The 71479-nt window shown below is 48.8% G+C and overlaps 1 protein-coding gene and 1 long non-coding RNA gene across 2 annotated transcripts; both read left to right on the forward strand.

Moving 5' to 3' along the window:
* The first annotated feature begins 1385 nt into the window (after positions 1-1385).
* MAFB (MAF bZIP transcription factor B) lies at positions 1386-4768 on the forward strand. The gene has a single exon (XM_059897416.1). It carries the CDS (start codon positions 1781-1783, stop codon positions 2750-2752), a length of 972 nt encoding a protein of 323 aa, XP_059753399.1. The 5' UTR covers positions 1386-1780; the 3' UTR covers positions 2753-4768.
* Positions 4769-10834: 6066 nt separating this feature from the next.
* LOC132349093 (uncharacterized) lies at positions 10835-56920 on the forward strand. Its single transcript, XR_009497619.1, has 2 exons — positions 10835-11065; positions 56172-56920. It is a non-coding gene; the product is annotated as an uncharacterized LOC132349093 (long non-coding RNA).
* The last annotated feature ends 14559 nt before the right edge of the window (positions 56921-71479 follow it).

Consider the following 71479-nt stretch of genomic DNA (forward strand, 5'->3'; position numbering starts at 1 on the left):
CAGGGGTCCCCGTCTGCGCTCGGGGGAGGTTTCTCATCTGACAGCCCTGGGGCCCCTCGCTGTGGCGTTTCCGCTTTCGGCCATCCGCCTAACTCGGCCTAGGATCTTCTCAAGCAGGGAGCCGCCGCCGAGCACCCCTCCCCGCCCCTCCGCCCCTCCGCCCCCCGATCCCCGGAGCCGGGGCGCGGAGTTTCATGGGGGGGGGAGATCAGTGTGGAACTCGCGGCTGAGTCCGAGGACCGACCCGAGAACCTGTACGTGGCTCTAGGGGAACCTGTCTTGGGCTCCGGTGCACACACAGCCTGCGTTCCGGGCCGGCTGGGGTTGGGCGGGTTGGGAAGACCCAGCTGGGTCCGAGTCGTCGGCCGAGACTTCCAGTTGCGGGCCCCGCGATTCGGCGCGCCTTTGCGCACAGTGGCCACTTGGGGTCGCACTTTATGCCTGTTTGAGCCTCTCCTCGGCTGGCTGACGCCGGGATCTGCTTAATCGTTACAAAACGTTCAAACAAAAACAGGGCCGGTTTCCCAGCAGCCAAGAGCCACCCGGAGCACCGTCCTGGGCTGGCCTCAGCCCCCAACCTCGGAGAACTCAGGGTTCACTGCGTTTGTCTGGGGAGAGGGCTTCAGAGCCTTTGGGCCGATTCCTTCCCCACTCCCTTCATCTTTTGCATTTGTGGGTGGGGTGTGCGGGGAGCGGCGGGGCCCGCCGAGTCCTGTCTCGGGGCTCGGCCACCACAACCGCCAGGAGGGGGACGGCTCCCGCTTGGCCCGAGGAGCGTCCTCTGAGGCTGAGTTGGATTTGAACACAACTCTTCGAGCCCCAACCCTGCCCCCCCAACACACAATCATTCTCAGCCCTGCAAAAACACAGCCACGCACTGCACACACACGGCCCGCGGCCGCGCTGCACACGGAGCGTCCCCCACTGGGCGGGGGACGCTTGCGAACAATGGACCCGAGAGGTGTCGTCCCGGCGCTCATTCAGCCTCCTGGGGGTGACACGGACTGGGGTTGGCGGAGCCAAGGGTAAAGAGGAAGGAGAGCGCGCGAAGGGGTGGACGAAGCGGCCCAGCCTATGGTGGTGGAGGGGGTGGGGGGGGTGCTGGCACCGAAGGCGAGCGGGCGGGGGCCGGGACACCGAGGGGGTGGGGGGCTGGGCCCGGGCCGGCGGTCCCTCTCTGCTCCAGCCCTCCGCCAGGCCTCGGCGGCTCTCCGGCTGCTCGCGCCGCCAGTCAGCTGACACGGGGGGCGGAGGAGCTGTCAGGCGCGCCCCGCCCTGCGCCGCCGGTCCGCGGGGCCCGTACAGCCATTGGCCAGCGCGCCGGGCTGCCCGGGCCCCCGCGCCCCGGTGACATCAGGGAGGCGATAAAAGGCAGCGGCTGCGCCGGAGCCCGCACAGCTGCACCGCCGGGCTGCGAGCGGCTGAGACCGAGAGAGCCCAAGAGCAAGAGAGCTAGAGAGCGAGCGGCGGGCGCTTGCCCGGCGCCACCCCTCGACCCGGCCGCGCGCCCCGCTCGCTTCTCCGCCCCTCCCGGCTCGGCCCGGCCCCGGCTCGGCCACAGCCCCGAGCTCTGGGGCGGCGCAGGCAGCCTCGGGACTCTCCCGCGCGCCGCCGCGTCCCCAGACAAAGGCTTGGCCGGCGGCCCCGGCCCACTGCGCCCTCCGCTCCCCACCTCCCGGGCTCGCCGCTCTTCGCCCCCGCTCCCGGCTCGGCGCGCCCCGGCCGGCTGCAAAGTTTCCCCGGGCGGCGGCGGCGGCGGCGGCTGCGCCTCGCGTGAGCGATGGCCGCGGAGCTGAGCATGGGGCCCGAGTTGCCTACCAGCCCGCTGGCCATGGAGTACGTCAACGACTTCGACCTGCTCAAGTTCGACGTAAAGAAGGAGCCGCTGGGGCGCGCGGACCGCCCGGGCCGGCCCTGCACGCGCCTGCAGCCAGCCGGCTCGGTGTCGTCCACACCGCTCAGCACGCCGTGCAGCTCGGTGCCCTCGTCGCCCAGCTTCAGCCCAACCGAACAGAAGACCCACCTCGAGGACCTGTACTGGATGGCGAGCAACTACCAGCAGATGAACCCCGAGGCGCTCAACCTGACGCCCGAGGACGCAGTGGAGGCGCTCATAGGCTCGCACCCAGTGCCACAGCCGTTGCAGAGCTTCGACGGCTTCCGCGGCGCTCACCACCACCATCACCACCACCACCCACACCCGCACCACGCGTACCCGGGCGCCGGCGTGGCGCACGACGAGCTGGGCCCACACGCGCACCCGCACCATCACCATCATCACCAAGCGTCGCCGCCGCCGTCCAGCGCGGCCAGCCCCGCGCAGCAGCTGCCCACCAGCCACCCCGGGCCTGGGCCGCACGCGGCGGCCGCGGCGACGGCGGCTGGTGGTAGCGGCAGCGTGGAGGACCGCTTCTCCGACGACCAGCTCGTGTCCATGTCCGTGCGCGAGCTGAACCGCCACCTGCGGGGCTTCACCAAGGACGAGGTGATCCGCCTGAAGCAGAAGCGGCGGACCCTGAAGAACCGGGGCTACGCCCAGTCGTGCAGGTATAAACGCGTCCAGCAGAAACACCACCTGGAGAATGAGAAGACGCAGCTCATTCAGCAGGTGGAGCAGCTTAAGCAGGAGGTGTCCCGGCTGGCCCGCGAAAGAGACGCCTACAAGGTCAAGTGCGAGAAACTCGCCAACTCCGGCTTCAGGGAGGCGGGCTCCACCAGCGACAGCCCCTCCTCTCCCGAGTTCTTTCTGTGAGTCGTGGCCGCTCCCGGCCCCCGCCCTTGCCCCGGCCCGGACTCCCCGTCCCGTGTCCCCAGCCCCGGACTCCCCCGGACCCTGTCCCTGCCACGGCCCCAGCCATGACCTGTTTGACTTGAGGGAGAGGGAGGAAGGGCGCGCGGGACGCGGGCGACGGGAGGGCGCGCGGGCAGGCAGGGGACCTTGGCCAAGGCGAGAGCGGTGAGCGCCAGCGGCGGCTCCTAGACTCGAGCAGAGCCAGAGAGAGGCGAGGGGGTGGGAAGTCCCAGAGCAACTTTTCTCCAGGCTGGAGGGCGGCAAGGCATAGTCGCGAGGAGTCGCCAAGGCCGTCTGGAGACTCCTGGCTTCCTGAACTTTGCGCGTTAAGCCAGGGCCGGTTCCTCGCGGCCCGGAGCGTAATCCAGCCCAGCAAGAGAGAAGCGAGGAGAGGAAAGGAGAGGGACCCTGGCGTCCCGGCAGGCGCGAGGCGAGGCTGAGCGAAGGAAGGAAGGACAGACGGACCTGTCTGTCCAGGGTCCGGAGAACACTGGCTCTCAGCCCCGAGACGCGGGCCTCAGTTAGGACGTTCTGCGCGCAAATCTCATCAGTTTTATTGCCTGCTCGATTATATAGAAAAAATACGAAAATCTGCATTAAAAATATTAATCCTGCATGCTGGACATGTATGGTAATAATTTCTATTTTGTACCATTTTCTTGTTTAACTTTAGCATGTTGTTGATCATGGATCATAATCCCCCTTGTTTCTTTGGATGAGAAGGGATCGCAGTTCGGAAACTCCGGTGGCTGCTTGTCGGGTTTCAGTCTATGGGCTGTAGGCTTGTAAATACCCGCCCCGCCAAACCGCTTAAGAGAACCTGGCAGCAAGCTGAGTGTCTTTGTTTGGGTTTATTATTATGGCATTTTTTTGTAAGTAAAAAAAAAAAAAAAAAAAAAAACTTCTGGGCATTTGCATCAGAAAACAACTTTGTCTTGGGGCACCCTTGGAAATTGCATGTTTTCTCCCCCTCCCCTGCCCCATTCCGGTCCTCTTTTCCTCCCGTTCTAGTTTTCAGTTTTGTTTTTGTTGGGATAAAGAGGACTGGAGTCCCAGCTCCCTAGTACCAGGGCAGGGCAGCTGCAGAGTTTCACACCCTGGAGGCCGGGGAGTGTCCTCACATCACCTGGTTTTAGGGCTACGTTGACACCCCTAACAAGAAAGGAAAGGAAAACAGATCTCGTTTGCTTTTTATTGCAACCAGAATCACCCCAGGGTCCCCACGAAACTCTCCAGGCCCGCACTAATTGCTGGGGTCGAAATGCTCCTCGGGTGACCGGCTTCACCAGCCCAGACTGCCCAACGGTGACCTGAACTTATGTTGAACCAATCACCACACTCAGAAAGTACCAGAAACCCAAACATTGGCAAGTAATTTTGCAACTTTCAAGTGCGTTCTTTAGACCAATATGTTATGTGTGTTTCTTTCCCTGCTTTCGAGATAGCGGGAGAGTTATTGGTGGTGTTAACCCCGCCCCCTTCAGTTGTATAGTAGTTATAGGGAAGATCTGGGTGTTTTTTCTTTATTATTACTTTTTTTCCCCTGCAGGTCAGTAAGAGGATTTAAGTTGCACTGACAAAAATACCAAAACGAAAGCGTATTTTTTAGTTCTCATTTGAAATTGCTGGCGCTGCTGGCCGGATGCAGTTTTGAGTTTGTATTAGTTGATAAATTAACAGTAATAACAAGATTGTATGAACCGCATGGTGCTTGCAGTTTTAAATATTGTGGATATTTGTCCTGCATCAGAAACGAGCTTCGGTTTTTACGGATTCAACTGTGTTGAAATCAAATTTGCCTCAACAGAAATTGTTTTTATTTCATGTACAATAAGGGATCAATTTCAAACCCTGCTTATGATATGAAAATATTAAAACCTAGTCTATTGTAGTTTTATTCAGACTGGTTTCTGTTTTTTGGTTATTAAAATGGTTTCCTATTTTGCTTATTAAAACCATGGAAATGGTGTTTATTTACAGGACTCCGCGTTCGCCTGTCTTTTCTTCTCTTGCCTCTTCAAGTATCGCCCCAGTTTGGGCGGCACTCTCACCCTTCCCCCGGCCAGTGGGGAAACAGACAAATCTGGGCAAAGCTCTCCCTTGAGTGTGTGAGTGCGTGTGTGTGGGTACCTGAGCCTCAAACGTGTCTTCTGCTTCTCACTCTAGGTACGGACACCGGTCAGGAGCCGGTTGATGAGCGGAGAGGGGGCACACGCCACTTTGGCGGAGCTTTCAGGCTTGGGCATCAGGACTGGTCTGCTAGCCTGCTGGCTCTGAGGTTGGCTGAACCCAGGAAGCCGAGAGCTGCCACCCTGATGGGGAAGCAGGGTGTTTCTGGCAATCAGGCTTGCGGGCCCTGCCATTCTGGCCCTCCTGCTTGGAGCACCTGCTGGGAGCAACCAGAATTGCCCTAGAATGCCGGCTCTGAGTGGAGGCCTAGCCCCCTCTCCCCCAGGGCTTGTGAAAGCAGGTGGAATCCGGCCACAAGGTCTTGGGGTGTAAGACCCTTCAGACAGGAAGCCCATCTGTGCAAGCCGTTTGCTGCCACTCAGGCCTGGAGCCCTCAGCCCCAAGGAAGGGCACTGCACCATCGGACCAGGATCTCAATGACTCCACAGATCGGGGGTCGTAGGGGGTTGGGGCATTGTTCTGGTGCGGCAGCTCTGCCCATATGTCCTCGACAGGGAGGTGGTCCCAGAACCTTTCCTTTCCCAGACTCTTAGAGGAGGCAAGGTCGTCTGTCTAGGTTCCTCCAAGCCCCTCTCAGCCTTCTCGGAATCCCATCTATAACTCTGGGTAGGAACCGCCCCCTCCCACCACCTCTGGAAGAATTCTCTGCTTCTTTGGCAATGGCAGGTTCCAAGGGGTTTCTGCTCTACTCAGACCCAGTATCTGCAGTCCGGGAGACTCAGCTTTCCAGCCGTCGGGCTCCCTGGCCCGGGATTCCTAATGTGGAATTTCAGGACCTGAATGGGGAGATGCAGGAAACCCAAGCAGTAGAACCCCAGCCAGGAACTAGAGCTGGAAAGAGACAAGGAGAAGAAAGGGGACGGTGAAACTAACAGGCAATAGATTTTGGCCTAGGTCCCTGGGGGCCTGGGATTGGTGGTCAGGGTATGGCAAAGAGGGGGGAAAATCCCGACGGTAAGGATGCAAATAATACCAGAGTAATTTACATTTAGCAGAACTTTGGTGGTGTTTGGGAGGAGAGAAGTCAGAAATTCTAGCTTGAATTAAATTCCAAGGCCCAGTTCATTTCACCAACCCGAAGAGGTACCTGGCAGGGAGGGCTTTGGCTGTGATCTGGGAGTAGGATGGAAGCTGAGTCTGGCCGTGGGGTGCTCTACCGGTGCATGCACGGCGGAAGGAGCAAGGGGGTATGATAGTTGGGTAACTGCGTGTGCAAGTGCACATGCACAGAAGGGGTAAGAGCGTGCCCGCCCACATGAACGGTGTATCCCCTTTGGGGCAAAAAAGGTCTGGCAGGTGGAGCTCTGGAAGAAATCCGGATGCGTGGCTCGGGGGACCAAGGGAGATCCCCAGGACTCCATGCGGTGGAGACTTGACTCCCTTTGGAATCATCCCAAGCTGACTGGCATCCTCCACCTCTAGAGTCACCTGGACTCCGCCAGAAAAGCCTCTGGGCTGGGAAGGGTCGCAAGACTCCAAAGCGTTGTTCCTCCTTCCCCAGAGCACAGAGACACACACACAGTCCAGTGACCGACATCAGCACGCTGCATCCAGAACGACACGGTGGCTCAGGCCGGTTTAGAGTGACCATTTGCATTTCTGAGAAGCTGACAATCCCACGACACAGTCCTAGTGACGCACTGACACACAGATAACACAGACATCCACATCCTGCATCCACACCGATGGCCTCTCAGGCACTGTTAGCCCCTGCGCAACCCACCATTGGAGCACCAACCGGCCCGGGCGCGCGCAGAGGAGAGCAGGGCGTCGGAGGAGGCCGGGACCCCCAGCAAGCAAGTTCCGGCCACGTCCCTGCCCGCCGCCTCGCCGCCTCGCCGCAGACCCGGCGCCCAGAAGCTCCGGAAAGCGACCGGGGCCCCGAGGTCCTTGGGTTCGTCCCACCCCGACGGCGCCTTGCAGGCCGGAGGCTCCTTTCGGTTCCCACCACTCCCCGCCACCCACGGGCTCCTCGCGACCCTCCGTGAGCCGGCGGAAATAATCGTCCCCACGTCGGGTGTGCTCCACGCCAACACGGGTCCCACGCAGACAGGCTGGCGCCTGCCCTTGGGAGCGCATGCCGAGACAGACACGCGGGCCTCGGGACAGTGGCTCCGCTGCAGCCCGCGCCCCGGGCTGGGGACGCCCCGGTCGGGTCGCGAGCGCAGGCCTCCGCTTGCGACCCCGGAATCTCAGGGGCGCGCGGGAGGCTGTGCTGGCTGGACCGGTCGGGCAAGACGCCATCAGCTCCACTCTCCTGTCCGCTGGCGTCCTTACTTTCTTTGCCATTACCTTTTCCTCAGCTCTTCCTTTGGGAAACTCATCATTTCAGAAAACTTTCTTCCTCCGGTTCCCCACCCCCCCCCCCTTTTTCCCCATTCTCTTCTGCCTTTTATTCCGGCGCTGACTGGCAGAGAGGGCTTTGAGAGCGGGCTCTGGGGTGCCGGGTAAGTGTGGGGAGGAGTGGAGGGATGGAGATGAGAGTCTGGCGTCCCCAGAGCCACCGCGCAGCGCCGGAGCCCTGGCCAGCTGTTCTGGGCTCCCGCCGGCCCGATTCCGCTATCCTCCCTTTCCCCTCCTCATCCTTCCCCCAGCGGCAGGGCTGGTTGGGGATGGACCCGGAGCAAGGTCCTCGCTGGTGCGAGAGGGGACCGGTCGGTCTCCACTCTCCGTGAAAGGGGTCCCTGGGGAGCTGGGGCTGGGTCCTACACCCAGACCCTTCTTTCCACACAGCCAGGCTTCCTTCAGTCCAGGGTCTCTGGGCATTTCTGTGGCAGGACAACCCCCTCCCCTGTCAGAGGTGCCCACCTACCCCCTGCCCACTCCAGCTGTGCCTACCCAGGGGCCTCACAGTGGGAGCTGCCCATAACCACGCCAGGCAACCCAAGATGGTCGTTTCACTTTTTCTGTGACCTAGAGATGCAGCTTCTGCCACAGCCGGCAAAACCCTCAGCCACCCATCCCCACTCCTCAAGTTCTTTCTCTCCAGGCCTGGGAAACAGCTGGGTTTAGAGACTAGTTCCCTTGCAGGCTTTCAGATGCAAAACCCGCTTCTGAGCCCTTCTGTTTTCAGAAAGGAAAACCCAGCACTGGCGTCTTGCGTAACCCTTCCCTCTACAGCCCTCTGTCCGCCCGCCTGGCCTCCCAACCCTGAGATAGCAGTGTTTGGATTTGTTATGTAAGGACGGGAGGATTAGAGGTTTGCTCTGCCCCTCCTCCCCCCACCAAAATAAAAGTCCTCACATGGCGCATCCTGTAGACAGTGTCTTCTGCAGCAGCAGCTCTCCTGGAAGAATTCAGTCAGGGTAGAAAAGCTGCTCCGGAGCTTGTGCCCAGCACAGTACTTGGGGGAGACATGCCAGCTTACCAGAAAGGGAGAGCCCCACGTGCAGGGTGTACCCGGTTTGAGGAAGCAACCACCATGAACCGTCCCAGGCTGATACTTACCAGGCTCAGAGGACTAGCCTCCTCTTGGGGAAGGCAGATGTTTCTGCTGCTGGAATTTTCATCATTTCTACACTTCTTGCCCCTGGAGCAAGGTGTCCAGACCCTGGAGAGCACCCCTTTCACCTGGGGAGCCCACGTTCTCTGTGCCTTGTGTGTCTTCACCATGTGCTACATGCATTGTCCGTGCCTTACACGTGTTCTTAATATCTTGTACCCTTCTCCCTTGTCCTGCACATATTATCTTAAAAGATGCATTTAGATAAGAACATCAGAGCTAACTGTTCTCAGCTGGAGGAAATTAAATATATCAGAGAAGTTGCTGCTCCAGTTTGGAAAACAGCCTACCTTATTAATAACGATTTGTTCCAAAGCAAAACTTGGTTTTAGCTGCGTCTCTGCATTCTTTGCATGTGAAGGTACTTTCATGTAAAATAGCCACTCATTACACATTCCTTTTTATTGGTATCAAAAAAAAGATGATGTCGTCTAGGCTGGAGGGGCCGCCACAGAGGCAGTGCGAGGAGGCCTGCAACTTTTGGAAGAAGCCAGTTGCAGCGTGAGAAGAGAGCTGAAGTCCACAGATCCAATGTTTATATTGTTGTGTTTTCCTTTTTGGAGCTTGGGGGCTTTTATCGGGACTTGCATTTCGTCCAGTAAATAGACGGGGTGGGAAGCTAGAGGGTGTCCATTTCGGAGCCGGGGATGGTGAGGTGGACATTGAGCCTGGCCTGTGACTCCATCAGAAGTCAGGAAACGAGGCTGTCCGGAGCTTACTCTCAAGTCCCTTTGTTTCTTCCGATCTGTCACTTTCACTGCCCTGACCCTGCCAGGGTTACCTCCATCTGTGTCCTACTGAGGAGAGCCCACGGGCCTGGGCTGGTCTGGGGACAGCAAAGGGCTGCACTTCCCAGGGCAGGACTCGGCATCTGCCCTCCTTTGTGTCCTGGGAATCCGAGCCTGGTACATGTCCATTTCCACGGACCGGGGCAAGCAGATCGCAGAGCATACAAGGTCTGACCAGATCACGAGGTTAATCCCATTACGACATTCCCCTTAACTCTCTGAGTGCGGGCTGCTAGTACCCATTGCCGGTCAGGGATGGGCAAGTAGGCCCAGAGTGGTCATCTCTTACCCCAGGTCACCCAGTGCAGGGTCTAGGACTTGAATCCCCACCTATCTGATGCCAAAATTTGTATTTTTGCCACCAAACCCCATATGTCCACTATCCCTTATCTGAAACACTTGGGAGGTGGGTAGAGCTTGGGGAAAAGTATGGACCGGTGGGAAATAGCCCTTTGGGGGACAGTTTCCTTTTTAATTCCCTTTACAGAGGGTAGTCACTTTCTTGGGGGCATACGTAATGCTCTCCAGCCACAAGGCTCCCTGCCCAGGCACAGAGATGGGGAATGGGGCCTTGGAGATGCAGCAGGACAAACGCCACAAGGGGGTCAGAAGGACACTGCAGGTCTGTTGCTCATTTCAGACTCTCATGGAGGAGCCAGCAGGGTGGTTATGTGTGTGTGTGTGTGTGTGTGTGTGTGTGCTGTGGGGAGGCCCGCCTGGGCATTGTTAGGCTTGGGACATTGGTGCTGTCTGTAATTAATCAGAGTCCTTTCACCTTTTATCTGTTCTCAACTGAACTTTCCAAAAAATGTATCGTAATGATCAGAGCAAGTGTTTATAGAAGAAGTAGCCTCTAGGTGAGGCAATTTTAATGGAATTACTCATAGATGAACCAAAGCTGTTTCCAGTATGATATTGGAGCTTTGGACCCGCACAGAGATGTGCTTACACTCTTAAGCAGGCACCTGCAGAAACACGTGTGTACCTCATGTTTACATACACAGAGACAGGCACATAGGTGCACACGCACTTAAACGCAGAATCCACGTGTGCTTATTTGCCATACATGCACTCTCAGAGTCACGTGCACACACACATGCATGTACATTGCACATGGATCCACAGGTGTGTATCCATGCCCGTGTGCATGCATGTCCAAATGCTCATACACAGCCATTTACACGGTGTGCATGGAATGTGCAAAATTATGCACATGCCCGTTTGGATTTATACTCGCACTGAAATACAATTGCTTGCATACGTATATACACTCTCACAAAATGCACGTGGGTCACATACTCAAACACACACGTTGTATGTTGAACACTGGCCTTCATATTCATTCACACACAAGCACCATGTCACAAGTGAAATGTGGCACTGGTGGGGTTAATGGAGGCCCAGACTCCCATAAATATTTATACGAAGCACTCAAGCTCTCAAAGTGGGAGACGAAACCTCTCCCTGCAAGCCGCTGTAAATCACGCAGCTGCTGTGTGGTACCTGTCAGATCCAGGGCTGTGTGATCCTGGACTTGTTCCATGAGGGCAGCCATATACGTGCTGGAGCACACGGCCCTCTCCCCGCCTCATCAGGCATCCCAGCAGATGTGCCAAGGTCGGTCCCCGCTCCGAGGATTCTTCTGTGAGCAGCAAAAGGAAGCATTTGAACACTGCTGCTACTGCAAGTGCAGGGTTGGGGTGGGGGGAGGTAAGGGCGAGGCTTTTTGTGAATATCTGAGCCTTGTCCTCTCCAGTGAAGAGAGAAGTTATCCCGGAGGGCCTTGGAGAGCAGGTGGGTGCAAGAGAGGGCTGGGGGTCCTGGGCTGATCCAGGTTCACTGCAGCAGGGACTCCAGCTTCTGGGGTTGAGCTCACCTACTAAATTTTGGGTCCCAGGAGCCTGCCGAATGGCAGTGTGCCGTAGCTGCTATAACCCTGAGTTCAGTGAATATTCTGCCTCCAATCCTGCCACCTCAAAGCATTCATTCAATCATCGAGCAAATATTTGTTGTGTCTTCCCGATGCCAGGCACTGTGCTAGGTGTTGGCAATACAACAATGGGCAAAACCAGAGACAATCCCAGCAAACAAATCCTCGTGCGGTTTACAGTCTAGCAGGAGAGAAAGAGAGAGAGAGAGAGAGAGAGAAGAGAGAGAGAGAGAGAGATGCAGTTAGATGTTACACTAACCAGGGTATAATTTCAAAAGGAGATAACTGTTATGGAGGAAAGAAACTGAGCCCTCTGAGAGCCTATGTACAACAAAGAAGCTGACACAGACTGGGAAAAGAGTGGTCAGGGAGGGCTTCCTGGAGGAAGTGATGTTTGAGTAAAGAGCCGAAGCCTGGGTAAGAGTTATCCAAGTCAGGTGGGTAGGCGAAGAACATTCTAGGTCTAAATTTCTTTTAGTCTTAATTTTAAAATAAGTGATCAGGATCTCTGTCTCCTCCCTGATTTTCTCTTCTACTTTCTCACCTTGCTCACTATTCCTGCCACACTGACTGCCTGGTGTTTCTGGAACTTGCTGGTTACCCTCCTTGCTTAGAGCATTTGCTTGAGCTCTTCCCTCAGCCTGAACCACTCTTCCCCCGGATAAAACTGTGGTAAACTCCCTCACCGCCTTTAAGTCCTTGCTCCCATTTCACCTCCTTGATCAAGTTTATCCTGACCTCCCTACTTGATCTGGCAACCCGCTCCCTTCCTCCTGCCTGGGCACTCCTGACCTGCCTTATTCTGCTCTACCGTTTCTTTTTTTGTTTTTGCCCCATAGCACTAATCACCTTAGGACACTGGATTACCTCTTCATTTATTGCTTATTTTCTGGTAAATAAGCTCTGTGAGGTCACTGTCTGATGGCTCTTTTGTTCACTGATGCTCCTAAACAAGATGAGTGGTGCCTGGCACTGTAGGACCTCAATAACCCAATAATGGGCTGAATGAATATGTGTTGAGTAAAATGTATTTAAAGAGGAAAGGGGCAATAGCTGTGAAAGCATGGGTTTGAGGTCCTGGCTATCTGTATTTACCTGTCTGTCTGTCTATCTATCTATCTATCTATCTATCTATCTATCTATCTATCTATCAGCCAATCTATATACCTGTTCATTTATCAACCATCTATCTATCCATCCAATCTATGTATCTATTCATCTATCAATCATCTGCCTATCAATTATCTATCTATCCATCCAATCTATGTACCTATTCATCTATCAATCATCTATCTGACTATCAATTATCTATCTGTTTATCTATCCATCCAATCTATGAATCTATTCATCTATCAATCATCTACCTGTCTATCAATTATATATGTATCCATCCAATCTATGTATTTATTCATCTATCAATCATCTGTCTATCAGTTATCTATCTGTTTCTCATGTATCTAGTTTTTTGATACTCCTTAAAATACATACTGCTAAAAAAATTTTTTTAAAGGTTGTGTAATCATGCTCCAAAATCTTGTATATGTCAGTGGTGCACTTTGGGATACATTTTGGTGTCCGTGAGGAGAAAGGCTGACATCTGATAGGAGAGGGGATACATTTTGGTGTCCGTGAGGAGAAAGGCTGACATCTGATAGGAGAGGCAGGTCGGGGAGCGCTGGGGTGTGACAGCAGGGGAGGGGGAGTTGGCGAGGGGGCCAGAGCAGAGCTTAATCTCATTGTTTCCCCCTAGATTCTTGGTGGGTCTTTGAAGAGAAAAAGGCAGGGTGGGGCGGATCAGAGAAGGGTCTTGTCAGGATGCTGAGGGCAGGGAGCTAGCCAGTTTCCCACCCGTTGCTGACTGCCCTCCCTCCCCCAGTTTATCCTGTCCCTCGCTCTAATCTCAGGCAGAAAAAAAGGCTCCTTCTCCCAGTTGCTTTCTGAGCTGAGAAGAAAGCTTCCTAAATACTTTGTCCCCTTGACAAGTTATTTTTAAAAAGAAATAATGTCTCTGAATCCAACATTTGTGATTTTTTTTTTTTTTTTTTTTTTTTTAGAGAAAACACTCCACAAATCAACAGCTCTCTTGTTTTAAGCGATTGCTAGAGTTTGGAGAGCAGGCTGCTTGGTAAACACACTTTGTAAACATCCAGAAAAGATTGCATTCAGTGTCCTCCAGTCAAAATCAACCTTCCCCAAGCTCCTGCTTTGTGTTTCATTGACATAGGAAGGGGCTCTCTAAAAGCAGACCAAAGATGAGTCTGCTGCAGTTCCCGGAGGACATTTCTTCTGGATAATCCGGTCTGGGAAATGTAGGCACATCTGTGAGCAGCCCCTGACCCGACTCCCTAGCCATTTGGCTCTTTACCTCACACTGGAAGGGATCAGCCATTCTGCCCATCTCACAGCTGGGTAAATAGAGTCAGGGGCATCTTTTCTCCAAGCAGAGCTGGGAGAGAATGTGTCTCCGGGTGCCTGTTAATACCACGTGGCCAGTGAACTCTTCCAACTTATTGTTTTAGTTCTTGAAAAATAAGCTGATTTCTTGGGGCCAAATCTGCATTTATATCCTCCATTTCTGGCTTTTTCCACCACCACACCTTAGTCTGGAATGTCCCCGCTTCTTTTTTGGTTAATTCCTAGAGTCTTAATAAACTCGTTTTCCAGGCCCCACCCTACTCCTCCAAGACTGCCTGGGCCCTCTTTCAAAAACTTACCTGTGAACATGTCACTGTCTTGTTGGCAAAATCAACAAGTCATTGGTTTGTCTTTGCCCTGGAAGAGAGCAACTTTCCAAATTGCAGTTTTGTCTAAACAGTGGCTTTGGCAGTACAAGATGCTGAGCCCAGATTCTGAGGCAATTTGGGGAAGGTCAAAGGTCAGAAGCGAAGTGCAGTGGCCCCTGGGAAGTCTGTCCTGGCCTTCAGATGACCTCTAAAGGGAACCCATATTTGCCTGCCTGTCGGCCTGTCCAGCTTCTGTCTCCTTCAAGGTCAACAGAGAGTGAATTTTCTCTGGGTTTTATACTTTTATATAGTAGGAAAGTTATATATGAATTGGATTATAGGCATCTTGTATCTAGAAAACCTTTCTCTTGCTTGAGATCTCTAAAAAGAATGACTCTGCTGTGTTCTCTTGGGTGGCACCTTCCTCTCTCTGTTGGCATGATGGAGAAGAGTGACCAGAAGACCAGGAAGGGCCCTGAAGTCCTGCTCTCGAAAAGTAGAAGCATTAGGTTGAAACTTATGAAATTATTGATATGTGATAGATTCATTCTGCAGAACCTGTGAGCCTAAAGTTGGTTCTTGGGAATCTTCCAGGGCATGTTATTCAAAGGATGGCTTGTAGGTAACAAAGGAATTGGTGATTATTAGGACCCAGAATGGGATCACTAAGAACACACCATGTCAGACTCATCCTATTTTTATCTTTGATGGTCAGGGGCTGTGGCCTTGAAGAACCTTATTTGACAGACACTTTCCATGTGCCTGGCACTGTTAAGTGTTTTACAACTGTTAACTCACGTAACCCTCACAACAACCTTATGAGGCAGGGGAATAATATTATCTCGATCTTCTGGATGATGAAACGGAATCAGAGAGGTTAAGTAACTTGCTCAAAGATGCACAGCTAGTAAGTGGCAGTGCTGGGATTCAAACCTAGGCTGTCTGAATTCAGAGTCTTTCTTTGTTTTCAACTATTATACTCTTCTGAGACTGAGGATTGGATGATAGGTGAGGTAGAATTTGGGACTGGTTGAAAAATGCTTCTGGGATTATATCCAGTGGAGACTTGACTCTGGGAAGAGTATGTCTGCCACCACCAGACCACCCTGCACCCTCCCTTGAGCTATTTGTTCTCCACTGGGGACATTGCTTTAAAATTTTTTTTGAGATATAATTGACATATAACTTTATATTAGTTTCAGGTATGCAACATAATGATTTGACGTTTGTGTATATTGTGAAATGGTCACCACAGTAAGTCTAATTAACATCCATAACCATCCCTGGTTACAAAAATTTTTTTTCTTGTGATGAGGAGGGATCTTACCTTTATTTTTTTAATTACAAAAAATTTTTTTTGCAATCCAATTTTTAAAATTATTTATTTATTTATTTTAAAATTAATTTTTATTGGAGTATAATTGATTTACAATGTTGCATTAGTTTCTGCTGTACAGCAAAGTGAATCATTTATACACATATGTATATCCACTTTTTTAGATTCTATTCCCATATAACTCATTACAGAGTATTGAGTAGAGTTCCCTGTGCTATACAGTAGGTTCTTATTAGTTAGCTGCTTTACATATAGTAATGTGTATATGTCATTCCCTGTAAATTAATTTTTCTGAGATAGTGACAACTAGTCAACTAGTCAAGAAACCATTGATGGCTCCCCTTGGCCTCCTGGGCAAGTTCCAAATTCTTTAGCCTGGCCTTCAGGGCCCAGCACTGGGAGCCCTTGTTCCTCACTCGGCATCCTGTGCTCGGGCCAAATTGACCCCAGAACTGGCCCTGGGTTCTCCAGCCTCCACACCTTGGAGGTGTGTTTCCCCATGAAGTTCTTTGTCACCCACAGTCCTCCCCTCTTTAGATCACCTCCTTCTTCAATTGCTTCTAGGTCACAGATAGGTTAAGCAACTTGTTCAAGGATGCACAGCTAGTAAGTGGAAGTGCTGGGATTTTTTTCTGATATCCTTACTGGAGCTGGAGTGGGGGCCTAGATGGAATTCAGCTTGTAGAGTCAGGTAGACCCGGGTGTAAACCCAGCCCCTCCTCTTACTGGCTTTGGGGACTTAGGTTCCTACTTCGCCTCTCTGAGTCTCAGTTGCCTCTTGGTAAAATGGGGAGCATCTTGCCCACTTCTTCTGGATTCAGGGGAGATCTGATGGGATATGGCCTGTCAGTGATGGCTGGTGGGTGGTGTGATTTCTGGGAGGGCGTGGCTGGGCTGGTCAGAGTCTCCATCGGATGATGGAAGTTCTGGAGAGAGGGCTGGATCTGAGCCATCTCTGGTCCCCAGCAGTGTCTTTCTGAAAGGGTCCGGCCTTTCAGGTAGGAGGCAGGAGCTCAGGAAACACTCCTAGAAGTAACCTGGAAGGATTAGATTTAGCCGCAAGCCAGACTCCCACATTGCAGCTGGGAGACTGTCAAGCAGGTCTAACCGGTCCCATCCTCTGGCCAGGATCTCGGGGTCAATTTGCATGGAAATTGATTGGCAAGGAAGGCACTGGAAGGCAGTGTGCAAACCCCAGCAGGAGCTCCTGGGAAGTGGGATTTACAGCCTTGAACGTACTGTGGGAAATAAGCTGGAGTTTCAGCCCTGAGTACGAATAGTCTCCCCCCCACCAGCTTTTTCCAGATGCTCAGAGCCCAGGGAACCTTGACTCACAGGGCTAGCCAGCATTTTTCTGGCATGGTCGCAGTGCACGCTTGCCTTCCGCCTTGGGAACCACGTTTTGGAGAGAACATCTTGAGTCTTTAGGCTGAGGGCTTGGGTCCCTCACTTGGTGACAACACAGCCAGTTTTTGGTAGCCGTATTTTATGTGAGTCTGTGTGGTGAGTGTGTCCTGGTGCGCATGCGTGTGTGGGCACAAGGGCCCCTGGAAGGGTGTGTGTGCACGTGTGTACACAACCACAGAAAAACAGTGTGCCTTTGTGGTTAAGATGGGGGACCCAGAGTCAGGCTGCCTGGGTTTGATGGTCACCTCTGCACTTGCTGGCCCGGTGATATCAGAGAGATTACTTCCACTGCAAGGTTTCAGATTTTATATCAGCTGAACGGAACTCTAATAATGTTGAGGAGTTAAAGCTCTCATGAGAATCAAGTTAGATGTGCATGTAAGGTGCTTAACATGGTCCCTCATGCATAGCTGCTCAGTAAAGAGTGATCGCTATTTTCATTGTATTATACATCTAACGTGGGTAATATTGAAGGCAGGAGTGTAGACTCTGCCTTCAAACCGGAATGTCAGTTCCAACATGTTCTAGCCATGTGGTTTTGCACAAGTTACTTAACTGCTCCTTTAGTTTCTTCATCTGTAAAAATGAGGATGATAACATTTGTACCTGTCTCACAGGGTTGCTGTGTCACAAGGTGCTTAGAACAGTCAGTGCCTGCTGGATACGTGGAGCTCTGTGCGTTAGGTGCAGTTATTATCACCGTCGTGATCTCCATGGTGACCATCACCGTCTTCATCTCCAACTCCATCTTCACCATGGTGATCATTACCTTGTTAGCCACTGTTGGTACCCACTTACTCTTCTAGGGGAAAGTCTGTTGGTGAGGGGAGCTCTAAGGCAATTAGTCCATGCTCAGACCATAGAGAAGGCCTGATGAAGTCTCCAGGCATCATCTAGGATAGCACGTGGCCCCAAGTTCAAGTCTTGCCCCGCTGCCTTGGTCCCTCTGTTCACAAGGGACTGTCAGCTACAGCCTGTCCCTCACAAGGCACTCTGGGTGAGGAGCTAGCCTTCCACACCCCAGTTGGCCTCCTAATAATGACACCTGGCTCCTCTCCAGCCAGGAGGGGTGCAAGAGCCTGGCTGGCCCAGCCTTCCGGGCCCTGAACAGCTGACTGGTGTCCACATTTGCCTCCTTATATTTATTTATTTATTTATTTTTGGCTGCGTTGGGTCTTTGTTGCTGCCTGCGGGCTTTCTCTAGTTGCAGCGAGCGGGGGCTACTCTTCATTGTGGTGTGCGGGCTTCTCACTGTGGTGGCTTCTCTTGTTGCAGAGCACGGGCTCTAGGCGCGCGGGATTCAGTAGTTGTGGCTCATGGGCTTTCTTAGAGCACAGGCTCAGTAGTTGTGGCACACGAGCTTAGTTGCTCCGCGGCATGTGGGATCTTCCCAGACCAGGGCTCGAACCCGTGTCCCCCTGCACTGGCAGGCGGATTCTTAACCACTGCGCCACCAGGGAAGTCCTGCCTCCTTATAAAGGGCCTCCGATTCATCCCTCAGGAGAGCAAGGACTAGCCTTCTTCCTCCAACCCAGGCAGGGGCTTCTCCCGGCCACATTGGCAAGACCCCAGCTTCTGCAGTGTGCCAGTTCTGACCTGAAACTCTGGCTCCACCACGCTGTGTGGCCCGGGGAGGCCAGGTAATCTTTCTGAGCCTCACGTCCCTCATTTGCAACATGGCTATAATCATATTAATCTGGCGGGGCAGTAAAGGAGAGATGAGGAATGAATGAGAAAATGCACATAAAGCAGTAAGTGCAGCGACCTGCACGGGGCAGGTTCTCACCAGAAAATATGGCCCTTTCTGCCTTCCCCTCCAGCCCCCTCCTAGTCCTGGGGGATCCCAGGGGCCAGGAGATGGTCATAACAGATGGACCAAAGGGCTCAGAACTGCTCCCCAACAGGGCCTTCTGGAAGCAGGGACAGGGTGCGTTCCCCTTGGGGGAGAGAACGAGGATGGGTGGGCCCTGAGCCCAAGGTCTGTTGAGACCCAGCCCTCTGCACGTGCTGTGTGTGTGAACTCACCACCTCTACCTACTGGACACAGGTTACAGAGCCAGAGGTCAGGGGCTGCTCACCACGCCCTTCCTGGTGTCCCTGGGAACTGAGAGGGTCAGGAGCAGGTATAGGGGCCACTGGCCGGCACTGGGGAGTGGAGTGTGTGTGGGTAAGTGAATGAAAGCCTGCTGTTCTTCAGGCATTAATCCCCCTCCTTCACTCAACAAACACTCTGTGCTCAGCACTTCTGCACCCCCAACCTCTCTGATTCCCGTGTCATCCTACAGTAACTCTGAGTGGTTGTGAGTCTGTGCTCTCAGGTGGCAGCTTGTGAAGGACTGGGGTTTGTGCCCAAGTCCTCCTTCTAGGTGGCTGAGCTAGGGTTTGAACTGGGGTCTGTACACAGGTCCTAAGGGGCTTGGATTCCAGGATGAGGAGTTCGGGGATCACCCTGCAGTGATGGAATCCTGCCGCCATATCACTGCTGTGTCACGGAGCCCGGGGCACAGCTGCTTGAACTAAGAGTGGACATTTGATCCCAGCTGGGCCAAGAAGCATCAGTTTCCCAGAAATTAGAGTTTGGATTCTGGGGTGCTGGTTAGAGCGTGGTGGGAGCTGGGAAGGAGGAAAGGGTGGGGAAGGAGAGTCGGGGCAGCTTCAGCTGGTCCTTGTGCCTGAGGAGCTGGAGAAGGGCTCTCTGCAGAGAGGGAAGGATGAAGTTGGCATATAGAGAAAGCTGAAGAGGATTAGGATGGCTTCATGAAGCTGGGTATAATAGAGTGAGCCGAACTACCACAAATCAGTGAAAAATAGGAGGCAGTACATAAAAGCAGGGTGAAAGGGTGAGAGTGAACCAGAAGTGACATTATGGTTCACGTGTGGCATAAAGTCCATGTTGAGATGGGCCACAGAGTTGCCTCTGGGCTTCCTGGTGGCCAATGGGAAGAGGCAAAAAAGACCACCTTTAAGACCCATAGTGCTTCTCAAGGAAACATAAACATTGTTGGCCCTGGGGCTGGAGAGAAATTTCTCTGGTGGACGGTCAAATACCCAGACAGATTTTTGGTCGGGGAGAGATGAGTAGAAGTAGCAGAGTCTGCTCTGGGAGTCAGGAGACCGCATTCTGGTCCTAACTTCACGTGTGAACTTGGATGGTTGCTTAGCCTGTCTGAGACTTAGTTTCCTACTGTGACATGGGGCACCTGCCTTCAAGGGCTCTGAAAATGGACTGACATATGTGATGGAATTACCAGGCCCACAGTTCCTGTCAGTAAGGCTAGGCTCCCTCCCTCCCTCTGTCTGAAAGCTGTTTCCCTTTAATTAAGCTTCTTATTGCTCTCCTGACCTCTTCCTGCCATGGGCTAGCTCCTCCCAAGGTGCACTCACTACCCTTGGGACCAAGGCACAGCCAGGTGGCTCCTGGCATGTTGTCTCCTGGAATGAGCAACGGCCCTCAGCTCCCCGCTGAGACTGCGCCCGTAGCTAACAGAACGCAAGCCAGGCTCCACCAGCCCGCATTCTGCCAGGGCCTCCTCTGTGCCTGGCCCTGGATGGGGCTGACAGCTCTGCCCCTCAGCCCTGCTCAGCCTCCATCGTGTGCTCCTCAGCCCCCTGTACATCTTCCAGCACAGATCCTAGGAGTGGATAAATACTTGTCTGTGTGATAAGTTGTTTTAACATCCATCCCCCAGCTAGGACACATGGGTCATAGGCATGGTGTATTTTGTCCTCCGCTGTTATGTTGGTCCACGCATAGTACGGTGCTTGCTGCATAGTAGGTGCTTGAAATATATTGACTGAATGAATGGATGAATGAATGGATGAATGAATGAACTGAATGAAACCTTGTAATGGTCGGTCCTGGGGAGTCAGGATCACTATCTCCATTGTACAGTTAAACTGCGTTTTCGTCTCATTTTCCACCTCCTTAGCAGGCCAATTTCTACTCGTTCTTCAGGTTTCAGCCAAAACCTTCGTCCTTTAGGAAGGTCACACTAAAGCTCTCGACTGGATCAGGCACCCCACCATTATAGCCAGCCCCCACCTCTCCAAGCTGTGCCCAGGTTTCCTTCCCCCATATCCATCTACTGGGAACTGTTTATTTGGGTTCGTGACCCTCTTAATTCCATCAGTTTCATAATTTTCAGGGTCCAGTGCAAAATGAAGATACAGGGCCTTTTGTTTAAAAATTATGGAGAAGTTTAAGATGGCAATAGACCATTAAAGCAAGCATGGCCCTTTCTAGCTGTGGGGTCCTGTGTGACTACAGGGGTCACATGCCTGTGAAGCTGGTTCTGATTCTGTGACAACACAGACATTGCAGGTCTGGGTTTACTGCTGCCTCCTCCTGCCCTGAGCCTCACACAGTGCCTGGTCCTCATTCGCATCTCATTTAAACATCAAATGAATAAATGAATGAAAGCAGATGTGTGGATAGAAGTTACATAGCCTCTCTGAGCCTTATTTTTCCCATCTGCAAAATGGGAATATCTTGCTTCTCCCCGCACAGGCAGGCAGTGAGGACCTCCTGAGCCTTGGGGCTATGGGATCATGTAGCACGTGTCCTCGAACTAGTCAGTTGCAGGTGATCAGAGGACAGAGGCTGCTCTGTGTGGGGCAGAGTGAGGTTGGGCCTTATCAGGTCAGTGGACTCTGCTCTCTTCAGGCGGCCAGCCTTCTTCTGATGACATACTCCTACCTGGCTGGAGCCCAGGGATGAGGGACAGACTCTGAGGCTCTCTCCCTTAGCAAGCTGGTTTATTAAATAACTACCACATATCAGGCAATCTGCATGCATCATCTTTTATCCTGTTTGGCAGATGGAGGCATCAAAGTTCAGAGAGTAAAAATGGCACTTCCAAGGCTACTCAGCTGGCAAGGGGCAGAGTCAGCTGGGGAAGCCAGATCTGTTGTCTCTTAGGCTGGTGCCCACTGAGAACGAAAAGTACACACCGTGAGAGATCGGTCCGCAGAACCCTGCATGAGTGTGTATGTGTGTGTGTGCGCTTGTTCCAGTGTACAGGACACCCTGTGTCTCGGCTCGAGACCATGCTGATCTTCCCTGAAGCCCATCCAAGCAGGCCTGCTCGCCCCTGGGTCTGGAGGCCGCATGGATTCCAGGCCGCCCTTTGGTTGGTGTCATCATCACACGTAACCAGCACTGTTAGAATCCATGGGACAAACATAGCTGATTTTCCTGGGGTGCCATTTTTACACACATACTTTATTATATATTGACTTCTTGGCCTCTGTGTTTTATAATTAAGGAAATCCTAGGTTTTTTTTGTTTTTTTTTTTTAAGATTTATTGATTGATTGATTGATTGCTATGTTGGGTCTTCGTTTCTGTGCGAGGGCTTTCTCTAGTTGCGGCGAGCGGGGGGCCACTCTTCATCGCGGTGCGCGGGCCTCTCACTATCGCGGCCTCTCTTGTTGCGGAGCACAGGCTCCAGACGCGCAGGCTCAGTAGTTGTGGCTCACGGGCCTAGTTGCTCCGCGGCATGTGGGATCTTCCCAGACCAGGGCTCGAACCCGTATCCCCTGCATTAGCAGGCAGATTCTCAACCACTGCGCCACCAGGGAAGCCCAGAATCCTAGTTTTTAAGCTTAAAACTGTACTAAGACTTTTGGGATACCTGTAGAAGCTTGCTTTAAAAAAAATTAAGGAAAGGCACAATGTAAACAGAAAAAAAGGAAAGAAATCCTTCTGTCTCACTACAAAACCATCATGAATTTATAAACCTCCCCCACACACCATATACACAGACACCATACACACACACACACACACACACACACACACACACACACACCCTTTCAAAGGCTCCAGAGGCCAAAGTCTGACTACCCACTTTGAAAACTGGAATTTGAATGTTTTTACAGTAGGGTGACACAAGCCTAACTTCTCCCTAGAGTCTTACATCCCCCCACTTCCCGTCTTGTGCCTCAAAAGCATTGTGTTTCTGAAACTTGGCAAGATGGACACTTTGTTTTAAACAAAAATGGGTCCAACCTACACCCAGTGTTATGAAACATTTTTCTTTTGCTTAACAACATGTTTTGGACATCTTGTCTGTACAGAGTCTGACCTCACACTTTTAAACAGTTGCACCATGTTCCAAAGATCTGTAGCTTGAAACATTGTTCTTTATAATAAAGTGGCAGTGGACAGCCTCTGGAACAGAATGTGTCAAAAAGGAGACTTCAAAGAAATGTCCTGCTTGGGGAAGCTCACTGAGGTCAGGCTCCCAGAAGCGTGGGGTCTGTGGATGCAATGGCTTTGGCCTTCGGAGGAACTTAGGTTGGAGGTGCCCGGCCCGTGGGAAGGAGCACGGGGTTCCGTTCTTCGTGCAAGGGAGGCACTCTCTTACTCACTGATTCCCACCTTCATGCTCATATGTTAACACACTTGCCCACATTCCTACACACACACACACACACACACACACACACACACACACACCCTGTCACACACTGTAACTGCTGTTGTAAATGTGAACCTGACCGTCATGTCCCAAGGATGTGGAATGGGCATATTAAAACACCAATTGAGCCCTTACTGGATGCCCAACAGTGTCATAGGAACTTCATGGGTCATCGAGTGTGGTTCTCAGAATGAGAGGTCCTCCACCAGATGAGGAAACTTTGAGGCTCAGCCAGGAAGCGATGTCCCCACAGACACACAGAGGGTCAGTGGCCGAGTCAGATCAGCACCTCTCTGCCCCTTTCAGATCTGGGAGGAGCTATCCAAACCTGGCCAGATGGGACCTGAGAATTTAAGCTGGAATGCTCTTGAACTTGGAGACTGTAGCTTGTCCATTGCCGGTCTGGCCACCTCCAGCCTCTTCCAGTGTCCTGAGCTCCCGGACAGATGCCGAAGAGAGATGCTTACTGATGGATTCGACTGCCACAAATGTAGAGCTAGGACGGCCTTTTCCCATTTGTGGAGGCAGAATAATGGCCTCCCGGAGATGCCCCTGTCTTAATCCCTGGAACATGTGAATGTGTTATCTTACCGTGGCAAAATGGACTTTGCCTTTATGATTAGAGTTTGTGACCTTGAGATAGAGAGGTTACCCTAGATTCTCCGGGTGGGGCAAATGTCATCACAATGTTCTTAAAGGTGGAGAAACTTTCCCACTTGTGTACAGAGAAATGTGGTGTGAAGCAGGGTTGGAGAGACACAACATTGCTGGCTTGGAAGAAGGAGGCAGGGGCTGTGAACCAAGGAGTGTAGGCAGCCTCTCCAAGCCAGAAAAGGCAAGGAAACCAATCCTCTCTGAGAGCCTCCTGCAGACACCTTGATTTTAGCCCAATGCGACCATGTCAAACTTCCAATCTATAGAACTGTAATTAAGACTATAATATAGAACCACCATTTATCCGGGAAAATCCACTTACTCATTCACAGGGCCCTTCCTTGGTTGTATCACACACATGCACGCACACAGTCAATGCTACTTGGGTTGAGTTTGGTTTATGACTCCAGGCATGGTGCTAAGTAATCAGAATAGTAATGATAATACTATTAATGCTGATACTGATGGTAGTAACAATAGCAAACACTGAAATCAACCCGCCATGAGCACTGGCTAAGTGCTTATATTTATGAATTCTTATAGTTCTCATGACACCCCCAGGAGGCAAGTAACTCTTAGTAACTCTATTTTACAGATAGAGATATCGAGAGGCAGAGAGGTTAAATAATTCTCCCAGGGTCACTCAGCTAAGAGGTGGAGCTGGGATTTAAACTCTGGCCATCTGACTCATGTTTATCTGCTCACCACATACATCCCCTCACATTTTCACAGAAAATCACACAAGCACTTCACGCGGCTCTGACCAGCCTCATTGGCCCCAGGGTGCATGAGAGAACTGGGTGGAGAAAGCTGAGTTCAGAAACCCTGGCTCCAAAAGAAGATTTTCACGGGCAGTTCCTGTCAAAGCTTCAAACAATGCATTCATAAGAAAAAAAAGTTGCTAATTTCCCCCCCCCCCCCCCTTAATTTCACATCTCTTTTTGTGAAACTTCACTCGTTTCAACCAGATGATGGGTTCCATGTGTAATTAAACGTGAGTCAGTGTGTCTGGCTTGGCAGGATTCTTCAGACCTGTCAGCTCTCAGTAGAGGCTGCGTCCATCGTGGGAGTGATCCTAGACTTCAGGGTCTGGAAATGCAGTCTCCCGAACCCGGGGCATCCTCCCCTGACCCCCACCTCCCCCACAGCCCCCCAGAGCCACCAAGCCAGGCTGGCTGGGGACCACAGAGATAATTGGTGTTTTCAGGCAGCCAGCAGCTGGGGGTTCACAGCTCCACCTCCTTACCTGCCTCTGGGGCAGGGCTGGGTCCCCTGGAACCTGTCGGGCTGGTTTGGAGGCTGTTATTACTGTGGCTCTCTGGGATGGGATGGAGAACTGGAGGATGGTGGGAATGGGGGAAGGGGGGCTTGGGGGGATGGGAGAGAGCGGGGAAGAGGTGGGATTGGGGCTGGGATGGAGAGGAAGAGGGTGTGAGTGAGGGGGGCATGGAGATACGAACGGGGCTGGGAATGGGGGGATGGGGGGTGAGAGGAGAGGGGTGAGGCTCCGTCTCTGCTCACTCCCGGTTTAGCCAGCAGATTTCCTCATTTCCTGCCCCTCACTCCCCACTCCAAGTCCCAGAAGAAGGACCAAATCTGATTCTCTATCTAGCTCAAGGTCTGGTACTTAATGAGGATGGAAAACCACTTTGCGAATCTCCCCCCAAATAGCGGGAAGCCCACCAGGTGAGGGTCCAGCCTGACTCTGCTTCCTTTTGGCCCTACTCAGGTCAGTGAGGGGTGTTGGGGGCTCTAATTCAGTCTGAGGTGCTTGCAGGGAGGGTGTAGGTGGGGTTTGGGGTCCACTAAATGGGCACCCTGAGAATTGATGGGGCCGTCTACACAGCTGGGTTACTGGGTAATCTGACAAAGCAGACGCCCCTCTTTCTGCTCTCAGCCACGTTGGACCTAATTACTAAAATAACTAAGATCTAAGTTATTTCCCATTATTAACCTCCAATCCCATTATCAATCTCCAGCCGCTTTCTTCTTGCCCATTTAATTCTGCCTCTTCCCTCTTTCTCTCCTTCCAACAACACAGTCAACCTTGTGTTTTGGGTCAGGGTACAGAGGAGACCCCAACCCTCCCAGAGCTCGCAGCCCAGGGGGCAGCACTCTGCCTGCTTGTCTGAGAAACTCCCGGAGGGCATCTCGGAGGAGGTGATGTTTGAGCTGAGGTTTGAAGGATGAACAAATGGGGGTAGGTAATCATGGTGGAGGCCAGTAGAGAGAATACCCACTGAATTCCCACCCTGTTCCTGTCTCTCCTCCTGTCTTTTCTCCGTGAATTCTCATGAAGAGTACAAGATAGGCTTTATGGCTCCAGTTTTATGATTGAGGAAATCAGTGTGTTCAGAGAGATACAGTGACTTGCCCAAGTTCGCACAGTTGGACCCAGGGGCGCGGAGGTAGGACTCAGACCCAGGTCAGAGTGTCAAAACTTCATGTTCAATCCACTAGAGAAATTCTTCCATCGGGAATGTTCCAAGCTGAGAGCATGAGAGGATGAAGTAGGTGGGAATTTGAAGACTCATCAGTGGTTCTGGATGGCTGGAATGTGCCTGATGCCATGTGGGGCAGTGGTGGCGGGGGGGGGGGGGGTGGTGGTGGGTGTTATAGGCGTTTGGCAAAGGTTAGGTGAGGAAAGTCTTAAGAGTCAGGCTCGGGAATCGGGAACTGGCAGGCATGGAAGAATTATTTTTGAGAAGCAGCAGGGGCCTGGTGCTTGGAGCAAGCAGACTCTGGAGCCAGCTGGGCAGGTTTGAATCCTGACCTGACCGCTTACCGCCACGTGACCCTGAGCTAGTCTCTTAACCAGTATTGCTCCCTAACCAGGCAAAGATAGTATCTACTCCGTGGAGTTGCTATGAGCATTGAATAGTTACAGTGTTTAGTGCAGAGCCTGGCACACAAAACAGCTGAAAATTATTCCTGTTTTCTTTCAGAAATCTAACGTCTGGGGCTGGTATGGGGGATTCTCAGGAAGCCTAGGAAGGGTGGTTTTGATTTCTACATAAGACATACTGAGGCTGCAGGAGGATGAGGTGGGGTATCCCGGAGCCCAGGATGAGAGGAGGGGGGACGGGCAGGTAGACTGGGGGTAGGTCCCACCATCCCACCTGCCTGTGCCCTCTGCCCTTTTCCAGCAGTTCTTGAGTGATGAGGGTGGGGAGAGGAGGGAGGGAAGACAGAGATCAGAGATGCCAAAGGTCACCCATGGGGCCCCAGCTCCTCCCAGGGAGGTAGCTCTGGGAAGCCCAGGGTGAGGACAAAGGGCAGAGGGCAGCCCAAGCATCTCTCCTCCTCCGGAGATGAGGACAGGCAGGGCTGGGGCTGGACCTGGGGCAGCCTGGATTTTCCTACTGTTTCTCCGTGTGCACAAAATTGGCCTGGGTCCTGGGGCAACTGGGCCTTTCTCCTCTCTGACTGTGTAGCTGAAGAGGCGACAATGCCTCCAGGAGGAGAGTCACTGCCCAGGGGGATGACCTGGAGGGGTCTGGCATGTGCCATGGGATACCCCCCTGACCCACTGGGCTACACCCTAAAGAGTGGCTTCGGTTAGTTTGAAAGGGGACCCACAGACAGCATGCCCATGGCCTACTTCTCTGACTTTTCCTGCAGGCACAATGGGACCTGTGCTACTGCTCGGGATACTTTTAGGGGCCCATGGAAATATTTTCATTTCTTTAAAGTCAGAAAAAAAGAGTGGATATTGTTCAGCCTGGATTATATTTTTCTTTATACCAACACAGTCATGCATTACAATTTTAAATATATTTTCGTGGAGGTCAGAGCCCATGAAAGCGACAGTTCCTAGGTCCCATGAAAGTCATGATGCAGCCCGGTCTTTGCACTTCCTTCTCTGCAGGACAAAGTCCCAAGAGACAAAGGACTTAGGTGTGGACCCACAGGGAACTGGGTTCAAGCCCTGATTCTAGCACTTGCCCGTTTTGTGACCCTGGCTAAGCCACTAGCCTCTCTGAGCCTTAGTTTCCTCATCTATAAAATGAGATAATGAAAGAAGGAAGGAAGGAAGGAAGGAGAGGCCTTTAGCAAGGTTACCTCTGAGCACATAAAAAGCATCCAACCTATCAAAGCTAAATTAAGGCAATCAGCCTGGTATTCAAGACTATGCACTTAATAGATATTTGCTGAGTGCCTGCCATGGCTCAGGCTCTGTACTGGGCACCCTAATCATTCAGCCCCTACCTGTTCCTCAGCCTCTGCAGATTGTGGTCCCTACCCCACCCATGTCTATATCCCCATCACTTGACTCCCTATTCCTGGCTTACAGAGACCCTTACGGTTCCTGCCAAAGCGCTCCTTCACTTCTACTTCCTTATTTGCCACTGGATCCTTGGAATTCTCCTCCTGAGCTGGCCAGGTAGTACCACCTGGACCCGGCAGAAGTCAGTTGTCATCACCTCAATTTTTGTTCATTTCAGGAGAAGCTGCCCCACCCTTTGTTCCACCCACATCCCCATGCCCCAGTGGGTGCCACTGGGACCCAAGATCCCCACTGCTCCCCCCTCCTCCCCAGAGCCACATCCAAATTCAACCCTGGAGTTGTCTACTTTAACTTTTCCCCAACAATCTGCAGAAAAGGGGGTCAGGCAACCTCTCATTTGAAATGTTGACAACCTTAGCTTCCTAATAAAATAGAAGCCTGTTTTCTATCTTACCCCTGCCAGAGACATCACGAATGATTGATTGATTGATTTAAAGAAATTAAAACATGTCACATACTTTATAAGCAACTTAACCATCCGTGCTGGAGCCTGGGTACCTGACATAAAGATTTCAGCTTTAAATGTGGAAATAAATATTTTTCAATTACCCAAATCAATATAAAATATGAAAAGATGAATAATAAGGAAACATAATTTCCTTTCTCTTAAATGACACTAAAAACCTCTGAAGTCCCAGATTTTCCACGGTGGTATTCATGGCTTAAAGTAGGAAAAAAACACCATATGTGTGTGTGTGTGTGTGTGTGTGTGTGTGTATATATATATATATATATATATATATATATATATATATACACACACACACACATACATATATATAGTGAGCCCCTCCTTCTGCATCCCCAAGATATACCTCTTTGCTCCTACCTGTGTGCTGTTCCCTCTGTCTGAGATGCCCTCTTCCTCTGATCCTGTTGAATGTATATAAAGTCTCACAGGGCAGAAATCTTATATCCTTCATTGATGGATCCCAAGTTCCTAAAAGAATGCCAGGCACATAATAGGTGCTTATTAAATATTTGGGGGGAATGAAAGGTCAGCCTAGAAAACTCCTATTTATACTTCAAAGCCCCAATCAAATGTCCTAGCTCTTTGTGCCACCCCATCCCCCCCAGCAGTGTCTGACATTGTATTTCCCACACTGCTTTGCGTTGACGACTATATTTCTGCGAATCAAGGAGAATCCGGGTCTCTGGAGGAGGCAGACCTGGGTTCTAATCTTGCCTCTGACATTTCACTCATTCACTCACTCAACAAAGATTTACTGGGCATCTGCCTCTTATGTGCCAGTCACTTAAATGGTGAGCAATAGCAGATCAGTGCTGGCCGCCCGTGGAACCCCATGCACGTTCCCATTATCCTTCCCAAGCCTCGGTTTCCTCAGCTGCAATGTGGGTAACACCCCCTTCCTCAGTGTTGGGTAGACTAAACTGGAAGGCACAGCAGGCACTGGGGCCTGGCAGGGGCTCATTCGTAGGTTTCCCTGGGCTCCCGCTTCCTTGCCGGACCCTGAGCTCCTTTTCACGGTGGGGGATCGTTCCCATGTACTTTCTCTTCCCTCGGGCACAGAGGAGGTGCCAACAAATGTTGGCTGGTACTGAGCATGGCTGAGCTGGTCTTTGTGCCCATCTCTGTGGTGCTGTCTCTCTCTCTCTCTCTCTCACACACACACACACACACACACACACACACACACGGTCAGATCTGGCCTGGCCTGACCTCGCAGTCTCTTCCAAGGTCCAGGACCACCCTCCACCTTTGAGTGGGCAGGTGCTAGGGCTAAGCAAGAGTGCCAGCAACTCAGGATTCTCAGCTCCGGGTGTGGGTTGCCCTGGGGCAGGACAAGCCCAACCTCTGACCCGAAGTGGCCGAGGCCCAAGACATGGTACACTTTCACCCAGTTTCTTGGAATCTCTGGGGGTAGTGATGCAGGGCAGATTACAGAATCATCCCCCATCCCACCCCCCACTCCTGTGCCTCTGTCTGGTCATTCACACTCAATAATCGACATGTGACCAGATGGCCATCGCCCGCCCCCTTGAGCAAACACAGTGCATGCAAACAGCGTTTGGCCTCAGGTCTGGACAAGGCCAGCCAGTCACTCGGGACACCCACCCCCATTCCACAGAGGAGGAGGAGCACAGGAAACCTGGACACCTGGGTTCTCACTCCCACCCCAACCTCAAGGCATGATCTGGTGCCCATCCCTTCTTGTCTCTGTTTCCCTATTTGTACCAGGGTTTGGCTGGCTCATAGGAGAAGCAAGGCTTGGAACCCTTTTAGTCCCTTTATTTTGTTATCAAATCCTTGGCTTTGGGGCCGGAGAAGAACCTTTGAGCTTTTCAGATTTCGATTCTGCACACATTTCTTATGTACCCACCATGTTGCCTTAGCAATTTCTGGAATCACCTCCAAACTCATTTCGTCTTGGGTTGCAAACTCCCCAACCTGCCAACTTTCTCAAGCCCCTCTAGGACTTCTCATGCTCTTGGGGGGCCTCCCGGATTATGTGTCCCTTGTCCCAAAGAAATTGAGTCCAAAGAGTTGAGAGGGAGGGAGAACACCCGCTTCAAAACAGACCAGTGAGTCTCACATCTGGGAGTTGGGTGTCAGCACATCCGGAGGGGCAGATGGAGGGGCAAGATGGAATTCAAAACATGCATATTATATAATTTTATTTGAAATTATGACATAATTTCCTATTGGCAAAATTATTTTAAAACTACAAACCACAGAAAATAATGAGTGTTAAGACTTGCTTTGCTGAGTGGGGACTTTGCAGAAGGTATCTTGAAAGGGGTGATGGCTTAACATTAAGCTGAACCATCGAAGTTGCTGGGTTTTTTTTAAAGTCAAACACAGTCGAACATTGCCCTTTCATATGGTGCATCTTAAAATTTGGAGGTTATCAGACAAGTGTGTGGGCAGCTGAGAACTACTGATGATTTGAGAGGAGGGAAGGCTCACATTGCGGTGATGAGGGGAGAATGAGGAGGTGGATACAGAAATGGAGAAGGGACTGTCAGAGGGCAGCTCAGCCAAGGAGATCCAGGAAGGAGGGTGGGTCATGGTCCAGCAGTTTGGTGACTCTGCCAGTCAGCCCCTGCAGCCCTGTCCAGCATCTCCTTCACCATCTGCCCCAGGACCTTTGCACCTGCCACTGGCCCTCTGTTGTGTGTGCCCTTGAAATGCCCCGAGTGCTCTCAACCCTGGCCTCCCCATGGGCTGTTGTCTTTGCCTGTAGTTTGCTCTCCTTCTTCCCTTCGGATGGACAATGAACTGTTGATCAGCCCTTAGATGATCACCTTTTTAGGTCTTCCCTGCTTCCATTGCCAGACAGGGTTAGGTGCCCCTAATGTTATACATCTCCATTTCTAGCTTAAATTGCTTTCTGACATCAGTCTCCCCCACTGGACTGTGAGGTCCTGCGGGCAGAGCCTGCATGCATTTTTTTTTTTTTTTGGTCACTGTATCCCTATCCCTAGCACAGGGCCAGGCACACTCAGCCATGCGATAGCGACTATGAAAGGATGGGCCCCCCAAATCCTCAGGATGCTGAAGTCCAGGTCTCCAGCAAGCCTGGCCTCTGACTCAGCCCAAACACCCAGGTCAGACATGACTTTCCACAGTGTTTGCTTGGAGCTTCTGACTTTGGAAATGATGTGCCTTTCCATTGACAAGTTCAGAGCACTGAGAAAGGAGGGCCCATTGTCAGATGGTGTTCTGATTATCTACTGCCACAGAAGAAGCCATCACAAACCTGCTGGTGTGAAATAGCAGCGCTTTCTGTCTGCTCGCAGCTTCTGTGGGTCAGGAATTCTGGAAGGGCAGAGTGGGGACTGCTCTTCTCTGCTCCAAGATGTCTGGGGCCTCAGCTGGGATGACTCCAATGGCCAGGGCTGGGGATCCACTTCCAAGATGGCATCTTCCCTCCCATGTCTGGTGCCTGGGCTGGGTTGGCTGGAGGCTGGGCTCAGGTAGGACTGTCACCTGGAGTGATTAAGTAAAGCGGAAGTTGCATGGTGTGTTATGACATAGCCTAAGAAGTCACAAAGCATCATAAGTCATGCCTGTTCACTCCTGCCATATTGCATTGGTCAAAGCCATCACAAATTCCCCCAGTTCAAGGGGAGGGAGTATAGACCCCACATCTCAATGGGAATAGCGTCAGAGAACTTATGGCCATGTTTTAAAACCACAATGGATGGTTTATGCCATTGCAGACTTTTGGGGTCAGGCCCATGGGCAGATGGTGAGCTGGATTACCAAATACATCTCCCACACAACTGTTAGCGTTGGAAAAGCATTTTAAAACCTGCCAGGTAGGGGAGGAAAGAGGCTTGTAGCTGCATAGGCCTGAGTTCAGATCCTGGTGCCGGCACTTGGTATCTCTGGGGTCTTGAGCAAGTCACTTAACTTCCCTGAGCCTTGGTCTCCCTGAGTTTTCAGTTACCTGAACAATGGATGTAATAGTACCCCATCAGGCCGGTGCTGTAGTGAGGATTTAGGGAGTAATAGGGAAGGGTCCGACGCATGGCGCTACCTTTTGTTATCACTAATGCTCTCACGTGCAAAATGAGAGTAAGAATAATACCTCATGACCTGTCTTCCTTACTTTCAGCCATCCATGAATAGGGGTGAATTCAACTTACGTTCTTGGGCCAGTAGCTCCGCAAGGATCTGGAGATACAGGTGTGAGTGCGGACAGAGCTGACAGCTCTTGGAGCATCCGCATCTGGTGGGCAGGGGAGGGGAGAGGGAGGGAGGCAGCTGGGTGTGGAACATTCGCACAGAATGGGGATCCGCGGGCTCACAGCACTCTCGGCAGCATCTCCTTTGGCTGATCTCAGCCAATAGATTTACCAATGATTTGGTGAAAGTCTGACAGCTTGCTGACCTCACCGGGATGACCAAAGATGGGGAAAACCCAGTTTAATAAGAACCGCTGTGAACAAGGCATAGCTACGGCTTCTAGCCGACCCCTGATACTACCTAATGCTTCTGCAGTACTGTGTTAGGTGCTATTTGTATAATTCCACCGAATCACCCTGATCGCTTTATGAGGTGGGTATGTGCATTGTCTGCACTTTATAGATAGAAACTGAGACTCAGAGAAGCCAAGTTGTTTGCCCACGGCCACATGGGGTGTGAGCTGCCAAAATACTAATGCAACCCCACCTGCAGGAATGGAAGCAAAGGGTCCTGAGCATGGCAGAGACGCGTTGCCTTCTGTGCAGTTCGATCACCCCCATGGGTGGTTCTCATTGAATTCCGAGACACTGGAGTCCATCCAGGGGAGTCCATCCAGGGGAGGGAAGGAGAGAGGCCTTGAAGACGTAGGACCCTAAAGCTATGTTTTGAGGTTGGGGGTGGGTGGGGGGAATGCTTTCCTTACTATGGGAGAGAGAAAACTCATGGGGCAGAGATGACTCCCTCAAATCTCCAAGGGACTGTTGTAGGGCAAAGAGAATCTCATGCTCACTGCGAGGCAGAACTTGGCCCAATATTAGCCATTCAGAGCTGTCTGAAACCGATCTGGTTCCCCTGTGAAGTAGTGAGCCTCCTGTCACTGGGAGTATGCAAATCATGTAGCTCTAGAAGTGCAGCTGAAGTCAGGCCTGTAGTGGGTGGGCTGTTGGAGAACATAATGGCTCTAGCACAGTGCTAGGCACTGAGTCAGTGCTTGTATCAGAGGACCCGTAAGGTTTAGGATTAGTGCTGCTTGGTAAGAATCAGCTTTTGGATCCAGGCAGCCTCTTGTTTGCTAAGGAGGTAAGAATTATTTTAATGATGACCAAGCATCTTACGTACATTATTTCATTTGAACCTTGTAATAATGCTAATAATTGTGCAGAGCTTATGGGGTTACTATCGTTGAGGAAACTGAAGCACAGAGAGGTTACGCAGCTTGCCCAAGGCCACACAGTAATTGCTAGAGCTGGGATTTGAACGCCCGCACCTGGTTTTGCTCACTGCTATCCTCGCCTAAGGATCTGACAGAGGTATAAGATTGACCCTTGGAGTCTTTGTCCAATGCTGATAATAATGAAAGGTGTTCCAGGTTTCTTCTTGTGGCTTTGCCTCCTGGATCTTTGGGTTTCCCAGCCAGAAAACTGAGGACACTGTTGATAGGACCCCTGAATCACTGGTGGGCTTGGGGACCGACCCAAGGTAGGACACGATTTTGATTCACCAAATATGCTTTTGTGACAAGTACTGTGCTGGCCCCTGGGAATACAGCCACAAGCAAAACAGGTGCAATGCCTGCTTGCATGAAGTTTGTGGTCTTGTCCAGGAGAGAGTGGGCAAGATGCAACCGCAGTGCAAGGTGTTGGGGCTGTGATGGGGTAAGTGCACCCCAATGTGGGCTTACATGCCCTCGGATCTCAGCATCATAGCGCTCACCACCTGATTTCCAGGAAAATTTCTCTGGCTGCTTGAGCCCACCATGCTTGTGGCAGGCCAGATAATTGATGTCCATCAGGAGTAGCCCCCAGTCAGTGACTGATGGGACTGGTGGATTAATACCCCAGCTCCTTCCCGAGCTAAGGCTGAGATAACTCATAGGTTTGCTCTGCACTGAAGCCCAGGGCTCCCAGCAGAATTAACTCCCAGTTGCCCACTGTGGTAACTTGCCTGATACACACCCTTTGTTGGCTGCCTTCCTTTCCCTGTCTCACTTTCCCCTTCTCTGCCAGCAGATGCTGGCATCAGCTCCCAGATAAACTAGCTGACCTTGAATTTTTTTTTTTTTAACATCTTTATTAGAGTATAATTGTTTTACAATGGTGTGTTAGTTTCTGCTTTATAACAAAATGAGTCAGGTATACATATACATATGTCCCTATATCTCTTCCCTCTTGCGTCTCCCTCCCTCCCACCCTCCCTAGCCCACCCCTCTAGGTGGTCACAAAGCACCGAGCTGATCTCCCTGTGCTATGCGGCTGCTTCCCACTAGCTGTCTATTTTACGTTTGGTAGTGTATATATGTCCATGCCATTCTCTCACTTTGTCCCAGCTTACCCTTCCCCCTCCCCATATCCTCAAGTCCATTCTCTAGTAGGTCTGTGTCTTTATTCCCATCTTGCCCCTAGGTTCTTCATGACCATTTTTTTTTTTTTTTTAGATTCCATATATATGTGTTAGCATATGGTATTTGTTTTTCTCTTTCTGACTTACTTCACTCTGTATGACAGACTCTAGGTCCATCTACCTCACTACAAATAACTCAATTTCATTTCTTTTTATGGCTGAGTAATTTTCCATTGTATATATGTGCCACATCTTCTTTATTCATTCATCTGTCGATGGACACTTAGGTTGCTTCCATGTCCTGGCTATTGTAAATAGAGCTGCAATGAACATTGTGGCACATGACTCTTTGAATTATGGTTTTCTCAGGGAATATGCCCAGTAGTGGGATTGCTGGGTTGTACGGTAGTTCTATTTTTAGTTTTTTAAGGAACCTGCATACTGTTCTCCATAGTGGCTGTATCAATTTACATTCCCACCAACAGTGCAAGAGGGTTCCCTTTTCTCCACACCCTTTCCTGCATTTATTGTTTGTAGATTTTTTGATGATGGCCATTCTGACTGGTGTGAGATGATATCTCATTGTAGTTTTGATTTGCATTTCTCTAATGATTAATGATGTTGAGCATTCTTTCATGTGCTTGTTCACAATCTGTATCTCTTCTTTGGAGAAATGTCTATTTAGGTCTTCTGCCCATTTTTGGATTGGGTTGTTTGTTTTTTTGATATTGAGCTGCATGAGCTGCTTGTAAATTTTGGAGATTAATCCTTTGTCAGTTGCTTCATTTGCAAATATTCTCTCCCATTCTGAGGGTTGTCTTTTCGTCTTGTTTATGGTTTCCTTTGCTGTGCAAAAGCTTTCAAGTTTCATTAGGTCCCATTTGTTTATTTTTGTTTTTATTTCCATTTCTCTAGGAGGTGGGTCAAAAAGGATCTTGCTGTGATTTATGTCATAGAGTGTTCTGCCTATGTTTTCCTCTAAGAATTTGATAGTGTCTGGCCTTACATTTAGGTCTTTAATCCATTTTGAGTTTATTTTTGTGTATGGTGTTAGGGAGTGTGCTAATTTCATTCTTTTACATGTAGCTGTCCAGTTTTCCCAGCACCACTTATTGAAGAGGCTGTCTTTTCTGCACTGTATATTCTTGCCTCCTTTATCAAGGATAAGGTGACCATATGTGTGTGGGTTTATCTTTGGGCTTTCTATCCTGTTCCATTGATCCATATTTCTGTTTTTGTGCCAGTACCATGCTGCCTTGATTACTGTAGCTTTGTAGTATAGTCTGAAGTCAGGGAGCCTGCTTCCTCCAGCTCTGTTTTTCTTTCTCAAGATCCTGCACTTGAATCTTTGTTGTAGCATCTGCTTCTGGGGGGACCCCACTGGCTAAGTCATGGGACAAACCTGGAGGATGCTGTGAGTCCAGAAGAAGGACTCTTTGCCCAGCTGGGACAGAGGTCCAGAAAAGATCCCTGAGGGAAGAGAAATCTAAATTGAGACCTCAGGGATAAGTGGGAGTTAGACAGCTAAAGGGGAGTGATCAGAGAGAGAGGGAGGGATAAGTGTTCCAGACAGAGGGACTAGCATTTGAGGTGGCTCAGAGGCAAGCGAGGGTGTAGTATGCATGGGAGTGATGGTAGGGAAGTTGTTGCAGCCGGCCTGTGGAGTGGGGCAGGGGTGTTGTGAGAGATGAGGCAGACCATGGACCACACATATACTTGGCGGCCACAGGGAGCAATTCGTATTTTGTTCTAAGAGCCTTAGGGAGCAGCTGAAGGATTGTTGGCAGGGGACGTGCACGCTGATGGGGCCAGGTGGAGAACCTGGGAGTTGGGAGGGTGTCTGCAGAGGCCTGGGCATCAGGGTCTTCTGCGGGGGTCTTCTCTCAAAGCCCCTCAGGAGGAAGAGGTCCTGCTGGGAAGATTCCCGGGTCCCTTTCAAGGGACTTCCTCTTGCTGCCTGGTCCCCCATTTCCAGGAGCCTGTAAAGCCAGGCACTGCGGGTAATTATAGGCTGCGAGAGGCCCAGGGCAGGGAGCCTGGGGACATGTGGGGGGATGGGTGGGGTTCCAACGGGAGCTATCACGCCCACCTGGCCGCCAGGGAGGGAAGGTGTAGACACCAGGACCCCCATAAAATTGCCCCAGAGCAGGCCGCTTTTACGGGCATGCTGGGTGGGGGCATGACATCACTGGGAGCCAACTGGGGGCCCCCCTGGCCCTTTTTTCTTCTTTGGGGCCTGTCTCTGTGGTTGTGGAGGTACATTCCTGGTAAAGTGGATGCCTTTTGGAAGGCTTGGACCCAATGGGTTTTGCAGCCACTGGCCTTGCCGGTCCTCTTTCAAGCTAAGCCAGCCACCCCCTGAGACGACATTCCCTTCCAAGTCCTCCTGGGAAGACTGAATGGGCCACCTTGAGTTCTCTTCAAGCCACAACTTCCAACTTCTTCTAATGAATCAGCTTCTTTTAAAATATATCCACTTGAGAAAAATCATCAACATGGTTTGAGAAACACGACAACAACAAAGGGACCTGGATTTGAGCCGGGCTCAACTCAGTTGTTCTGGGTCAAGTCTCCAGTGCATCCAAACCTCAGGGCTGTCTTGCATGGGTATTAAGTGCTCCACAACCATTAACCAGTATTTTGGATAAACCCATTCTTCCTCGCAGGACTTGATTCAAAGACTTAAAAAGCCTTCTCAGGTCTGTCCACCACCCACATGACATTTACGGGGCAGATGATCTTAAGGAATATGGAAATGAGGCGGAGACAGGCCGAGGGTCTTATGAAAGCTGCGCTGTCTAATTAAGCTCTGTTTGTGGTTCTTTTGTGAAGCATGGTCATTTGTTAGCTCCAGTTAAAAGAAACTATAAAACAAATATACAATCCAACTGAAAATTTAGAAAACAAGGGAAAAAAAAAACTTCCCATAAGGCTACCAGCCTAGCATTGTAAGTGCAGTGACTTTTATGTTAATCCAGTTTGTACATACTGGCCTTGATCATAAACTTGAAATGTGAACACTGCTTTCCCACTTACTGTTATCATTTAAAGTGCCTTTGCCTGCTGCACCAGCCTTGTAGATTATCATATTAATGGCTACCTATCATTTCATCAAATTGCTGCTGGTTATTGTTGAATTTTACTTTCAATTTTCCCCTATTCCAAATAATGCTTTAATGAACACTTTTCTTTTTCCACAGAATGTTTCTTTTTATTTGTCTCATTTCCTTAGGATAAATTCCCAGAAGTGGAAGCAGTGAGTCTCAGGATAGGAACATTTTTGTGGTTTGTGATACATATTTTCCAATTTACTTTCCATAAAGGCTGTTCTAATTTACTTTGCCTCCAGCAAAGTTGGCCTGTTTAGCAGTTTCAGGGCAACCTCACCAGAATTAGGTATTATTGTTTATAATTTTGTTTGCTATGAGATAAACTGTTACTCCTTTTTCTTTTCTTTGATTGTGGATTCAAAGATGTATATATAATGTGTTTTAAAGAATTTTTAAAAAATTAATTAATTTTTAATTTTAATTTTAGGCTGCGTTGGGTCTTTGTTGCTGCGCGCAGGCTTTCTCTAGTTGCGGTGAGGGAGGACTACTCTTTGTTGCGGTTCGTGGGCTTCTCACTGTGGTGGCTTCTCTTGTTGCGGAGCACGGGCTCTAGGTGCGTGGGCTTCAGTAGTTGTGGTTTGCAGGCTCTAGAGCACAGGCTCAGTAGTTGTGGCGCACGGGCTTAGTTGCTCCGCAGCATGTGGGATCTTCCTTGACCAGGGCTCGAACCCGTGTCCCCTGCATTGGCAGGCGGATTCTTAACCACTGTGCCACCAGGGAAGCCCCTGTTTTAAAGAATTTATATTCCTTTCCTTTTTAACATTATCTGATATTTTTGGTGGTACTGAATGAGTCCTTTGCTACAAAATGCAAGATTGGCATTCCTGTGTGCCTGTGAAAGGCAAGTCTATTTTATCCCATGCCAGACAGTAATAATTGTAATACACTGGGGCTGCCGCCAAAGTTGAAATAAACAAATGATTACAGCAGACAATAGAAGTGCAAACCTGACCCTGATTAATGAAGTTGCTAATGTGGCTTCCCGGGGTGGCTGTCAGCCAAGGGCTTCCCCTGTGACTTTGCATTAGGTCCCAGTGACAGCCATAAGTGGTTGGGGGACTTGGGGGAGGTGACAGGATGCCTGTGGGGCTGGGGAGGAGGGTGCGGTTTGGGGCAGGTGGGCGGAGTTTGGTTTCTACAGAGAGCAGGAAAGGACTGATGTGGAAGCCTTCCACGGGAGAGGAGTTTGCAGGGGGTGCAGGAATGGACCAATTGGGAATATCTGAGGCAGGGCCAAGTGGTGGCTAGGTTAGCCATCCCCTCTCAGAGGCTCATAACCCAGCCCAGAACTGAGCATCCCTGGTGGGTCTGAAAATCAGAGCTGTGAAGAGCTGGACCCAGGTTCCAATCTTGGCTCCACCAACCGAGGCTGGCAGAAGATGCCACTGTGGATTGAGGGATGACAAGGAACCCAGGAGCACATCCTGTCCCCTTTGCTGACCTCCTGGCCAGGCTGGTGTCTTCACCGCTCTTTAGTGAGCACGGCTCTGTCTCCTGAGTCATGGGTACAAGGCTTCCCTTGGACAGCTTGTCCTCCTCCTGGTTTGAAGGTCCAGTGCAGCTGCCTCTAGGCTTCTTGGAGTTCTGCCCTCAGAGCTTCTACACCCTGAATGGGTAACGAACAAAACCTATCTGGGTCACCCCTGTTATGGCACCCAAGGCATGCTGATTCTCTAACTGGAGAACAAGCTCGTTGCTCAGACTTGAGCAGCCTCTGTGCCCATTCATCCTTGCAACACCACTGTTGCTCCCCTTTCTCCAGGAAGCCTGCTTTGACCTCTCCTGTCTGCTAATGACACACTCCTTCGCCCTCCTCCGCAGAAGCTTTTATTGCTGTTCTTATCACACCAGGTCCGTGATTGATCTGTTCACAGGTTGATCCTCCTTCTCAGATGCTGCTAAAATCTGTGGCCACACCCGTGCCTCCCTCATCCCTCCCCAGTACCCGCCTGGGCACATCGCTCAAGGAACGTTTGCCGCAATAGTGAGTGATAAAATCAGCAGTTGGCCATTTACAAGACACTCTCCCCATGCGTTTTCATATTTGGTGTGACTCCATTGTAAAGGCAGATAGGCTGAGCATTGTAATACCCATTTCACAGAAGGTCATCGTGAACGACACCAGCTAACACTCTGAATGTCTCAGTGGGCCCAGCACAGTGCCCGCACTTTACAAGCATTTCCCCATGTGATCGTCCCCAATAACAAAAGGAGACACCAACTGTCCCCATTCCAATGGGAGGAGGCTGAGGCTTGCTGAGGACAATAATTTGCTAAGGTCTCATTGCTGGGAGGGGACAGGGCTGGGATCTGAACCCAGTTCTGTGCTAGGCAGCATCTCCTAATGGCATCACCTTCCTGGTCTCCACCTCTGGACCTCGAGCTCTGAAGGGGAAGGAATAGTATCTCATTTGTCCCTGCACCTCCAGCGCCTAGCACAGGGCTGGGCATGGGTAGGTGGTAGTACATGCTGTTGAAATGGATGGATAGGTGGGTGGATGGACGGTTGGATGTCTGCCCCAGCTCTGTTGCAAGTGGGGAGTTTCTGCTTTTGTGCAGTGCAGCTGGGAGATGGGGTTGGGTTTAACTTGGGGCTGATCTTGTACCTGAGTTGTTCTGGCCATAAAACATGAGGGTGTGTCCCCGTGGGGACACAGTGAGCAACGTGCCGGCCCGCCAGTGCATCAGAGAGATCTTGCCCAACATCGAAGGCAAAATGAGATGACCTGGGAGAGCCAAGAGCGGCCTCCTTCCAGGGCCGGGCAAACGGCATCACTTTGCCCCATCTGACCACGTGTTCCTCTCCCTGTGGATGGCCTTGGGAGATCACATGTCCCGCGTATCCCAGAGTGTGGGAAGCGGCTGCTGGGAAGGAGGTGGGTGCTGCAAGGGCCCGTGTGTCTGGGTGGGGTGGACTCAACCCCCTTCCAGGCAGCAACCTCTTTTCTCTCAGCATCTGCCTCTCCACCCAGATCTGGGCAGAGCCTGAGTGTCTGGCCGGCAGATTCTGGCCCACCGATGTCGAAGCTGGAATTTGTCCTTCTGTTCTAAGCTCTGTGTGCGGGGTCCACCAGGCTGGACGTGGCGCTTGGTTCTCGATCTGTATCCAGAGTCCGACTTTCATGCGTATCCTGCCTGGCTTCCCCATCAGGACACTAGGCTTCACCGATGTGACCTTCCTTGGGCTTCAAGGTGGACGCTGAAGAAATGAGAATAGCTGGCATTTATTGTGCCTTTGCTCCGTGTTACATCTCAGAGTGGTCAACAGCGGGGATGTTAGAGCCAGCAAGACTTGGGTTGAAATTCTGGCTCTTCTGCTAGTGACTCTGTGAGTGTGGGCAAGTCTCTTCACCTGTCTGAACTCTGTCTTTCCACCTGCCGAATGTCCTGACGGGTAAGAGTCTTCGTACCGCACAAGTAGTGGTGGTGGTCGGGGTTAAGGGAGAGCCCACCCACAGGGTTCAGGGCCCCGCGCATTGTTGGAGTTGCTCTAGGGGAGGCGCTGTGCTTCCGCCAGGCGTGTGGTCCCAGCTCCTTGCTGGCCAGGGCTCTGCCCCTCCTCACATTGCTCCCACGCCTTCAGCTTTGACTCTGGGGCTCCTTTGGCCAGTTCTGTCCTGGCTTCTGGCATCCTGACTTCCTTCCTCGGTGCTGACTGTGCCTCTGTCCTTGGCAGGTGTTCCAGTGGCCTTGGGGCAGGACAGTCGGTGGTTATTTCTTTCCCTTTCAGGGCCTTTACCAGGCCTGAGGTTTCTTCTCTTCTCTGTGAGTACATATGTGTGTGTGTGTGTGTGTGTGTGTGTGTGTGTATGTGGGTATGTGACAGAGAGAGAGCGAAGCACTGGGTCAGGAGGTGTGCAGGGCAGTGGGGATGGGGATTAGCTGGTGACGCCCCTACTCTGTGCTGCTGGGGGTTCATTCCTGGCCTCTGCTCAGAACTGCAGGGCAAGGGCAGGACCCCTCCCTGGCAGGGAAGTCAAACCTTCCTGTTCTCTGTCCTGCGTGGCTTGTATTAGAGAGAAATTCCATGATTCTCTGAGCAAGAGCTAGGGCCAGGGCCTGGGAGCTGGGGCTGCTGGAGGAGGAGACTGAGGCTGGGGCAGCCCTGGCTTCCCAGGGCTCCAAAGGGGGCCCCCCCGCACCTGCTTTTCATACTTAGGTCTGAATTCAGCTCTCCTGCTGTTTCCCAGGGAGGGTCTCTCCAGTCCTCTGTGCTGCTTCCCCAAACTGGGTTCGGAGCCACGAAGCAGGTGACCATGACTATCTTCCCCAGCTGTATTCAGAAGGCCATGGGTGTCCCCCCTCATCCTTCTCATTGGAAGTCCTAGTGAATGTCCTTTTCAAGGAAATGTTTGTTGAATGAATGAATGAAATGTGAGAATGCTTACAGTTGCTTGGGGAAGGAGAGATGATTTGAAACAGGCTTAGTCTCTAACACATGGGGCAGGGCATGCAGTCACACTGGGTTTGTGTGTGTGTGTGTGTGTGTACACATGTGGGTGTGAAAGGTGGCAGGAAAGAATCAGGCAGCCACTCCCCTGTGGCCACTGGTGCCGCCAGAGCCTGAGATTTCCCAGGCATGATCTCAGTCTCCTCAGTCACCCTTCTGGCTGCTAGGGGTGGGATGGGTATTGCGGGGCTGAGTGTCGGTCTGGGGCTTTTGTTTTCCTGGGAGGGGCACCGGTCCTCACTGGGGGATTTGTACCAGCAGCTAAGCAGATAATTGCTTGTCAGATTGATTGAAGGCTTTTCAAAATGTCTTTTCTGTGCAACATCCTCCCATCCCCCAATGAGCAGATTATTTAGTTGGAACTGTTTCCCCCTCAGCTTTTTTCCCCTCCTTTCTCAAAGTAGTAATTACTGCCCAAGTAGCCCTCCGTGGTGTTTCCTGTCATTTGGAGGCTGCAGCCAGGGGCTGTTTCCTCTGCTGGTGAAGGACAAGCGGGCCAATTAGGGAAACACCCCACCCCCCAGCCTGGCCCTGAGCTCCAGGGCTCCTGGTGGCCTCCGTGGAGATGGCAGGTAGGAAGGAGTGGCTGAATGACCACTTGAGGTGGTCCCTGGCCCTTTTCCAAATCCCGGGGCTGTCCTCATCCTCTGCGTCCTGTTCCTTTGTGTGTGTGTGTGTGTGTGTGTGTGTGCGCGCGCACATGTGGCTGGTGGATGCAGTTTTGCATACATGCACACCTGTGTGTGTCCACATGGACTGCACATGGGCTTTTTGGTTCAGTAAAACCCCCGTAACTGGGTTACCTATAGTGGTCTTCCCAAGGAAGCTCAGCCTTGATCACCTCTTCCGATTTGAAAAATCTGCCAGTGTCTGCCATTTTAAGTGGCTGATGGCGGGTGAGAGCAAGCAAGTACAGGGAAACGCTCATTGCCAAGTTTAGGTGGTGTGTTTATGGATGTTCATGGCACTGTTCTTTCAACTTTTCCATATTTTCAAATATTTCCAAACTATTCAGAAGTAAATGTGGGCAGAAAGTTTGCAAGTGTCACTACTCACCCCACCCAAACACAGGATGCCTCGTGGCCGATAGCTTTGCCTGTTGATTTCCTGCTGCTCCTCTCCTCTTCCTCTTCCTCCTTCCCTTCTTTACCTCTTCCCCCCTCAAACTTTCAGTCACAGAAGCCAAAACTGAGCGGGACACAGTCCAAGATGAGATTAACAGCTGAGGCTCATGAGTCAAGATAGCTTGAGTCTCTTCCAAGCTCTGTCACTCTGTGACCTTGGACATGTGACCTAACTACTCTGTGCCTCAGTTTACCCATCTGAGAAATGGGGCTAACAATATTAAAACCTTCATTAGGTCTCAGTAAGGATTGACTAAGAGAATGTACATAAAATGCTTAGCCTAAAGCCTGGACCATAGTCTGTGCTTCACAGATGTTTGGCAAAGAAACAATAAAAACAGATCTCATAAGGTGGTACATACCATAGAGAAAGATGGGTGGAAATGTGCCCAAGAGATACGTGTGGCAGGGAATTGTGTGTTTGAGGGACCCCAGGGAGTTTGGTGTAGCTGGACTACAATGTGGATGGGTGGAGTGTGGAAGGAGTGGGGAGGGAGGGAGGTTGGGACCGCTTTGCCTTGGTGATTACAAGCCTGGACCCTGGGATCAGGTGGCTTGGTTCAAATCCCAGCCTTGCTACTTACCAATTAGATAACTGGACAAATGACTCCCATCACTATGCCTTTGTTTCTTTATCTGTAAAAATGGGGATTGTAACAATTTCTACCTTAGGGGGCTGAGTTAACTGAGTTAATAAATGCAGAGAAGGTAGAATGGGGCCTGGCCACCTGGCCCATGGGGAAGTGTGTAATGAGTGTTCGCTACTGTTCTCTTTCTCAGACTCGTGGACGTGGCCCACACGTGGTTGCACATCTGTGGTTTCCGTATGTGTGCACAGGTGCATCTGCAGCCCTGTGATTCATCTGGGTCTATATGTAGGTGTGTGGGCACAGGATACAGAAAGTCCATGGGGCCAGTGAACTCCTGGGAGACGATAACCCAACCATCCTCTGCAAAAGAGCTCTCCATCAATGAGTCAATGTCACGTCCCTCCCTGAAAGCCTCCAGTGACTCCTCATTCCTTCCTTCCTTCCTTGCTTCATCCATTCAGCCAACCGACATTTCTAGAGCACCCATTATGCGTCATGCCCAGCTTCTTTGGCCCTTTGCACTTGCCGTTGGCTTTGCTTGGCTTGCTCTTTCACACACGCTCCTCTTTGGCCTTCTGGACTCCAGTCCGATGTCACTTCCTCTGTGAAGCCTTCCTGACTGCAGCAGCCTCTGTGAGTGGGTTCACTTAGCACCCTGGTTTTTATGCCCACAGTGAGACCGGTGACCTGCGTCTGTTCACTCTGGAATCCCCAGCACCAGGCACAGCCTCGGTGCCTGCGCTTTTGACGAATGAATGAATTGTTCAATGTGAGGACACCACTGGGCGGGGGAGGGGGTGGGGTGTCCCAAATCCTGTTGCCCAGTTCAACAGAGAGGCTGGGAATTGGCTCACCAGCTTCTGAATCCCTGCCTCTGTCACTGCCAGCTGTGCCACCAGTCTTCACCAGGAAGGCGGCAGAGACTGGAGAGAGATTGCTCTGGAAGAGTTAAAGGAGCAGGGGGCATTGGCTGCCAGGGTGTTGGGTCCCTCAAGGCTGCTGGATGTGTTGGGAAGCAGAGCGGGAAAGTTGCCAGCGTCCTTCAGATAACAGGGACATTCTGACCTTGGGCTCAGCCCAAGGTTCCCTTCCTGGAAGCCCCAGCGTGCCAGGCCCTGACCCCCAGGGGAGGCCAAGGAAGCTGCCTTGACTGCAGCAGCATCGACACCAGGCCCCGCTTTATCTGCTTGCACCACACGCCGGCTGCAGCGGTGGGTACACGGTTCTCCGGCTCGGGAGGTGGGAGGAGTCTCTCTCTCTCTGGGGGTCAGAGGTGACTGGAATTTGGCAGCCAGGGAAATGGCAACTTTCTGTGGCCTGCTTCAGAGCTGAGGCTGGCAGCGGGAACCCAGACAGAGCTGGCAGCCCAGAGGTGCCAAAGCTGGGATTTTCACGGCCAGTTCCTCCTGCAAGACACACGGTGGGGCTGGATTTCACAGTATATAGGAGTAGAGGGTATGCGTGCGTGTACACACGTGCTAGATATGCGTGTGGGCACGTGTATAGTACGTGTGTATAGTTTATGTCCACACACGTGTAGAGTGTGAATGCGCACATGCGTATAGTGCATGCAGGTGTGTGCATGCACACCCAAGTATATGCGTGTATAGGTGTGAGGCAAAAATTCAGGGACTGTGTGTCTCTAGAGTGTCTGTGTCTGTGCTCAAGTTTGTGTGCCTGTATATGCGTGCTCTTGGCATAGATGTGAAGCAGGGATTTGTGTGTGCCCATGTGCGTTCCTTTTTTTTTTTTTTTTTTTTTAAAGATTTATTTATTGATTGATTGATTACTATGTTGGGTCTTCGTTTCTGTGCGAGGGCTTCCTGTAGTTGCGGCAAGCGGGGGCCACTCTTCATCGCGGTGCGCGGGCCTCTCACCGTTGTGGCCTCTCTTCTTGCGGAGCACAGGCTCCAGACGCGCAGGCTCAGCAGTTGTGGCTCACGGGCCTAGTTGCTCCGCGGCATGTGGGATCTTCCCAGACCAGGGCTCGAACCCGTGTCCCCTGCATTAGCAGGCAGACTCTCAACCACTGCGCCACCAAGGAAGCCCCATGTGCGTTCTTATACATACATCTGCCTAAGGTGGGTGGGAGCCTGTGTGCCAGATGCATGTATATGATGCATAGAGGACAAGATCTCAGTGCCTATGTGTGTGGGTGTCCTGAGAAACCATCCTGCAGCCCAGTAGGATGAAGCAACTGAGGGAGGGGATAAAAAGCTGTGATGCTGGAAATATCTAGCCCTTCCTATGGGCTGGGGTCTCAGGAGAGGGTTTTGTCTTTTCTCCTGGCCAATAAATGCGATCCTTCTCAAGCAAATACACGAGCACGGGTACTCTCTATTCAGGAACAACCCCAGGCCTGCTCAGCCCGGGTTGTTAATCAGAGCTGGGCAGTTGGAAGGAGTGGCAAAAGGAGCGTCTTTATGGGTGAGGGGTGAGCAGAGCTTGCCCTCTGCTGGGGCTGGGGCTTAGGCCTGGCAGCCAGACGGGGCCATGACAGCCCTGGTGCATCTAGTGCCAGCGAGGGGGACCTCAACCAGGATTAGGTGCGACATCAATGATGGGTCCAAAGCCTCTGGATTGGAAAGGGGAGGTGTCTCTGCCCAGAATGACTGCTGACGTTCACTCCACACTCAGGGGTTTGGGGAGCAGAGAGCAAGGGCCTCTGACATAAGGGCCTCGCAGGAGAGGAGGAGGTGCAGCAGAATCTTGGCCTTCACAGCATTTAAGAAAGTTTGTTAATTATAGTTATTAGGCATTTGTGTAATATTTCTTCAATGTCTGTTTCTAACATTAGACCAGGAGTTGACAGATTATGGCCTGTGGACCAAATGCTGCCTGCTGCCTGCTTTTGTAAGTAAAGTTTTATTGGAACACAGCCACACCTGTTTGGTTATGTATTTTCTATGGCTGCTTTTGTGCTACATCGGCAGTGAGTAGCTGTGACGCAGACCCTGTGGGCCACAAAGCCGAAAATATTTACTATCTGAACTTTGATAGAAAAAGTTTGCTGACCTGTGTACTAGACTGTCAATTTCCTGAGGGTGGGGACCATAAACTTGACACATAGTAAGTGCTTAATAAATATTAGTCCAATGAATGAATGACTTGGTCAGTTTTAGAGGGTAAGTTTGTTGGAATTCCAGGCAGAGGGAATAGGGTATTCCAAGGTTTGGGCCAAGAACTAGCCAGGGGTGTGCTGGTGATGTGGTGCGTGGTGTGGATGAAGCACACACACACACACACACACACACACACACACACACACTGGTGACTGTGGGGGCCAAGAGATTTTTTTTTTTTTAATTTCTAATTTTTATTTATTTTTTAATACAGCAGGTTCTTATTAGTCATCCATTTTATACACATCAGTGTATACATGTCAATCCCAACCTCCCAGTTCATCCCACCACACACCCCCCCCGCTGCTTTCCCCTCCTTGGTGTCCATACGTTTGTTCTCTACATCTGTGTCTCAATTTCTGCCCTGCAAACCAGTTCATCTGTACCATTTTTCTAGGTTCCACATATATGCGTTAATATACGATATTTGTTTTCCTCTTTCTGACTTACTTCACTCTGTATGACAGTCTCTAGATCCATCCACGTCTCTACACATGACCCAATTTCGTTCCTTTTTATGGCTGAGTAATATTCCATTGTATATATGTACCACGACTTCTTTATCCTTTTGTCTGTCGATGGGCTTTTAGGTTGCTTCCATGACCTGACTATTGTAAATAGTGCTGCAATGAACATTGGGGTGCATGTGTCTTTTTCAATTATGGTTTTCTCTGGGTATATGCCCAGCAGTGGGATTGCTGGGTCACATGGTAATTCTATTTTTAGTTTTTTAAGGAACCTCCATACTGTTCTCCATAGTGGCTGTATCAATTTACATTCCCACCAACAGTGCAAGAGGGTTCCCTTTTCTCCACACCCTCTCCAGAATTTGTTATTTGTAGATTTTCTTATGATGCCCATTCTAACTGGTGTGAGGTGATACCTCATTGTACTTTTGATTTGCATTTCTCTAATAATTAGTGATGTTGAGCAGCTTTTCATGTGCTTCTTGGCCATCTGTATGTCTTCTTTGGAGAAATGTCTATTTAGGTCTTCTGCCCATTTTTGGAATGGGTTGTTTTTTTTTAAATATTGAGCTGCACGAGCTATTTATATATTTTGGAGATTAATCCTTTGTCAGTTGATTCGTTTGCAAATATTTTCTCCCATTCTGAGGGTAGTCTTTTTGTCTTGTTTATGGTTTCCTTTGCTGTGCAAGAGCTTTTAAGTTTCATTAGGTACCGTTTGTTTATTTTTGTTTTTATTTCCATTTCTCTAGGAGGTGGATCAAAAAAGATCTTGCTGTGATTTATGTCAAAGAGGGTTCTTCCTATGTTTTCCTCTAAGAATTTTATAGTGTCTGGTCTTACATTTACGTCTCTAATCCATTTTGAGTTTATTTTTGTGTATGGTGTTAGGGAGTATAATTTTTCAGTAACACTCCCTAACACCATACACAAAAATAATTCTTTTTTGTGTGACTTTTTAATAACACTCCCTAACACCATACACAAAAATAATTCTTTTTTGGACAGCTACATTTAATTCTTTTAAATGTAGCTGTCCTGTTTTCCCAGCACCACTTATTGAAGAGACTGTCTTTTCTCCATTGTATATCCTTGCCTCCTTTGTCATGGATTAGTTGACCATAGGTGCATGGGTTTATCTCTGGGCTTTCTATCTTGTTCCATTGATCTATGTTTCTGTTTTTGTGCCAGTACCATATTGTCTTGATTGCTGTAGCTTTGTAGTATAGTCTGAAGTCAGGGAGTCTGATTCCCCCAGCTCTGTTTTTTTCCCTCAAGACTGCTTTGGCTATTCGGGGTCTTTTGCGTCTCCATACAAATTTAAAGATTTTTTGTTCTAGTTCTGTAAAAAATGCCATTGGTAATTTGATAGGGATTGTATTGAATCTGTAGATTGCTTTGGGTACTATAGTCATTTTCACAATATTGATTCTTCCAATCCAAGAACATGGTATATCTCTCAATCTGTTGGTATCATCTTTAATTTCTTTCATCAGTTTCTTATAGTTTTCTGCATACAGGTCTTTTGTCTCCCTAGGTAGGTTTATTCCTAGGTATTTTATTCTTTTTGTTGCAATGGTAAATGGGAGTGTTTCCTTAATTTCTCTTTCAGATATTTCACCATTAGTGTATAGGAATGCAAGAGATTTCTGTGCATTAATTTTGTATACTACAACTTTACCAGATTCATTGATTAGCTCTAGTAGTTTTCTGGTGGCATCTTTAGGATTCTCTACGTATAGTATCATGTCATCTGCAAACAGTGACAGTTTTACTTCTTCTTTTCCAATTTGTATTCCTTTTATTTCTTTTTCTTCTCTGATTGCCGTGGCTAGGACTTCCAAAACTATGTTGAATAATAGTGGCGAGAGTGGACATCCTTGTCTTGTTCCTGATCTTAGAGGAAATGCTTTCAGTTTTTCACCATTGCGAATGATGTTTGCTGTGGGTTTGTCATATATGGCCTTTATTATGTTGAGGTAGGTTCCCTCTATGCCCACTTTCTAGAGAGTTTTTTATCATAAATGGGTGTTGAATTTTGTGAAAAGCTTTTTCTGCATCTATTGAGATGATCATATGGTTTTTCTTCAGTTTGTTAATATGGTGTATCACATTGATTGATTTGCATATATTGAAGAATCCTTGCATCCCTGGGATAAATCCCACTTGATCATGGTGTATGATCCTTTTAATGTGTTGTTGGATTCTGTTTGCTAGTATTTTGTTGAGGATTTTTGCATCTATATTCATGAGTGATATTTGTCTGTAATTTTCTTTTTTTGTAGTATCTTTGTCTGGTTTTGGTATCAGGGTGATGGTGGCCTCATAGAATGAGTTTGGGAGTGTTCCTTCCTCTGCAATTTTTTGGAAGAGTTTGAGAAGGATGGGTGTTAGCTCTTCTCTAAATGTTTGATAGAATTCACCTGTGAAGCCATCTGGTCCTGGACTTCTGTTTGTTGGAAGATTGGGGCCAAGAGAGTAACAAAGCAAAGGAACTCTTTGGGGAAGGAAGTCTTCTCTGAGGAGGTGACATTGACTGCAGTCCTGTAGATGTGTAGACCTTTTCCAGAAGATGGAGGAATAGCAGGTCAGGTGGAGGAAGTAGCGGAGGTAAAGGCTGGAAACCAGAGAGAGGCCAGGTAGGATGCTGGGTGGAGGGCCCAGCTAAGTAAACCCAGCCTAGATGTGCATGTGATGGGCACCAGTGGGGTCCACACGAAGCTTGAGAAGTTTGGGGGCAGGATTTGCAGGGCCTGAAAGGGATTCCATCAAGGGGTCTGGACTTTGTTTTCTGGGCACTAGGGAATAGCTGGGGCTGTCAGCGGAAGTTCCAGGGAATAGCAGTGCCTGCCTCCCAGGGCTATGCTAAGGATCACATGAGATCAGTGACATGAGCACATCCAGCCCCTGCCTAGCACAGAGTGTCTAATAAGCAGGGTTGCCAGATAAAATCTGGGATGCCCAGTTAAGTGTGAATTTCAGGTAAATAACCAATCATGTTTTAGTATAAGCATGGGACATACTTATACTAACACATGATTTGTTGTTTTTCTGAAATTCAGATCTAGCTGGGCGTCTTGTATTTTTATTTGCTAAATCTGGCAACCCAGCTGCTAAGGGATGTGAACTGAACCTGGGTCTTTGTTGGTGGCTTCAAGGCCTGGAAAACTTGCCAGTGAAGTCAGAAACAGGATGACAAGCCTGGGGATGGATACTGGGGCTGTGAGGTTACATGGAGCCCAATCGTCTTGGCTTATGGGCAACGAAATAAAGGCTCAGAGAGGGAAAGGGGCTAGCTCAAGGCCACCCAGCCAGAGGCAGCCCTGGCATTCTGCTTTTCTCTGTGGTTGGTCAAGAGGGAGATTTGGCTCATGGGACAGGCAGAAGGATCCTACCGGGGAGCTTGAGGAGCTCTGAGTGAGCTTCCAGAATCTTCAGAGCCATCCCTGTCTTGACCGTAGATTCAGGGTGTGATTATTGCCACATCCTTTACCCCAACCATGCCTCAATTCATCCAGCCGTCAAATGGGCTAATTACACCCACTTCACAGGTGAGTTGTGAGGATTAATTAATGTTTGAAGAGGCTTTGTGATCCTCAGATGAAACATGCTCCTTACATATAAAGGGTTATTATTTTTATTATTATTATACCAGTGCCAAGAATTATTACCTTAATTAGCTTTTCTAGATATCAAAAGCAATTAGACTGATCACTCGCTGAACTCCACTTTAGACACCCAAGTCACAGAAACTCACAGCTCGCGTTGCGGCGAGGGGCCAGCACACGCCAAAAGGGAGGGTTGGGATTTGCAAAGGAAACTTGTTCTGTCTCTGACCGAGTTTCACCCCACAGCAAAATTTTCCAGGCATGTAAGATTCCCTGAAAACAGAGATTTTCCAGTGGAAATGCTGAACCGGGGGGCTCTAAGGGGAAGGCTTCAGCTTTGTGGCGCAGGCAGCCTGAAATAGGGGTGGAAACATGTCCTGTTTTCCCTTCTGTACCCAGAAGCCCAGGCCTCAGCCCCCAGGGCCAGTCCAAGTGAAGGCAAGGCAATCTGATCTCTGATGCGGGTGTACTGTGTGTCAGGTCCCATCCTGACGTGTACATATATTTAATCAAATCTTATGCAGTAGGTGGGAATCTTTGGACCCTCATTTTACAAATGAGGACACCGCGGCTCAGAGAGGTTAAGCGACCTGGGAAGATCACACAGCTAGGAAGTGTAACAAGAAGGATACAAACATAGGTCTTACTGATTCCATAGCCTATATCTAGGTGTGATGTAGTTTTCCTTTCTCTGTGTTACCTGCAGTCTATCTGCCTGGGTCTGCCCTGGTCCATAAGTCATCAAGAGATTTGTTTGTACTTAAGAGAGTGGATGGGACCATGTAGGACTGAGTGGGTCGCTGTGGTGCAGAGGCCATCTGCAACCCCAGGCCTTGGACCAACATGGATTTGCCTATTCAGAGTCTTTGGAGCTAGTTCAGAACCCCAGGGCCCAGGTGGAGGAGGGGACTGTGGCCTGGATGTGCCCCATCAAGATGGGCAGGACAGGCCAGGGCAGAAATCAGTGGGGTGAGGTTTCCTTTGTGCTGTCCAGTTAGCTGAGAGGGTATGGAGATGGCTGTAATTTACTTTACCAGTGTCCTTAACAGAGGTGAGAAGACCTTTCCCCTACTCCCCTTTCTGCTCTGTCCAGCTTCCTTAATGGCTTTGGGGACCCTCCCAAGGCTCTTCCTAGGCAACGGGAGCACTGCACTGAGCTATGTTGCCACTGTGTGCCAAACCGAGATTATATCCCAGGTCTGCATGGCCTGCTCATCCAGTTTCTTTTCACTGAACCACCCTGAGGGCTGGGTTGGGGCCTTTGTGAAGTCAGTGGGTACATTGAGAGGTAGCTGAAGTGTTGAGGGCTTAGTGAGTGAAGGAGTAAGCATTGCAGGAAGTGGTTTATGTACTAATGGAAGAGTTGCTAGATGGATGGATGGATGGATAGATGGATGGGGATAGGTATTGGCGGATTGGACAGGGAGTTGTATGTCTAGATGGAGGGAGGGGTGGCCAATGAATGGAAGAGTTGATGTGTGGGTGTGGGGATGGATAGGGGTGGGTTGGAGATTTTGGTGGATGAATGGAGGATTTGCAAAGTGATAGATGGGCTAGAAGGTAGGGAGTTGGAGGAAGGGGGAGGGGCTGGCAAATGTGTGGAGAAGTTGGCAGATGGGTGGAGGGGTTGGTGGGTGGATGGATGGAAGTGTTTGGAAGATAAATGGAGAGTGGCACGTGGGTGGAGGTAATATGAGATGGGGTTGGTAGATACACAGGCTGAATCATGGATGAAGTGTTGGCAGGTGGGTAGAAGAAATGGCGGTGACTGAAGGTTTTGTGGAGGGTGAAGGAATTGGTAGAGAGGTGAAAACATTGGTTGATAAGGGAGGGTGGGTGGATGGAAGAGGGGTTGGCAGTTGGGTGGAGCAGCTGATGGATGGATGGGGTGTGGGCTGAATCATGGAGCTTTTGATGGATGGATGGTTCGACAGATGGGTGAAAGTAGGTATGTGGAGGATAGAGGGTAAGTAGAGGAGATGTCAGATATTGGCAGATGGGGAGAAGGATTTTCAACGAGACGGAAAGATGGCAGATGGGTGAAACATTCAGTGGAAAGATGGAAGGGTTGGTAGAAAGAGGGGCTGGTGGAAGGGTAAAAGTTGTCTGAACAATGGAGGAGTTGGCTTTGTGACCCAGGCTTCAGTGCGGACAGACCTCCCTTTATCTCTCTGGCTTCAGACACCATTTGTCTGTGGGTGTTTGAGGGTCCATTCCAGGGCAGAAACTTTCAGTGCCCGCCTCAGTGAGTGTCTGTGACCATCCTCTCCCACAGGTCTGCCCTCCCCCTCCAGCAGCCAGGCTCATTCTAGGCTCATAAATCCCCAGTCGGGCAGGCTTTCTGTAATTATCTCTGGAATATTAGCCCAAGAGGTGGGGCAGGCGAGGCTCTGAAGAAAGGAGCTGACTCAGAGGCAGAAGTCTGTTGTTCAGTGGCGTGTCAAATGTGGCCAGTGTCCAGAGTGCCAGGCCCAGTGCCCCAAGGAACCTCCCTTCCCCACTGGCTGTCTTGGGTCCCATCCTAGCCTCCCCCAAAGAACCTGGGGCCAGGAAGGAGATGTTCACTTGGTAGGAACTTGACAGGCATCTCTTTCCCTTTCCCTTTTGTCTCTCTGTCTCTCTCTTTGTCTCTCTCTTTTTCTTCTCTTCTCACTTTTTTTCTTTTTTCTTTTTTTTAACATCTTTATTGGAGTAGAATTGCTTTACAATAGTGTGTTAGTGTCTGCTGTATAACAAAGTGAATCAGCTATACATATACATACATCCCCATATCTCCTCCCTCTTTTCCTCCCTCTATTATTATTTCCTCTATTCCAGTTTCTCCCATTCTATTTATTTTCTGTTTCTTCTGTCTCTGGCTCTTTCTCTGGTTTCTCTTTTTATGCCTCCTTCCCTTGCTCCCCCTTTCTGTCTCTTCGCTGCTTCTCTTCACTGCTTCTGTTGGTTTCCCCTCTGTCATTTTCTTCATTTTGATCTGTTTCCATTTCTGCCTCCTGTCCTGCCTGCCTTTCTGTTTCTGTCTGGCGGCCAGGTCTCTACACTTCACAACCAGGAGCTGTTCCCAAAGCAGCACTGTCTCTCTTACCAACACGTGTCTTCTTTTACACGAAAGCAGAACAGTTTCAAGGGAGGTTTTCTCCTGGGCCTTGAGTTCTGTTTAGAATCTTCCAAGAAATTGTTTTTCCTCCTTTTATTGATTTATGATAAAAGTGTAATTAACCTACAGGGAACTCTGGCTAGAGCTGGGGGGGCAAAAAGGAAGGGAAGACATCGGCCATTCTCCATCCAGACTACGGGCTCTGACCAAGGAAGACCCTTCTCCTGAAGCAGTGGGGGGCAGGGGGGGCAGGATCGTGGCACAGACACAGGTGAGAACTCAGTGTTGCCAATCTCATGGGACCAGGTTTTCTTCTTAGGAGAAATAATGGTGAAGAGCACTTTGGAGTTTCAGAGGTCAGGGTTCAAGTCCTCGCCCCCCTCTCCTGACCCTGGCTGTGGGATCTTGGACAAATATCTCAGCCTCTCTGATCCCCACTTTAATCATGTCTAAAATGGGACCTTCCTAATGCGGTTGCTGTGAAAATTAAATGAGAATGCTGAAAGAAAACACTTCTATCAGTCAAGGTTCAAGAAGAGAAGCAAAACAACTAAGAATGAAGTAAAACAAGGGTTTATTTTTATATTCTTTAAATTATTTTTTTATTGAAGTAGAGTTGATTTACAGTGTTGTGTTAGCTCCTGGTGTACAACAAAGTGATTTGTAAGTCCACCTTGTTCGTAAGTCCAACAAAGTTAGCCTAGGTAACCAACTAACACAACTGGCTATATAGTACTGTACTGTAATAGGTTTATACTACTTTTTACACAAATAATACATAAAAAACAAACACAAAAAATAAAGAACACTTTTTTTTTTTAAATTAATTTATTTATTTTTGGCTGTGTTGGGTCTTTGTTTCCGTGTGAGGGCTTTCTCTAGTTGCGGCAAGTGGGGGCCACTCTTCATCGCGGTGCGCGGGCCTCTCACTATCGCGGCCTCTCTTGTTGCGGAGCACAGGCTCCAGACGCGCAGGCTCAGTAGTTGTGGCTCACGGGCCTAGTGGCGGCGCGGCATGTGGGATCTTCCCAGACCAGGGCTTGAACCCGTGTCCCCTGCACTGGCACGCAGATTCTCAACCACTGCGCCACCAGGGAAACCCAAGAACACATTTTTAATCTTACAGTACAGTACCTTGAAAAGTACAGTGCAGTACCAGCGACATCACCGCTGCTTTTACGCTTGCATCTGGACATCTTGGGTTTGAAATAAAGATACTGTACTACTGTACTCTATACTGTACTGTACAGCAAAGTACACAAAAGCACAACCACTTGTAGAGGATGCACGCACGTGACAATGTATGCCAGACATGTGTACTAACTTATGTGACTGGACATGTGAACGTATGTTCGCATCTTTGAAAGTTCGCAACTTGAAGGTTCATATGTAGGCGACTTACTGTATTCTTTTTCATTATAGATTATTACAAGATATTGAATATGCTTCCCAGTGCTGTACAATAGGACCTTGTTGTTAATCTTTTTTATATATAGTAGTTTGTATCTGCTAATCCCAAACTCCTAATTTATTCCCCTCCCCTTTGGTAACCATAAGTTTGTTTTCTATGTCAAACAAGGGCTTGATTTTGAGGATTTGGTCCCACACGGTGATGGGAGCTGGTTAAACAGTTTGTGGGAAGCCGTTGCATCCGTGTCTGGGCTTGAAATCAACAGGGCCAGCAGTCGAGAAAGAAAGACAGACATCAGCTGGAGGGCAAGGGCAAACAGAATCCGAGCTGGACCACACAAGGACTTGTGGATCCATGTCCATCTCTCAACCCCTCATAGTCTCCAGCTTCGAAGATGTGCGTGCCCTGCTGGAGAAGCTGAGGTCCTGTGTCCCAGAGCTCAACATGCTCCTGGCCCAAGAGGTGGGGAAGCAGGGGAGGAGAGCTGGTGAGAGGAGCTTCTGTCCAGGTGCTGCCCCGCATCACCCCGGTGAGACTGCAGACCAGCAACTACATGCATGCACCCCGACAGCCCAGAGGACCAGTGCTGACCTTCTGAACCCAGACAGAATCTGGCTGCTGCTGCTTCCCTTCTGCCTTCCAAAGCTCATGTAAAATGCCTTTTGGGGCCCAAGCTAATTATGCAGGGAAAGGAATTCTGGGAAACATAATTCCAGTTGAGCTAAATTCACTCAGTACAAATACGCCACAGCAGCCCCACCGCCATGATATATTGACCTCAATATCTTTTCTCTTTTGAATTACCTAGCATGCATTTTGGGCCTGAAGATGGCTTCCTCGGTCGCCAAGTGACTTAGAACTTTAGAGTAAATGTCATATTTTAAAATAAATACTTTTGCTTTCCATGTTTTGAAAAATTCTCCAAATGATTCTAATGTACAGCTGGGCATGGGGGTCATTCATCCATATGAAAAGTGACTGGGACTAGTGGAGTTTACATAGGGCTGGCATATAGTAGGTGCTCAATAAATGCCAGGATCACAGGGACTCAAGTTCACACAACTGGTAAGTGATGGCTCTTCCATCTGACTACAACAAGCCCATGGTTCTGCTGTATCACGCTGCACCCTGAGAGGACGGAACAGGGAGTCGAGACATCGGTGGGCTTATACCTGTGTCATTGAGAAAGGATCTATGAGGGGCGGGGTCTCTGTATCCATCTCTCCATAGACTCTGCTTCCCTTCTCCCGCTGCTGCCATGGTGTACTCTGTTGGTCGTAGATTTTCAGCTCTGGGAATCTGGCTTGGGGCTGTGGCTGGGCTAACCCACTTCCCAGAGGCTAGGAGGCGGGAAAGAACTTGTCAGGCACAGCAGTGACAGTGACAGACAGAAAGCTTGTCCTTCCCTTGCCCAGCCTAGGAAGAAGTGGATTGCTATGGAGAAGCAACTGCCCATCCAAGAAATATATTTCCCAGGTTCTTTTGCATGAGGTGGGGCTGAGTGACAAGTCCTTGCCAATGACATGTGCATGGAAATGATGTGCATCTTTTTCTGGCCAAGGAGCTTAAGAAGAAGGTAGAGCTTCTCCACTTATTTTCCCATCTATTGGGGGGTGAGGGGATGTCAGCAAGCCATGTGATCTTGGAAGGCAGAGCCTTCAATACGTGACCAAGTGTAGCAGAGTCCCCCACTCTCAGCAACCAGGAGGAGCGCCTGGATTGAGTGAACAGTTACCCAGATGGGAAATGAACATTCACTGTGATAAGCCATTGACATTTTGGCGTTTGTTACAGCACTTGGCATTACCGTAACACAGTGATTATGGTAGCAGTGGTTCTCAAAGTGTGGTCCCTGGACCAGCCGCGCCAGCATCCCCTGGGAACGAGTTAGAAATGCACACTCTCAGGTGCCACTTCAGATCTACTCAATCTGAAAACTCTCAGGTGAAACCCAGCCAGCTGTGTTTTAACGAGCCCCCCCAGGGGATTCTGATGCACATTCAAGTTTGAAACATCCTGTCCTAATCTAGCACCTTTTATTTATAAGTCCTGAAAGGAGAGCCAGACTCAGGACCTCCCCCATGGCCACCCTCACCGCCCCCCACCCTCGCCTTGCCACCCACCTTGCCCCACCCTCGCCTCCCCCCTGGCCTCTTGCAGAGCAGAGCGGTGACACGTGCTATAATTCTTGAAATGAAGACAGTGCAGCAAAATGGCATCCTCAGGAGATAACATTAATTCCTCCCTCAATTTTTCATTCTCTCGACTGTCACTAGTGTCGGACAGTAGACTGAATCACAAGCTTTTCTTGGGGAGCGACAAGGTACAGTTTGGATCAACAGCCTTGCAGGTGGGTTCTATTACCCCCCCAGTTTTAGAGATGCACAAACTGAGATTCCAAGAGGGCTGATGAGTGGCGGGACCAGGATCCAAGCCTGGTTCTCTCTGCCTCCACTTTCCACATTCTTTTGGCACTGTTATTACTCCCACATCTGCACGTTCCAGAGGGTTGGCCTTTTGCAGACAGAACTCACCAATTTCAATCTCTTTGCACCTGAGGAAGAATCACATCACGCATCCAGCCCATTCGGGGAACATTTGCTTGTTACACATTTCTGGATGTGTTAGACAGGCGTGTATGTTTGCTTATGGCTGTGACTGTGACTTCGGTGCATCCTCAAAGACTGAATGGATGGGTTAATTAATTAATGGGCAGCTGTGTAGCTTGCTTGAACATTTCATCTAACTTTGCACATCTAGAAACTTCTCGGATTCTCACACTGAGAAAACACTTTCAGCAGAGAAGCTGGCACCCAGCTGCAACTGTTTCGTGGCTAGGCAAGCAAACAGACCTGATCTTTGTGGGCTATGAACGACATAGTGTAAGTGGCGTAAGTTAGAGCAGCGGGTCTCAAACTTGAACGTGTGTCCGAATCACTGGTAGGGCTTGTTAAGACACAGATTGCTGGGACACCTCCACCCCTCCATCCCTGCCAGAGTTTCTGATATAATAGGTCTGGGACTGGGCCAAAATTGCTCATTTCTAAGCAATTTCCCAGATGCTGCTGCTGGTTGGTCTGGTTACCACACTTGTAGAGCTACTGGGTTGCAGTAATGCTAACTGTTATGAGAAACAAACTCCCACATATCAGTGGCTTAACCGTGTAAAAGTATACTTTCCTTTCATTAACAGGGAAATGGTTGAATACGTTGTGCTTTTGTGTATGATACAGCAATTGGAAAGAATCAGATATACATGGAATGATCTGGAGTGTAATCTGGGGTCTGTTGCCTGGGAAAAGCAATTTGGCAAGTAATTGATATAATAAATTTGTAAAACAAAACAAAAACGGAAAATAAAATAAAACAACCCATTTCCCCAAACCTCGAGCCCTGTATATGTTTTATAAATATAGTAAAAAAGTACATAAGACGATACGAGGCCATTAAGACAGGGGTGCTTCTGAAGGTTAAGAGAGATTATTAGCTTTCTAATAGCATTTCTATATTACTTAAGAGGATGTGATATTAGGAATAATGAAATGCCATGAAATAATGAAACCTACTCAGCTCATAAAGGGATGGACTTCCTCCTGCTTCGTTTTTCAGCATGTGTAACCCCCTATAGGGGTGTGGGTCCGAGTTTCTCCTCTCTAGAGGGCACATGCTGTTGGAACTCATGATGGTTTTGGTGAATGAATGATCACATTAGTGACCATAAGCAAGGCTGAGACTCTTGCTTCTTGGGATCTGCACCCATGGAGCAAACCATCCCGGAGGCTCCAGATGGGGATGCATTGAGTGGCAGCTACTGCAGTGTGTCTTCCAGGATGTCCTGGCTGTAGATGAGTGAGAATTGCATCAGTACAACCTTCCTTCTTGGTTCAAGTCTCCGGGGGATCTCAGAAGTTCATTCCTGAAACTGATGGTGGAGGGTAGGGGATTCAACCCTGATGGGCTGGGAAGTATTTTTTCAGAGGAGGGAAGACTCATTAGACACCAAACTCAGAGCCCTTGGGCCTGAAGGATCAGATCCAAATAAAGCCAGGGCAGGATTCAAGGGTCTATGCTCATAGGCTGCAGTCTCTTCCTCTTTGGGGAGTGGCTAAGCTGGTCCTAACAAGGGGAATTAGAGACCTGGCTCCCTGGGGTTAGGGGTGAGGATGCTGTCTTCATAGTGGCAGGGCTGCCTTCAAGGGTCACTTAATTATAGCTCTGGGCTGATCCTGGTGGCTCCTGGGCATGGGGACCTAGGACCATGTGTTGAGGTCTCTGTCACAGTTCCTGGCTGCTGGAGGTCCAAGAGAATGCATTACATTCTTCAGCCATGCCTGGGGTCTGGCCCCTTATGCATTTGGGAAGGGCAAACCAGCTTGAGGGTCATTTGCAATTATCTAGTGGGGAAGCAGGAGGTCAGTTCCATGATCCATCCCACAAGGTCCACAGGAAGCCCTTTTGTGGGAATGCAATTCACGAACAACTTGATTCAAGCTACTTGGCACAGGAGAGTGAGCACTGAACAGGAAATTTGGATCCCAGTTCTGCCACTTTTTAGTCATGTGACCACATGCCAGTCTTTCTGCTTAGTTGAAATATTAGAGATATCACCTGATTTCATCTTCACAACAGTTCTATACAGTTGTTGCAACCATCTCTCACCACCCACATTTGCAAATGGGAAAACAGGCTCAGAAGATCTCAGAGCAAGCAATTGTCAGAGTTAGACCTGATCCCAGGCTCTGTGCTGATATTTTCTGTACTGGAATTTTCATACTTTCTTCCTTAACAGCTCTGAATGTCACCTCAGGGTTCATCTATAAAGTCAGTTTGTATTCATCAGTTTCCAGCCAGGAAGTGAGAATTGCACTAGGTCTTTCAAACAGAGGGAATTTAATAAAGGGAATTGGTCACACAGGTGACTGAAGAAGCTGAGAGACACTCCAGATTTAAGTAAGAGCAGGAAGCTGTTACCACCCTTAGGGCTGGAGGAGCAATGGGAGAAGGTATTGCTATTAGATCCCAAGAGCAAGGCCATCAGCAGAAACTAAAACCCTGGAGATTTATGCCCAGTGGGAGGGGGTGCCATGGAGAACATGTAATCTCGGCCAGAGATGCTGCAGGGAGCAGAGAGAAAGGGAGAGACATACTTGGTTTCTCTCCTCCAATCTTCCTCTAGAGCTTCTCATTGGTTGAAACTATGGGAAGCCAGAGGACAGGGGACACTGGGGAGGGTAGTTCCCAGAGCAGAGCAGGGGAAGGGTACAAAATACATCTGAGACCAGATGGGCAGTTGACCAGCTCAGGGGTGAGGGTTGTTGGGAGTACTGAAGAAGATCATGTGGGACAGAGCATGACATTGGGTGGGGCACACTGTGTGTGACCAGCCTGGCTGATTACTGGCTACCACTCTCATTCTACTGCCAGGAAATGGGGGTTAAAGACTGTGTTTAGTTCCTTGGCTGTTGAGCCTTCTTAGGGTATAAGAAATCTGTTTAGAAGAGACACAGAAGGAAGGCAGTCAGTTCCACAGCCAGCAAGGAACTTGCCATAGACCTGACCTGCTGACTTCTTCCCAAACTCTGCTCCAAGCATTCAGGCTCTTCCTTTATTCTCCATGCTGCTGCCTCTGAGTGAGTGTCCTGGGGATGGCTGGAAAGTTCTGGCTGCCCTGTATTCTTCCAGTTAGTGATGGGACCCTGGCTGGCAAATGTGGAGGAGAAGTCACAGAGGGCATGAGATCTGGGTCTAAGACTCAGATATTCCCGAAATTCCTTTGAGACTTTCAGGCTTGGGACTGCGGGCATGTGCTATTTATTCTCCTCTGCTTACATCTAACCATCCTAACATTCATCCTGATGGCAGAACTGTCCCTGGTAAATTTTTGGTCAAACCAATTAGGGTCAATCTATGACCTCCCTCCCTCCATCCTTCATTCTTTTCCTCTCTTCTTCCTTTCTTTTCTCTCTTCCTTTCTCTCTCCCAATAATCTTTGATCATTTATTATATGCCAGGTATTCTGCTATGTAAACAATGAAAATACAATGGTGAGTAGGGTAGCTTAAAAAAAGTATATATATATTTGAAATTAAAAAACCCATTTCTAAATAAGTCATGGCTCAAATGAGAAACCATAAAGTATGTAATATAATTAAGATTTATAAATGAACAGCAATAAAAATTCTACATATCAAAACTTGTAGAATGTATCTAAAGCAATATTTGGAGTGCTATTTCTAGCCTTGAATGTTTAGCATGAACTTAAGAAGATAGGAAAAGAATAATAGATCAAACCCAAAAAAGGTTTAGTAACAGAGGAAGGAAATAACAAAATGAGTGCAAAGGTTAATAATATAGGAAACATTCGGGGGATCAACCTGTTCCAAACTGACTTTCTGAAAAAGCAAGAAATGAAAAAGAGAGCCTGACTACCTATACAGCAGACAGACAACACCCGTAACAAGACAATATGTGAATAATTTTATACTGAGATATTGGAAATCATTTTGAAAGAGTTTGGTAAAATTAATTTACCAAATCCGACTTAAGAAAAACCCAAATAGACCTATATTCAGGGTCTTCTTATTCTACATAAAATTTATAATTTCTATTTTATGAATAAGAAAATTGAGGCTCAGAGTGGTAAAGAAAGTTGCCTGAGTCTATGCGTTAGAAGCCGTGGAGACAGACGCGGATGTGGATGCCTTGGGATTTTCCCTCTGGTGGGGGGACTTAATCCAGGGCGGCCTCTGTTGAGAAACTCCCCAGGGATGTCTGCTATTGGGGTTGCTCAACTACCAGACACTTTAAACGCACCTCTAGGAGAGGCATTTGGCACCTGAATTTCCCCTGGACTTTCTTTCATCATCTCCAATTAGTGGACGCCCACAGCTGCCCTGCCCGCCTCCGAATCCTCCTCTACTGCCCATGTGAAAGGGGCAGGGCTGTACAGCCCAAGCCTCAGCCTGGGGCCCTCTGACTCAGCAACCTCCCAGGCCCAAGAACGCCCAGTGCCTGACTCGGTACCTGCAGCTGCAGCCCGGGCCTTGGAGCCAGGTTGCCTCTCGTAGCAAGCAGGTGGCAGTCTGCCTTGGAGTGTGGGTGGGTGACAGACTCCCACGGTCGGAGGCCTGCAGGAAACCTGCATCTCGTGGATGGGACGTGGGCCTTGAAATGGAAATTGTGGTGTTGGGAAGTGAAGACCCATTGGTTGGCCTTCACCTTGATAACCCTTGTGAAGTGGTGTCTATCATCTCTATTTTGCCTGCTTTCACCTCTTCTATTGAGACTATCACCTGTCCTTCCCTCCTTGGAGTTGTGGTGCAGTTGCCAGGGACAGAATCCGACCATCCCTGGCCACATGTGCCAAGCCAGCCCGAGCTCTTCCCTCAGTTTTGATGTACAGATCATCTCTCTTTCCTTTGGGTTTGCTAAGTAGGAATGACATAAGCCTGGAGTTTTGGGGGTCCTAGTGATTTGTTCCCAGGGTCATATGTTTCTATAAAATTTGCAAAAGTAAGATATTTTAACTGAAATAAGTTAAGGCTACTGTCTTTTCTCTCTGACTTCTGTACTATCCCTCCATCTCTTACTGTAAGAGCGGCTCTGGGGACCTGGCTAAGAGTGAGCTGGGGATACACTTAGCTTGGGTTTATAGCTATGTGACTTGCAGTCTCTTCTATGTATAGTTGAGTAATGGCCAGTCATTCTGGTGTGGAAATCTCCTCCAGGGAAACTTGAACCACCTACTGTGCCGATTCACATGTGACATGTGATGTGTTGTGACATGAAGGTTTGGGACCAGACGCTGTGTCATGACATGAACGTGTCCTGTGGCATCCAAAGTATGGAGGAGAAACCGAGTTTGAAATATACAGAGCCAGAAGCTAATCCGTAGAAAATTCTCACAAGTCTCAGAACTCAAATGTGAAAAAACTTGATAAAGACCTTGCCAAGTTTTGGAACAACCCTGAAAACAGAGAGGATGTTAACAGTTATGAAGCAGAGAGACATTTTCTAAATTATCAATAATAAAAAAACTGTTTTTAAAGATTTTTTTTTGATGTGGACCATTTTTAAAGTCTTTATTGAATTTGTTACAATATTGCTTCTGTTTTATGTGTTGGTTTTTTGGCCGAGAGGCATGTGGGATCTTAGCTCCCCAACCAGGGATCGAACCTGCATCCCCTGCATTGGAAGGCGAACGCTTAACCCCTGGACCTCCAGAGAAGTCCCCTCAATAATAAAAAAAAATTTTGATCAACCATTGATATTAAAAAATTGTTGTGATATTAGTGACATGTGCAGAGACAAAGAGAATGAAGAATGAAAGTACATAGAAAGTACATAGGGAAAAAGTACATAGGGAAAGTACATAGAAAGTACATAGGGAAAAAGTATTATAGATGTACGTCAAGTGGTTAATTAATGCACAATATGGCCGTTTTTCTGGTTGTGGCAATGTTTGTGATATTTGTCAGCTTTTTAAAAGTTGTAATTAGTTGTGATTTCTTTTCTAAATGAATTTTGTGCCTAAATTTTAATTAATTTGTTTGTTGAAAATATCATATTTATTGAGATATAACTTAACCACAATGAAATGCATACACCTAAGGGCACAGTTTGTCAGTTCTGACAAATGTACGTACCCTTATAACCACCGCCTCCCCAATCGGGCTATAGAACATTTCTGTCACCCTTAAACTTTTCCCTCCTCCTCATTATGTCCACTTCCCTGCATGTTCCTGCCCCAGGTAGCCATTAATCTTTTTATCACTCTAGATTTTGATTATTCTAGAACTTTCTATAAATGGACTCATGCACTAAGTACCCTTTGATATCTGCCTCTTACTGGGGGGAGATGGCTCAGCATTGCATGTCATTTTCTGTTATTCACAATTTTGTATTTTTTTTTCCTTAAATAAGACATCCCCATTTGGATACACCAGATCCAGCCCTGCTGCTGCACCCACCCTCTGGGTATGGGAGAAGGCCCCTCCAGGACAATAAAAAATCCCATGTACACGCCTGAGTCCATGCTTGAACACTCTGTTCCCTCTGCCTGGAATGCCCTTCCCTCCTGATTCACTTGGAGGATTCTGGCTGATCTGTCATTTTCCAGGTCAAATGCCTCCTTCCTTCTGGAGTCTTTCAGAACTTTCTCTGCCTTAGGAAGCATTTGGCTTATATTTCTCATGAATGCTCATCATATTGTCTTATACTGGAACTGATTTATTTTTGTCCATCTCTCCCTCTAGAGTCTGAGGTTTCTGATAGAGATTTTGATGTGGGAGCTGTGTTGACCAACATGTGACACCCACTCCTCTCTGGCCTGGGCTCACCCTTAGTCAGCAGGTTGCCTTATTCAGAGCAACAAATGTGGAATGAAAATGGGGGGGGGTGGAAAGTGAAAGTGAAACTCATCTTCATCTCTTCAAAACAAACAATTCCCTCTTCTGCTGTAGCCATTTCTCTTTGGTTTCTCACCAAATTTATCGGGGACGGGGCACTCACCGTCCACCCAATGGGACCGGAGTGAACCCGTCATGTGAGGAACCTCAAAGGAGGCTCTGAGCTAGAGCCCTGCTCTTGAATGGTGTCCCCCCAAAAGATACGTCCAAGCCGTAATCCCCAGAACTTGTGACTATGACCATATTTGGAAATAGGGTCTTTTCAGATATAATTAAGGTAGGGATTTTGAGGTGAGAACATCCTGGATTCAGATGAACCCTCAATCCAATGACAGATGTCCTTATAAGAGACAGAAAAGGAGAAGACATGGAGAGACACAGGAAAGGAGGCCATGTGAAGACAGAGGCAGAGATTGCGATGCTGCCGCCAGCTAAGAAACCAGGAGCTGGGAGAGCCAAGGACAGATTCTCTGCTGGAGCCTCTGGAGGGAGCACGGTCCTGCGAGCATCTTGATTTCAGACTTCTGGCCTCCAAAACTGTGAGAGAAGAAATTTCTGTTGTTTTTAAGCCACCAAGTTTGTGGTAAGTTGTGTGGCAGCCCTAGGAAACTAAAACAGATTTGCCAGACTTAAAGGATTACATATATGAAAGTGACATAAGCCGACTGAGATGTGACTGAAAAACTCTATGGAACTGTAGTCTCAGATTTGTCATGAAGAATCAAAACTCCAAAGGGCTTTTCGAGCATTTCAAACTATGCAGACAGCAGGGTGCAAGGACCCTATTCTCTTATAAATAATTTTTTTGGGGGAAATAATTTAAATAATTATTGAAATAATGGAAACAATCTGAATTAAATAAGAAGAAACCATTTTCACCCATCAAATTGACAAATATTAAAGAATGTAGTACCTAGTTCTTACAGGATATGGAAAAAAAAATGAAATTTTAATACTCTTGGTAGGAGTCTAAACCTCCTGAATTTGTCAACAGATAGGAAACATCTTAAAAGGTACATATTCTTTGCCCAATTAATTCCAAGTCTCAGAATTTATGCTAAGGAAATATCAGAGAGGTAAATAATGTAAAGACTTATATTCAAGGTTATTCATTATGGCACTGTATGAATAGTGGGAAATTAGAAACAATATGTCTTGAAAGTGGATTGGTTAATATATACTGGTACAAAAATAGAAAAATGCAGCCCTTAAAATTGAGATTATAGGACTTCCCTGGTGGCGCAGTGGTTAAGAATCTGCCTGCCAATGCAGGGGACATGAGTTCGAGCCCTGGTCCAGGAAGATCCCACATGCCGCGGAGCAACTAAGCCTGTGCGCCACAACTACTGAGCCTGTGCTCTAGAGGCTGTGAGCCATAACTACTGTAGCCAACACGCCTAGAGCCCGTGCTCCAAAACAAGAGAAGCCACTGCAATGAGAAGCCTGTGCACCACAATGAAGAGTCGTCACCATTCGCCACAACTAGAGAAAGCCCGCGCGTAACGAAGACCCAACACAGCCAAAAATAAATAATAAATAAATAAATTTATTAAAAAATTTGAGATTATAGACACCTAATAACTTGAGTAAATGCTCATGATAAAATATTAAGCAGAAAAAGTACAATACAAGCCATTATTCAGTATGATCCCAATTTACTTAAAATTATGCATAGAAAAAAGACTGAAAGTGAAACATTATTAGTAGTTATTTCTGAGTGCTGAGACTAAAGCTGTTTGTTTGCTTGTTTTGTTTTGGTCCATATCAATTTTCGAGAAAACTCTTAAAGAAAACCCAACCAGATAGTTTTTTGTTAATCAGGAGAAACAGTGAATAGACCTTTATGATATATCACCTCACACCTGTTAGAACGACTGTTATCAAAAAGATTAGCGGTAACAAGTGTTAGTGAGGATGTGGAGAAAAGGGGACCCTTGTGCACTGTTGGTGGGCATGTAAATTGGTGCAGCCACTATGGAAATCAGTACGGAGTTTCCTCAAGAAATTAAAAATTAAAAAAATTTTGAACTACCATATGCTCCAGAAATTCTACCTCTGGGTATTTATCTGAAGAAAACGAAAACACTAACTTGTAAAGACATCTGCACCCCCATGTCCCCATGTTCATTGCAGCATTATTTACAATAGCAAAAACATGGAAACAACCTAAGTGTCCATCAGTAAATAGACGAATGGGTAAAAAAGTTGTGGTATATGTATACAGTGGAATACTATTCAGCTACAAAAAAGAATAAAATCCTGCCATTCACGACAACATGGATGAACCTCTAGCACATTATGCTAAGTGAAATAAGTCAGACAGAGAAAGACAAATACCATGTGATCTCACGTACATGGAGCAACAAATAAATAAATAAATAAACGAATAAATAAATAAATAACTAGGGGTGGGAGTGGGGCGGGAGAAATGGGTGACCTGTTCTTGCTTTTCATTTTTTGTTCAAATACATTGAATAATTAAAAAAAGAATTTTAAGTTGTTCTAAAGTTTTTGATTTTGTTATTTTGATTTTGTTATTAGGCGTTCAGTTTCTCTCTAGATAAAACTGCATGTGCTCAGTATTCCGAAAAGTTCTTAGAATTGGAAAAAATACATACATACGTGTGTGCGTGTGTGTGTGTGTGTGTATATGTATGAAACATTTGCGTGTGGATTTTGTGGGTAGGGAACTGAATCCTAGTTTCAGCCGGTACAGCAGTCATTTGACTCAACAGGAAAGACAAAAGTCTCATGCGAAATACAGCAAACGTGCCTGTGTGTCTCTTTGGTCCCTGGCTGAGCAGTGCAGATCCTGGAAGAAAGAGCAGTCCCTCTGCCCTCCTTGCAGGCAGATGGAGTTGGTACTGGCCCAGGCTCAGGATGATGCTTGGTCCCTACAGTCCTGCCTTCACAGCATGCCTGGATCCAAGTCTTCTCTTTGCTAATCATTCAAAGAAAACTCTGCCTCCACATGGCCGCTGTAGGAGGGGCAGGGCCAGCAGGTGGAACTGGAAGACAAGCAAGAACTCATGTTTATTTCTTCCCTGGAGCCTGGCCTGAGGCCCCCAGGGCCCCTGTTGTTCCTCTGTAGGCTTTGGGGCACCCTTTCCCTAGGAGCACTTGAGTTATGCTTGAAGCAACCAGATACCCCAGTTTTCCCAGGAACAGTCCCAGCGCAATCATGAATAGTGTCTCCTTTGACTCTCAAAAGTACCTTGGTTTGGATAACAAATTACATTATCATTGGAGTTTTAGTGCAAAGTGTGATCTATCATATCTGATTCATAATATGAAGAAAAATAATTGTTGCTACCATTTATTGAGTGCACACCATGTGCTGGTTGCCTTACACATAGATTTAATTAATTCTTACAACTGTCTAGTGACTAGACTCTAGCTGATGTCTCAATGGTCACCTCAAGTCAACTCATCCCCAATTAACCCCAACCTGTGCTCTCACCCTCCCAACCTGCTCCTCTGTGTGGGGGTTCACTCCCAGTACATGGAACCATGAGGTTCCTGGTGGCCAAGGCTGGTAATCTGACATCATCCTTGGCCACTCCTCTTCCTTCCTCTCACCTCTAATCAGGCCCCAGGTCCCACTGATTCTACCTCTGTAATATCACCCTATACTCTAGCCACACAGACCTTTCCATTTTGAGAGCTCTCCACGGTGTCTTTAAGCACAGGACTTGACACTTGCCATTCCCTTGCCTACTTCTGCAAAATTAATGCCTACACTTTATGGATTTCAGCATAAAATTTTCAATTTTATGGATTTTTATGGAATTATGCATACATTTTATGGATTTTATCCATTTTGTGGATATAGATTTTATGGAATTTTATGGATTTCTCTTAACTCGATCTGTAATTCTGGTAGGGTTACCTATTAAACAGGTCGAAACACCGTTTACATTTCTTTGGGTGGTTATTTGGATGATGTCTGTGGACCCCACTAAATTGTGAGCTTGTTAAAGTGGGAACCTTGTCTGTCTTGCTCTCTGTAGCATCTCTGGGGCATAGAGACTATCTGGCAAATGGAAGGTTCTCAGTAAGTGTTTACTGAAAGCATAGTGCGTAAGGGCATCCACTTTTCTCCATTCCTCTGTCCCTGCTCACCTGGCTATCTGCCTCTAGCTGGGCCCTAGCTCACACATGACTTCTCCCATCCATTCTGTACCTGGAGGGAGCTCATAAATGAGCCTGTGTCCCTCCTCCACCTAGGCTCATCAATGACTCCCCATTGTTCCTGGGATAAGGCCCAAATTCTTAAACAGAAGTTTTTTGTTCTGGCTCAAGCTGCCCTTCTAACTTTTTATGGATGGGTCAGCTGTGTCTCATCTCTGGGTTTTTGCAAAGGAATTCACACTTCCATCCTATTTATACCTGGCTAACTCCTCATCTTTCAGATCTCAGTTGAAATATCCTGTCCCCTAGGGGCTTCCCTCAGTGCTCAGTTGGGGTCAGACACCTCCTTGGTGTTCTCACAGCCTTCTCCAACCACAGGGCGATCATAGGTTACTGTCTCTTTAACTGTCATTTTTCCCCCACCAGAGTCCTCAGGTCTGGTGTACGCATGTTGTGTTCAAGTGTGTTGTATTCAAGTTTCCAACACTCTTCATCACATGGGAGGAACTCAAAGATTATTTGTGAAATGAATGAATTATCCCTTTTTCTTTGGCTGTGCTGTGCAGCATGCAGGATCTTAGTTCCCTGACCAGGGATCGAACCTGTGCCCCCCGCAGTGGGAGCGTGGAGTCCTAACCACAGGACCACTGGGGCATTCCCTGAATTATCCCTTTTTGAAAGGTAAGAAATCTCAGGTAAAGAGAGGTGGGGAGGCATCCTTGATGAATACCATACAGCTAGCAAGTGAAACTTGAACACAAGTTTCAAGCCCAGGACAGTGTCATGCTGTTATGGGCTGAACTGTGTCCCCTGCACCCACCCCCCCCCCAAATTTGTATGTTGCAACACTAACCCCTAGCACCTCAGAATGTAACGGTACTTGGAGATAGGATCTTTAAAGAGGTAATTAAATTGAAATGAGGTCATTAGGGGAGGCCTTAATTCAATATGACTGGTGTCTCTATAAGAAGAGGAGATTACGACACAGACACACAGAGGGAAGACCACGTGAGGATACAGGAAGAAGACAACCATCTACAAGCCAAGGAGAGAGGCTTCAGAAGGAACCAACCCTGCCAACACCTTGATCTTGGACAACTAGCCTCCAAAACAGTGAGAAAATAAGTTTCTGTTGTTTAATTAACCCCATCTGTATACTTTGTTATGGCAGCCCTAGCAAACTAATATACATGCCTAAGAGCTTTCCCCTCTGTGCCACATTTGAAGTGTCTAGAGCAGAACTGTCAAACAGAAATACACTGTGACTCACATATGTAATTTTAAATTTTCTAGTAGCAACATTAAAAAAGTTAAAAAAGAGGTAAAATTAATTTTAGTAATATATTTTATTTAACCTAACATCTAAATCTAATATCTAATCTAAAATCTGATCATTTTAACATGCAATCTATATGAAACATTATTAGTAAAATACACTACATTCCTTTTTTTCATAGAAGTCTTTGGAGTTTGGTGTGTATATTACGTTTATAGCACATATTAATTTGGATTTGTTACATTTCAAGTACTTAATAGCCACATGTGGCTACCATATTAGACATCACAGTGGTAGATAATCCCTTCCTTTCTGTACATCACTCTTTAAAAAAAAAAGGTGTTTTTTCCTGATAATACATGATCATTGTAAACAATTCAAAAAAATTCAGCAAGTCTGCTTGGGAATATCATTCCTGGAAATTTTGTCTTTGCCTTGACTTTAGCAATTCTAATAGCTGGTTTAGTTGTTCTTCACAGGACTAAGCTATTTGGGCATTTTGGCCATTAGTTTCCCCCCTGGCATTAGACGGTAAGCATCAGATTCAGAATGTTTCTGTGCCTCCAGAGAAAGCTTTTCTGCCCCTCACCCCCTCAACCACATGCCTCTGCTAACTCACTTGGAAATCCAGAGACCACAATACATTGCTATATGGCTTCATC

This window comes from Balaenoptera ricei, chromosome 15 (assembly GCF_028023285.1).
Source record: "Balaenoptera ricei isolate mBalRic1 chromosome 15, mBalRic1.hap2, whole genome shotgun sequence".
NCBI classification, from domain to species: Eukaryota; Metazoa; Chordata; class Mammalia; order Artiodactyla; family Balaenopteridae; genus Balaenoptera; species Balaenoptera ricei.

Excerpts from the sequence above, each read along its gene's own strand:
- MAFB (XM_059897416.1), top strand. The coding sequence starts at position 1,781 with ATGGCCGCGGAGCTGAGCATGGGGCCCGAGTTGCCTACCAGCCCGCTG.